A 72,089-nucleotide genomic window follows, 5' to 3' on the forward strand; every position below is an offset into this window, starting at 1 on the left:
TTTTCCTAAGCTTCCTCATTTATCCTGGCTTGGGATCAGGATGACTCCTACATGGCTGGGTTGATAGATACAGTACTTACTTTAATACAGTTTATAATTTATTTTTTTTTGCTTTTTAATAGTTTGACTTCAATTACACCTGTGAAGACATCACAATGCTCAACTTGAAAGTAATTGAAAACAGTTTTAAAAAGGTAAAATTTGCATACTAACTTTTTATACTAAAATTCATACTAAATAAAACGATTTATTTTAAGGTTGTATCATAAAATATTTTAAGAACTTTTATTTTTACAAGTGTGCTTTTACCAGTACTAGCCAAAACACTCCACTCCTCAACTCTTTGTGGAACTTGAAGCAGTCTGAGTGAAAAAAAAGTGTTAGGCCTCAGTCAGACGAGCATTTTTTTGCACACCAATGGGGACGCAAAAAAAGCGCCACTCGCATCTCCCGAAATCCTGTTTTGGGAGACGCAAATTTTTTCATGCGCAGAAGACCCAAGCTTCATGCACATAAAATTTGCCCAATCACTGGAGAAGCTGTGCTTGGAGAAGCGCAGCTGCTCTAGAAGGACAGAGTGAAGAAGCCCTGCAGGCCTTTGGAATTTCCCCATAGCAGGGAGAGATGGAGCTGGTGGAAAGGTTAATCCCCCATTTGCTCCGCTCTTTCTCCCTGCTATGGGGAAATCTCCCATAGCTCCGCTCTCTCCTCCTGCTATGGGGAAATCTATATTCCCATTCTGTCTTTCCCTGCTATGGGGACCCCCAAGGAATATCTCCATAGTGCAGATAGAGGGGGTGTGGCTAGAGAGAGGGGGGGGGGCTATAGGGATTCTCAAAGAGATTTCCCATAGCTAACCATAGAGGGGCGGGGATAGGGGTGGATTCCTCTATCCCCACGCACTCCTCCCATGCTCTTGGAGGAAGCCCTCAGGGAAAACCCTGTAACCCCGCCCCACTATCGCTCCCCATTATAGGGCAATCTCTTTGGGAGAGAGTGAGATGGAGTCCCCTAATGACCCTGCTGCTGGGGAATTGCCCAGCAGAGGGGCAGGAGGAATACCCCGCAGCTTTCAGCAGGGCATTTAAAAGGTGCTGCCCAGAAGCACATTTTAAATGTCCTGTTGTAATGGAACCATCAGGGAGTCACCTTCTCCCCATGGGGACTAACAGGAGTTTACAGTGGGACATTTAAAATGTGCTTCTGGGCAACACCTTTTAAATGCCCTGCTGGAAGCAGCAGGGAATCTATTCCGAGCGCAGGAGTTTCCATTAACTCTTGCTCCCATAGGAGTCAATGGAAACTCCTGCACAGCGCACACCAAATATAGCCAATGCTCTATCTTTGATAGGTGCACGCCGTTTTGCATTACTACATTCTGTCATGTGAGTACTTCTATAGGAACCCATTAGTTCTATTAAAGCACTCTTTTTGCGCACCCAAAGACAACGCTTGTCTGACCGAGCCCGTAAAGTGTAAAGAAAAAGTCCCATCATTCTGATGGTCAGCAAAAATGGGGGTTACATATGGATTGGTCCACTGTACTGGGTACAGGGGCTCTGCAAATGCAACATGGCATAAGAAAATCATTTTAGCAAAATCTCCACTTCAAAAGCCAAATAGCACCCCTCCCTCCTGAGCCTTGCCATGAGCCCAAACAGCAATTTACATCTTTATATTAGGCATTTTACTATTCAGAAGAAATTGCTTAGCAAATTGTGACATACTTTTTTGCCTACTGCCCCTCGTGAGAATGAAATATTTAAGGCTAAACTTATGTATTAGTGGAAAAATAGTAATTTGTAATTTTCATGGGCCAATGCATGAGGCACTGGTGGGGTTACAAGGGTCAATATGCCCCTAGATGAATTCCCTGAGGCGTGCATTTTCCAAAGTGGAGTTTTTTTGGAAGAGGTTTCTTGCGTTTTAGTATCTCATTGCCTCTACAAACCTGAAATGTGGCCTGGATTAAATTATAATAAAAGGGAGGTGCCAAAACTGCTAAGGTGTTTCTTTAGGCCTCTGTCCGAATCATGCTGCACACTAGGGCAATATGTGGGATATTTCAAGAAACTGCAAGTGAGGTAATAAATATTGATTTTTGTTTCTGTATTACAGAAAAAATTGTTTGAAATTTAAAATCTGCAAAAAAAATAAATATTTTCAAATTTCACCCCTTAGTTTAATTCCTGTGAAATACCATATATACTTGGGTATAAGCTGAGTTTTTCAGCACATTTTTTTTGTGCTAAAAAAGCACCCTTCGGCTTATAATTGAGTCAGGGAAGGGTTAAAAAAAAACCCTCCATAACCACCTATCAAACGGCGTCTGTGTCCCCGGCGGTGGTGCAGCAAGCTGCTTTAGAATTCTCCCCGCTGTCATCTCCCTGCTCAGCTTTCAAATTCCTCGCCGACAGCGCTGTGTAAGTAAGCGCTGTGGTTGGATCGAGCACCGGCCAATAAGTTTTCCCTTTTTTTGTGGTAAAACTTATTGACTCAGCTTATGCTCAGGTCAGTTAATACTCGAAGATATACGGTACTTAAAAAGTTAACAAATGCTGTTTTGAATATTTTGAGAGATGCAGTTTTTAAAATGAGGCAATTTATGGGGGGTTTGTAATATATGGGCTGCTAAAAGCCACTTCAAAACTGAATAGGTTCCTAAAGAATAAATCATGGAAAATGTGAAAAATTGCTTCTGAACTTCTAAGTCTTGCCATGTCCTGAGGAAATAAAAAGAGGCTTAGAATATGATACCAACATAGTGTACACATATAATAAATGTTACTTAACTGTTTTATGTGATATGACTGTCTAATAAGCAGAAAATTCCAAAATTTAAAAAATGCTTATTTTTTTTTTAAATTAAATAAGCACAAAACATATGCACCAAAATTCACCACTAACATAAAGTACAAAGTGTCATGAAAAAACAGTGTCAGAGTCACTTGGATAAGTAAGGTTATTCTAAAGTTATTGCCACAGATTTGAGAAATTGGGCTGTGTCACAAAGACCTAAATTGCTTCCAGTATTGAGGGGCTATGAGTAATAGAATCTGCGTATGTCAACAAACTGAAAACTGTTTTCCAGTATATTTGTGTATGTCATGTGCTGTAATGTATTATATGGAAACATAAATATAATGACTTTATCTTTTAGGAGGGGCTTCAAATGGGTGTATGCGCAAAAACGCATGTGGCAATGCGTTTTTGCGTTGTGATCAAATCTTTTTTGCACGCGTTCTTGTGCATATTACTGTACTTTTTGCACTGGCTGGGCCATTTCACTTGGGTGTGGGACACAGTTAGGGCGCCCACCCACTGGCGTTTTTTTTACCTGCGTTTGCGTTTTGCGTTTTTCCTGCACAGGCATAGAGATAACATGTGTTCCTGTCCACTGGCATTTTTTTTTCGGTCCGTTGCGATTTTTAACATAGGAACTGTCAGTTGCATATGTGTCCTTATTTTTCTCTTAATGCACCCATGAATGTCAATGGAAATTAACGGAAAAGCCGCGAAAAGCCGCGAAAACGCCGCGAAAAACGCGCCGAAAACGCTGCGCTTTTCACGCACGGAAATCGCAAACGCCGGTGGGTGGGCGCCACCCACTGGCGTTTTTTTTCACTGCGAAATTCGCAGGTTTTTTTTTTCTGCAGGGGGTCTATGGGACTTGTAATGTAAAAATCGCGATCGCGCAAAATCGCGATTTACCGCAATATCGCGATTTTGCGCGATCGCGATTTTAGCTTTGCATGTCCCATAGCCCAAAGACCCCTGCAGAAAAAAAAAAACGCTGCGAATTTCGCAGTAAAAAAACGCTAGTGGGTGGGCACCCTTAAATGGCTATTTTGCCTAATTAGTTCCTGATGTTCTCTTTCCTCCATGCAATTGCGCAATATTCTGCGCTTTTGCAAGCAAAAAATGAGAATGATGCCATTGAAATCTCTTTGTACTGTGTGCACAAATACGCGCATAAACACACTCATGTGAGTCTGGCCTTATACTAAGTATTTTGGATAATTAGAGAGAGAAGCCAGAGATTATGGGCTCCTGCACACCAGCATATGTGTAGATATGCTCGCGAGAGGATGATGTGACTGTGCTCTGAAATAAGTGCGGCCACATGCTTTCACGCACGTGCCTGTGTATTTTGCTATACATTTCTGCGCTGCCAGGCCCATTCACATCAGAGAGGGAGACATCGGTGCCGGTTTTGAACTTGCTCAGCAGCCTAATTAGTCCCCGGTGTTAGCAGTTATGCGTGTGATTTTGTGCAGATGGGGTGCCTATTGAGCCTCGGGTGCGCAAATGGGCACAATAATAGAGCATGTCGCATATTTGTTTGCCCACATAAAAACGCTCAATGTGAAGTAACCCATAGAAGTCAAAGGGTTAGATTGTCTGCAGTTTGCGCAAGTGATTTTACACATGCAAAAACGTGCGCAAAATTTCCCTTATGAAGGAGCCCTAAAGATATTTGTCTTCACCTACTGGCCAGTTTCACACAAGCATATTACAGGAGCCTTTATGCTTCTGTCATGCAGACAAGCATCGCAGCCCGACTGCGAGTCTACTGATGTGAACTCAGAGCATCATGACCTATGAACACCATGACTGCGATGGGGTCGGGACACCCATCCGTATTACCAATGCATAAATATGCCTATAATATGCTCTTGTGAAACTAGCCTATGTACGAGTTTAGAACCTCAATAGACTTTGTGAGGATACAAAATAGCACTACAGCAACTAATTTCCATTTATTTATTAGAAGGCTTATTTGCTATGTATAAAAGGTTCAGAAATGGGTTGTGGTATAATTTTCTTTTCCTATCACAGTTGCCTCATCGTAAGGCTGTTATAAAAGCCATCGGGGAGCTTCACATTCTTCTGAACTGGATTGACAGACTACATTGAGAAATCCCTCTGAATCTTGAACCAGTATTGCAGTGATATTGGAAACCTGTCAGCCCCAAATACTCTCATCCAGCATACCTTGTGCTCTTAAAGGGAATGTGTCATCAGAAAATAATCTATTTATTTAGCCATATGTCATTTTCTGATGACACATTCCCTTTAAGAGGACCTGTCACCTTTCCTAACAGGTAATGCAACTACTCATTACTATGTATTACCTATATTAAAGCTAAAAAGAGGATCTTTTGAATAAATGTACCTGTAAGTTTGCCTACCCACTAGCAATATTTTTTCTTGCAATGCGAGACCGATGATTATGAAACCAATGAATTGTTTCATACCCATTTCCTTTTTTTTTTTTTAAGTCTAGCAAAAAAATCTACAATATCGCTCAGTGATTTCAATGGGGATGGCGACAGCAGCGCCAGCCCCATTAAAAACATAGGGAGTGCATCGCGGACTTCTGCCACAGCTGTGACAGCTGTGGCAGAAGTCTGTGATGCTACCCCATTTCTTTCAATGGGGCCGGCACTGCTGCGGCTCCCATTGAAAGCAGTGGGTTTGCAGCGATGATTTTCGGGGAAGGGCTTGAAATATAAGCCCCTTCCTGAAAATCACGGCTAGCTGTAAAAAAAACCCCAAAAAACCCCCGGCTCTTTTCTCTGGCACGGCAGTTGTCTTCTGAAGGCCGGGGATTGAAAAATCTCCGCCTCCAGAAAGTGCTGGTGTCATTGGCTGAGCACTTAGCCAATCAGAGGCAGCGCTCAGACAGTGATTGACAGCTGAGCGTTACCTGTGAATGGTCACAGCACTCAGCCAGTTACAGGCAGTCCTAAGCCATTCATTGATATCGCAGCGGTTTCTCTCGATCTCGCATCGCTAGAGAAAAAAACGCTAGTGGGTAGGCACCCTAAGGAATATATGACACAGCTCATTGCGTCACTACCCAAGAGCCATGTAATGGTCCATCTGTCATGTCTTATTGTACCCATCATCTGGCATGCCCCCCCCCCCATTTCTTTTCCTTTCCCTCCTATGAGATGGTTTTGTTCATTGGTGGGGGATGTAGCAGTTGGATGGAGTGAGGAGACAATGAGATAGCTGTCGGATATTGAGCTCAGAGTGGTGTCAGGGTCATCATGGCAACACCATATACTGCTGTAGTGTGGCAGAAGGGTGATTCGTTTGGGCCAGACCACAGTTGAAATGATAACTCAGTGCAAACGCTGAAAGGGAGAAGTTAAAGGGGGCTGTCCACTCTTTACTGTTTTCATTTATTTACTTATAAAATAAAGGGGACATGGAGAAAACTATAAAACACTAGTAGAGAGCTGCCCTCAGCTTGTGCACTGAGCTAATTTCTGCAGGAATGAGACAGCTCTTTTCTTACTGTAGTGGCCAGTTTTGGTATTGCAAGCTAAGTTCCTATTGAAATGAATGAGAATTTGGTCTGCAATACCACGCCTGGCCACTACAGTAGGAACAGAGCTGTCTGCTTCCTACAGAAATCAACTTAGTGTATGAGTGCACTTGTCTGGCAAAAAGTTTTTCGGTGGGGTCTTGACCACCGATCTACTATTAATGGCCTGTCTTGAGAATAGGAAATCAATAGTTGACAACCTCTTCAAACTGAAAGACCTTTGTTCTGTTCTACAATATTGCATTACTAAAGTTACCCAAATAAAAGATTGTTGTGTTTCTAATTTAACAAATTAAAATGTATAAAAGTATGTAGAAATGATGTAAAAATGTTGTCAAGAAGTTCTCTTCAGCCACCTCCGAGAAGTATCATGTGGAAAGAAATCCTAAATATATTTTTATAAATATGTTATTAATATTTAAACCACGTATTTTTGTTATAGTAAATCATCTCAACTTGATGCTCATTCTATAAACAACATATGTTGTAAAGTGTACTCTGTTATTATTGTACAACCTGTTGGAGTGCAGCAAAGTGTTATATAATGTATTTGTCCATTGCAAATATATTAAATAGATGCAAACATTCAGTAGTGGAGTTATTACATGGGGGAAGGGGTGACGGGCGGGGGGGGGGGGCAGACAATGAGGTAGCTGTTGGATCTTGAGCTCACAGCGGTGTCAGGGTCATCATGACGACACCATATACTGCTTGCAGTGTGCTGCAAGCTGAAAAAGGGTAGTGGCTTCGTAGGAAGGGGGAGTGGCTTTGTGGGTATAAGTAGCATAGATGCAAAATATTGGCGCAAAAATGGTGTAAGCCAAGCTAAATAATAGGTGGCATTAGATCTAGATTTATTATTCAGTAGAAGCCACTGTAATAAATCTGGTACATTTTAACACTCTGTGGAATACATTTGCAGGGGTTTATTTACATTTCACATGCCGTTTTCAATAAATCTGCTGCACGACAGATAAAGACCTACAGCAGCTAGAGGCCAGGGTCGGTATTTGTTATAATCTACGCCAGTTACAGTTATAGTAAGCAAGATGAGTCCCACACAGCCACACCCCCTGGAGCAGGACACACCCACGTTTTGAAAAGTCACAGGGTGTAAATAACCGAAACATTTGCAGTTTTGCGCATGCACCAGAATTCTGACACCCAGGTCATAAGATAAATTAGACAGGGTTAGTAAATCTGCCCCTTTGTGGCAAATAGATTTAGTTACAATGTAGGGTGAACCAAAATCACCTGGGAAGGTAAAGATAAACCATTATCTACAGCCCTGATATGCATTAGCAGGCCATTACAGCTTCAATTTTATTACAAAAGATCTGAAATGTACTGCTGGTGAAGCACAAAACAAAAAGTTCTAAAAGTACTGGACATCTTGGCTTGGTGATAGTTTCCAAAGTAACTCACTAAGCTCTAAGCTTTTAATAGAATCCCAAAATCCAGAGATAGAGGAAGGTTGGGACACCTCTGCTTACTCTGACTACCTATAATTATTACTATTCATCTGCCATTTATTCATCATTTTATAATAAAAGAGACTCAAACTTAATGTCCTCCAAACATGGTTTGCAGTCAAGCAGTGTCATCAGGGAAGGGGACAAAGTATGAGTGATGGCACGGGTGTGGTTCTGCCCTATATTTATAAAGTACATGTCCCATATATTTTAGCGTCTCCTATGTCAGAATGCTTAGAAAACTCGTATCCAATGGATAACGGCGATCAAGTAAAAGCTAATAAAAAGTTAAAGTTTCACCTTCCATCACGGATCCGATCAGTGAGGGGAGGTGAAATTACTTTACCTAAGGCCTCCGGTGATGTCCCTCAACAGGATCTTTATCTGTGGACTTTTCTCCAGCTTCGGTGCATGCGCCCATTGGCAAAATGGCCAAGCAATCGCAGAAGCTGGGAAATTTGAAATCTCCTTGCACCTGGCTACAAAAGGTAGCCAAGAGCCTGGAGCAGTGACTGAGGTCTGCAGTGAGCAGTTCCCGGTCACGTGATCACCGTTATCCAATGGATAATGGTGATCACATAAAAGTTGAAAACAGTTTAATGCTCCTTTCGGTTTGGGCCCTGTTGTGCATACAGACATAATAATAGGGCCACAATGGGTATGTTTCTAAGCACAGGACAAAGAGGGGGATCACTTTTGGGGTGTAAGTCTTCATTCATATCTGTGCTGTACAAAAACACTGTTTTTAAAATAACACAATTGCCAAAAAAAAATGAAAATTGTTATATTTTTTTCCTTCTGCTTTGCTTAGATTCATTCAAAAACTGTGGTGTCAAAATGAACCGTACACCCCTAGATGAATTCGTTAAGCAGTCTAGTTTTCAAAATAGGGCCATTTGTTGGGGTTCTCCATCGTTTTGGCCGCTCAAGGGCTCTACAAGTGTGCAATGGGGCCTAAAACACCTAAAAACAAAAGGTCTGTTCTGAAAGCCACTGGCTGCTCCTTTCATTTTGGGCCCCGTTGTGCATATGGACATAAGGTTAGGGCCACAATGGGTATGTTTTTGAATACAGGACAAACAGGGGTTATCCATTTTGGGGTGCAAATCCTCATTTTATGTGGGCTATAGAAAAAAAATCTTGTCCTTAAAATGACAATTTGCAAAAATATAAAAATTTTATTTTTTTCTCCTCTAAATTGCATTAACTCCTAAAAAAAAAAACAATGGGGTTAAAATATTCATGCCCCCCCCCTCAGTGAATATATTAAGGGGTGTAGTTTTTAAAATGGGGTCACGATCACCCGTGTGAAATTAGCTTAAGGTCGAATGCACATGGGCGGACTTGCATTGCGAAATCCGTAGCAGGTGTTCGCCTCCGGATTCTGCAGCAAATACTGCCCATGAACATTCTATCGAAAAACGCTTTTCCTTGTCCACGAGCAGAAATCAATTGCAATTTTTCGCTCGCGAAGGGAAAATCGCAGAATGCTCTATTTCAGCGTGGATTCTGCCAATCCGCGGACCTTCTGCCAATATCATTGCGGAAATGTAGTGGAATCCATGTCATCACCTAGTGATGGCGCGGCATAACTTGTACTGCGCATGTGCGCCAGTCGTTACTTTCGCAATATAGATTATGAAGAATCCAGACAGGTAAGCTGTTGTCACCGGCCGGGCACAGGGTTGGATTCCGCTGCAGAATCCTGCATGCGAATTCCAACCTGGCCATGTGCATTCGGCTCTAGAATATATTCATACGGTGGAGTTTTCCATGCGAATTCCACCTCAAAATCTTTCTGCCGTGGTTCTGTCAATGAACAAAATGAGCATTTCTTGAATGTCACTTCTTGATGTGGAAACACCATTTTCCATGTCGGAATTCTGCACACAAATTTTGTTGATTGACCTCCGTACCTTATTATTTGTCTATCCTCGTTACTGCAGTTTCACTGCACTGTACTGCTGAGCGTAGCTGCGCATAGGGCTGTCTGAAACCGCCCTCAATGCTTGGTTTCATCGCGCTGTTACTATAAAAAATCTGCACACTGCTAATAAGCAAGCGATTTACGGACTTCGTTGATTGTGTACGGAGAAACTGGCCACTCAGCCTAATATGGTGCCGATACATGAGAGTGGGCGCTGCTGCAGGGGTCAGCAAAGCCACCACATGAGCAGAGGTTACATGATCGGTATTCCATATCAGCGATCTGCGTCCGTCTCCGGAGTGCAATAGGCTGAGCAGCCAGCTTCTCTGTTACCAGTGAAATCTGTACATTGCTGTGGAAATGGTTATTGATTTTATTCCTGCAGAAGTGAAGTGACTCTAGAAAAAGGGCTTTGGAGGAAAAAAACATTAATAAAATATCTTACAAAGATACTTAATGTGAGATATTCCAATGAAGTGTGCAACCAAAAATCTAGCTACTCTTTAAGGCATAAGATAGCCTTTACTTGCAGCCACCACTAGGGGGATCTTACTACTGCATGGGCCGCGGTGTGCAGTAAACTTCTGTTGCTATCTTCTGAATGGAATCTGCACCTCTCAGCCCACAGCCCCCAGCCGTCCGGAAACAGAACATATGAAACTAATTAGGCTAATTGGCCATTTCAATGTATGGGATTAGGACTGTGAGTTTTTTTGTGCCCATAAATGTGCAGATTTTGCACATACAAAACGTGCAGTAAAAATCGCAGTAGCATGCGCAAAAACATAACCTCCAATGTGCATAACTGTGCCGCAAATACACATACTCTCATTAAAATGTGGCCTTAAAGTACATGTGAAGTGAGCAGTGGAGGGGTCAGGGGAAGCTCACTTACTTCAACTCCTAGCCTGATCCAAGGCTGCATACTGAGAGTTGTAGTTCCATCAAACCGTTGGTCCTCCATCTTTTGAGTTTGAACTCCCAGTATACTCTGATATTTCAGACATTATGCCACGCTGAGATGAGCAGTTGTACAAAACGGTTTTTGAGATCATTAACCCCTTTTTTGTTTTACATTGTCTTTTTTTGTTGTTGTTTCCCATTAGAACATGAGGACCTATTTTTTTGTATGATTACTTGTATTTTTATATACCATATGATGTATTGAAAAACTATATAAAAAAAACTATTAATAAGTGGAGCTTCCATTGAAACTATTTAGGACTTTTTGATCAATTTTTATTTAATTTTAATTTTGGGAGATAATGAGGAAAATCCCGAATTCTGGCATTGTGTATTTTTTCATAGCGCGTTCACTGAGTGGGATGAAGGTAATGTTTTAACAAATATGACTTCTTTTTAAATTGTTTTTATTACTTGCGCCTTACTCCCAGATCCAGGGGTGGCAGTCTTGCATTTTAGGGGGCTGTCCCACCATCCTACAAGACAGAAGATATGCCTTGTGCTGGAGATGCAGTCAAAATCAATAGAAGTAGGAAAAAAAGCTTATTCTCACCCCTTTCACCTACTGCATGGGTCTCCGCTCACATCCAGTCGAAGCAAAACCATTGATTTCGGGATACCCATGCGTTAATCCTACGTGCGAGAAAGATAGGGCAAGACACATAAAAAAAAAATAAACAATGCCAAAATTGCACTTTTTTTTGTCACCCTGTCTCCAAGAAAAAAATGTTATATATAGTCATCAGAAAGACTCATATACCCTAAAATGGTGTCAATAAAAACTAAAAGTTGTCCTGCAAAAACAATCCTTTACACAACGCCACCAATGGAAAAATAAAAAACCTGAAGATGCTGACAGAAAGCAATAAAAAAAACCAAAACTACTCCAAGGGCTTATTCACACAAGCATATATCGGCCGCCATTTTCACGGCCAGCCAAAATACACTACCATCTGATGCATTGGATTCCAACGACCACAACAACACATGGGGCTTGCACTAATATGTTCGCCACTACGAAGCGTATTAGTGCATGAAGCAGGGGTTTTTTTCCGGACTATTCAAACCCTGCGCTAGTCCGAGGAGGTGCGAAGGCTCACAACCCATCCCTGAACTCAAGAAATTACCCCTGTTTTGAGACATACCACTTAGGGTGGATTCACACAAGCGTGTTTATGTGCATACAATTGTGCGTACAAAAGTACATGTCTATTAGAGCTATAGGTTCCCTATGGTGTGTTTACATGTCCGTGATTTACAGGTGTGAAAATGCATGTACCTGCAAAACATAGGACATGCGTGCACCATAGGTCCATGGTGCACATCAATATTCCCCAGCGGGGAGTCCCCTTGTCACTGAACACTGTAACAGCACTGTCACAGTGTTCAGTGACAATGGAACTCCCCACGGGGAGTGAAGAATCCCCTTCCACAGCTGTCACAGCTGTTACAGCTGTGGCAGAGGATTTCTTCATCCCTGCAGGGAGTAAAGAATCCCCTGCCACAGCTGTCGCGATGTTCTTCCATTGCTTTTAATGGGATCGGCATTTCTGCAGTCCCATTGAAAGCAATAGGCTGCTGGCAAGCCCTGCAGGGATTTTCGGGGAACGACTTTAAATATAAGCCCTTCCCTGAAAAATCATCCCTAGAATGTGTTAAAAATAAAAAAAAATTATACTCCCCTCTCCTCAGCTGCGGGGGCTCAGGCGCATCCAGCCTGTCTTCTCTCTGCACTGCTCTGAAGCTCTTTCAGCAGGTGGGGATTTAAAATACCCGCCTGCTGAAAGGGCTGAACCTGATTAGCTGAGCGCTTAGCCAATCACAAGCAGCTCTCAGCCATTCATAGAATGATTGGTCACAGCTGTGTTTGTGCACGTACGTGGGTGCGCGGTTTTGTGCGCACCTGTGTATGGCACATGCACACGCTCGTGTGAATGTACTCTTAGGCTGGGTTCACACGGGGCGGATTTGCCATGGAAATTCCGTCCGGAATTTCGCCGCAGCAAATCCGCCTGCGGCCGCTAATCGCCGGGATTAGCCAGCCATGTGGACGAGATTTCTCTAAAGCCGGCACTGCGGCGCGGATTAGCCGGCCGCAGCATGCTGATTCTTTTTCTTCCTCCACTGCGGCCGCGCTCTCCTCTATGGCAGCGCCGGCCGCAGCGGAAGAGCGAGCGGCCCGGCCGCTTCAAAACCCGCGGCCAAACTGCGAGATTCCCGCCGGGAATCTGGCGCGTGAGAACCCAGGCTTAGTATTACATTAGTACTTTTATCTAAGATTTAGGGAATGCCAAAAAGTGTTTTTTTTTTTTTTTAGTGAGTCAATGTCTTTAAAGGGGTTGTCCCGCGCCGAAACGGGCTTTTTTTTTTTTTCAATAGCCCCCCCGTTCGGCGCGAGACAAACCCAATGCAGGGGTTTAAAAAAAAAAACGGATAGTACTTACCCGAATCCCCGCGCTCCGGTGACTTCTTACTTACCTTGCGAAGATGGCCGCCGGGATCTTCACCCACGGTGGACCGCAGGTCTTCTCCCATGGTGCACCGTGGGCTCTCTGCGTTCCATTGCCGATTCCAGCCTCCTGATTGGCTGGAATCGGCACACTTGACGGGGCGGAGCTACGAGGAGCAGCTCTCCGGCACGAGCTGCCCCATTCAGAAGGGAGAAGACCGGACTGCGCAAGCGCGTCTAATCGGGAGAGTAGACGCTGAAATTAGACGGCACCATGGAAACGAGGACGCTAGCAACGGAGCAGGTAAGTGAATAACTTCTGTTTGGCTCATATTTAATGCACGATGTACATTACAAAGTGCATTAATATGGCCATACAGAAGTGTATACCCCCACTTGCTTTCGCGGGACAACCCCTTTAATTTTTTTCTGCACAAGTGAGCCATGGGGCCTGAAATTTATTCAGTTGTGCCCTAAAATTCAATGGGTGTTTCCTCCATTACAGGCCTAGCCATGTGTCCAGTAAGCAGATTGGGGCTACAATGAAGGTATTGCTGAACACAGAAGAACTAGTGCTATATAATTTAGGATGCATCTCCCCAGTGTTTCCTGCTTGAAACAAAGAAAACTGTCACTGAAAGTGACATATTTTTGAAAAAAATGAAATTTTATTTTTTTTCACCTGCTTTACAATACTTTTTGCAAATAAATGTGGGGTCAGAATGCTCAGTACACACCTAGATAAATGGGCTAAGGGGTCTAGATTTCAATATGCTGTCATTTGTTGGGTTCCTTATTGTTTTGGCACCTTGATGGCTCTACAAGTGGGCAATGAGGCCTGGAATTTATTCAATTGTGCCCTGAAATCCAATAGGTGTTCCCTCCATTATAGGCCTAGCTATGTGTCCAGTAAGCAGACTAGGGTTACATTGGGTATGTTTCTAAACACAGGACAAATAGGGGAATCCATTTTGGGGAGCAAATCCTCATTTTCATGTGCATATTTGCAAAAATATGAAATTTTATTTTTTCTCCTCTAAATTGCATTAACTCTTCTGGAAAAAAATTGTGGGGTCAAAATACTCATGACCCCCCCTCAGTGAATACATTAAGGGGTATATATTAAAATGGGGTTATTTGTGGGAGCATCTATCATTCTGACACCTATGAGCTTTTGCAATCTTGGCTTGGTGTAAGAAGACAAAATGATCATCAAAATTTTTACTAGGCAACAAAAAAAGCGTTTTGTGTCTGGGAAATCAGTGGTATTTTCCCATTATTTGGATAACAAATAGTTATTAATAGAGATGAGCGAACGTACTCGTTTCGAGTAATTACTCGATCGAGCACCGCGATTTTCGAGTACTTCCGTACTCGGGTGAACAGATTCGGGGGGCGGGGGGAGGCGTGGCGGAGCGGGGGGAGCACTCCCCGCTGCAACCCCCCACTCACCCACGATGCCCCCCGAATCTGAAAAAGGGGCGTGGCCGAGTATGCTCGCTCATCTCTAATTATTAACAGTTATTGAGCCAAAACTTTCATTGTCACATTGCTGACTAAGATTATATGTACAGTGCAGGTTCATGATTATACGTGTATAGTAATTACTTTGTATGCTAATATAATGCTGTCATTTTTTGTTTTTTTACATATGTAGAGAAATTAGGCATGGCATCAAGAGGTTCTTAATATCCTGCAGATGCTTTCTTTTATGTATGAGGAGAGTTCATCAAAACACGGGCAAAGAAGCACTCTTTGGCAACAATGGCAAAAATGAGTACAGCCTACTAAGCATATTTTGAGATGGCTGTGGGTGATCAAGATAAGTCTTGGGCACCTCACTTCAGCTGCGATAGTTGCAAGAAAACTCTTGAAAGTTGGTTCAGAGGTGAAAATAGAGCCATGAAGTTTGCGATACAAAGAATTTGGCAAAGCCAACTCATTATTCCACCAAATGCTATACCCTGGTGCAAACACCGAGTCGTGGCCGACTCCTAGGGTGATGTCACATTGTGACGTTTTATTGGCAGACTGTTTTTGCAGGATGGTTTGCCATTGCCTTTCCCAGTCATCTTTACTCAACAGCAAGCTGGGTACTCATTTTACCAACTTTGGTAGGATGGATGGCTGAGTCAACGTTGAGCTGGCTACCTGAATCATGCAGGGACTGAACCCACAACCTTCACGTGAGCGAGAGCTTAGGACTGCATTTTGCTGGCTTAACACTCTGCACCACATAAGACTCTGTTCTGCATGGTAGACCACTCCAAATGGCTCTGGTACCACATTGCTTCTATCTTCCCATTCCAATACCTCCACAGAGCATGCATAGCATCAGCTAAGACAGCGAAGATGCAACTGATCCTGTCCATGCTGGCAAAGATGACAGAAGACCATACTACCCAAACCAGAAGGATGTTAATGATTTGGTAAGAGGTCTTAGTCTTACAAAAGCTAACGCAGAACATCTGACATCCTGGCTAAAATATTGGAACTTGCTGGATAATAGCGTGTAAGTTACAAGTCAAAGAAAACATCACCAAATGTTTTCTACCTTTTTCACCCTTCAAGATGGACTCTGTTACTGCCATGACGTGACAGGTCTATTCAGTGAAATCGGGATACCTTGTAACGCACAGGATTGGGGCCTTCATCGACAGTTCTTTCAAGAGCCTGAAAGCAGTTCTGCTCCACACTGGAAATCAACTTCCATCCCTTCCAGTGGCTCACTCTGCACATCTCAAGGAAGAGTACAGTAGCATCAAATTCCTGTTGCAAGTTCTGAAGTATGATCAGTATGGTTGGGAGGTAATTGGAGTCTTCAAGGTGGTTACACAAATTTTCCTTGCTATCTTGGTTGTTAGGATAGCAGAGGTAAAACTGAACACTTCCATTGGCGAGACTGGCCTGAACATATTGACTTCACTGTCGGACAAAGCAACGTCAAGTGGGAACCCCTAGTAGATCCTAAGCTGATTCTGATGCCACCTCTTTACATAAAACTCAGGCTTAAGAAACAGTTTGTCACAGCTCCAGATCTACAGCGATGAAACATCTACTAAACTTCTTTTTGAAGCTGACTGAGGCCAAGATAAAAGCTGGCATCTTTGTGGGACCACAAATCATGAGGATCATAAAATGTCTGAAATTTCTTGACATGCTCACAGAAGTACAGAAAGCAGCTTGGAACAGTTTTGTTGCAGTGGTGGAGTTGGTGGAAATGATGGTTAAGAAATTCCACGCTATGGGCTGCAGGATGTTGCTCCAGATTCATATCCTGGATTCTCATTTACATAAATTCAAGCAGAACATGGGAGCATACTCCGAGGAATAAGGAGAAAGGTTCCACCAAGATATGCAGCAGTCTGAGCATCGGACGATGCAACAAGAATATGATGGGCGACTACATCTGGGGGCTGGTACGTGAACGTGACCAAGTACACAATCGTCAATCGAAAAGAACCAGACATTTTCATTCATTTTGAACTGTATTGTAATTCTGCATTGTATAATGACTTTGGCTCATGATTGTAAGTAATTTCTTTTCTCACTGTGTATGTCCTTTAAACATTCAAAATCATATATTTTTAATTATCGATATCCTGACCACAAAAGCAAACTTTTTTCGAAATTAAAGTTGTTTTCCATTATATTTTACAATAAGTCGACAGGAAAAAATAAACTTTTCCTAGACACAAAAATTGCGTTGCCTAGTGAAATTATATTAAATTTATACGTCTGCTAAATGGTTAAAAAAAAAGCCTAAAGTTTTTGCAAAGTGCTTCCAGAATAGAGTAAACAGATGGAAATATATATCTTATCAAGAATTTGTACAGTATATTTGACATATTGCATTTGAAAATGTGAAAAAAATGATAATTCTTTCAAAATTTTCCCAATTTTGGTGCTTTTAATAAATGTACACAAAGTCTATCGGTCTATTTTTACCACCTAAATGAAGTACAATATGTGGTGAAAAAAACAATGTCAGAATTATATGCAAAACCTTCACGGAGTTATTCTATGTTCAAGTGACTCAGATTTCCAAAATTTGGCCTGGTCATTAAGGTGCAAACAGGCTTGGTCACTAAGGTGATAAAACAGAAGCAGAACACTCCACAATGTAGAAGCATATTGTAATATGTTTACCAGTTATATTCCAAGCCATAACAGATGCCATGACTGCAGCATGTGACAGGGCATCCAATACTTAAAGTCTATTACATGTTTCTACATTATGGAACATACTCTACTATGGAACACAACATTACTATCTTGAAACTGTGGTAACATAGTGTGTTAAGCTGGGCTCACATGAATAGGTCGGATTCCACATGCAAGAGGCCCACAGCGGATTCCGGCTGTGAGCGTGGCCGGTGTCCCTGCGTACCTGATTAATCTGTATTGCGTATGACTTCGGAGGCTGTCAGGCAGTCATGTGCAGTACAGTCCTTCTTTTTCTTTGTTTGTATTAACTGCGCTGTAACATAGCTATGGTGCGGGTACCCACAGCCCATACACAATTACCATTGCATATGGGGTGCAGGTCGGGCGCCTCCATCGACTTAACTAGAGGCTGTCCGCACAGAGTGCGTGTCAAAATAGAGCATGCTGCGATTTTTCTTCCGTTCGCAGAAAACGCAGTTCGTATCAGTGAGTAGGAAGGAAAAATTGAAACTACCTGCCTTTCAATGCCTATCTTTTACCACAGATCGTCTGTGTGGACAGCAATTGTGGAGTTTGCGATACAGAGCCAGTCGTGTGAGACCGGTCTAAGGCTAAAAAAACACTTATGTCCATCCAGTTCATAAATTTGATATAGATGGAAACAGAAACTCAAAAGGTTTTGTTGCACAACAACAAAGATGTTTTTCCTTATCAGAGGTGATCAATGTGACCCCCTTTGTCACCGGACACACATGGAGCCTGTAGTCAAGTTCCTCCCATACATATTGTAAAGTATGATGACTGACTGATGCAATGGCTTCTGGGATGAGGCAGATCATGTTGGGTGGTAAGGAGGGAATGTAGACTCTAACACCACCCAGAGTAAAACATCACAAGGTGTAAGGTCCGGGGAACGTGAAGGCCAAGGAAGAGGTTCACCATCGTCACCACCTACACGGCCAATCCATCTGTTTGGTAGTCGCAGCTTATTGCCGACTTCATTGTGACAATGAGGGGTGGGGTACAAAACCCCAAGGATTGTTTCATCATGGAAGAAGAAGGGGCCGGACACTTTCCTACAGATTACAGAGCAGAACACATTCACCTTGGGGGAGTTGCTCATACTCTCCACGTAGATGGGTGGGTTCAGGTGGGTTCCCCTCCCCCACATCCTGACATTACATTTGTTGCCTGAAAGGTGAAAGGCGGCTTCATCACTAAACACTAAAGACTCCATAACATTGCTGATTTCATTACAGTCTGCAGACTCTCGCAAAAAGAACGTCACCAAGCGTTGTCATCCGGTTTCAGGGCCGGTAACAATTACAATTGGTAGGGATACCATCACAAACGTTTGTGCAGAATCTTCCTTGCAGTCGGTGCCGGGACATCCAATTCTCTGCTCGCTCTGATTGATTTTTGTGGACTTTGTGTGAACCTGGCACAGACGCTCCGCTGTTTCCACACTTACTGGTGGACGGACGGATGATTTTCACTTATAGATGAAACCTTTTTCCTTAAAATTGGAGTGCCGCTTACCAAGCTTTATTCAAAAAATGACGTTATATACTAATAACAGAAAATCAAGAACACACAACGCTCTTCTATCTTCTATGGCAGCCATTTTGTCTCCTATCCCCTTAGTGGCACACAGCAGATAAAAAGTGCATAGAAGTCTGCTGCCACTCAGGTTGCACTGTCATAAAAAAGGCTGCCTGAGGCGCCCGGTGATGATTCACTTCTGAGAAGAGCTGTCAACTATAGTGGGAAGTGATACACACAGGTCTGACTACAATGGAGCTGAAAGTGGCATTTGAAGTTTCACTTTCTTAGAAAGTTTGTGTGATGCAATCCATGACTTAAACATTGCAATTATGTAAAATGATGCAACATGCAAGCCAACACGTATTTGAACAAAATAAGTAAGATCATTGCAAGAATTCTTTCCTAACTTTATAATATGGAGCTTTTCTTCTGTAGCTGACAAGTTTCCAAACAACAGTCCTTTTCTATCAGAGAAAGTAAGAATGTGGCAGAGAAAATGAATAATGAAATGATCCAAATGTATAATATAGAAATATATACTCTAAATATAAAAGTTGTTGTACCAAAATCTAAAGCTATTCCTAACATCCTCTATCCTGTGGATAGGGGATTACTTTATGATTGGTAGGGATCCGACCGCTGGGACCCTCACCAATTCTAAGAATGGGGGTCCCAACGGACCCTGCATAACTGTAGCAGAGAACATGTATATGCACTGCCGTTCCATTCATTTCAGTGACGGCGTTGTAAATTGCAGAGTCTGAGTGCTCAGCAATCTCTGGAGCTGTCAGTGGAAAGAAAGGAGCAGAGGTATGCATGCGCATTCTCCCTTCCAAGCTGGGACTGGGATTGGTGATCGCTGGGAGTCCTAGTGGTAGAGCCTCACCAATCATAAAGTTCTTCCCTATCCTGTGCATTTTGGTATGAGTCTAGATTTACATGCTATGTTACTATTAGAGATGAGCGAGTACCAAAATGCTCGGGTGCTCGTTACTCGGGACAAAATTTTCGCAATGCTCGAGGGTTCGTTTCAAGTAACGAACCCCATTGAAGTCAATGGGCGACCCGAGCATTTTTGTATATCGCTGATGCTCGCTAAGGTTTTCATTTGTGAAAATCGGGGCAATTCAAGAAAGTGATGGGAACGACACAGCAACGGATAGGGCAGGCGAGGAGCTACAGGTTGGGCTGCATCTCAAGTTCACAGGTCCCACTATTAAGCCACAATAGCGGCAAGAGTGCCCCCCCCCCCCCCGCACTGTCAGCATAAAGATCGTTCTCCTCTACCATAGCTGTAACAGCTGTGGCAGAGAAGAATGATGTTAGCCCATTGAATTCAATGAAGCCGGCAATACAGCAGGTTCCACTGAAAGCAATGGGCTGCCGGCGTGCGCGGGATGAATTGTCGGGAAGGGCTTAAATATATAAGCCCTTCCCTGCAATTCATCCAGAAATGTGTAAGAATAAAAAATATACCATATATACCGGCGTATAAGGCGACGGGGCGTATAAGACGACCACCCAACTGTCACCTTATACGCCGGGAATACAGCGGAGAAAAAAATAAAATTCATTACTCACTTCCCCCGGCGTTCTGCGGTGCTGCTGCAGGCTGTCGCTCCCTCCTGGTCCCCGGCAGAGCATTGCTTTCTGGACGCAGGGCTTGAAATCCCCGCCTCCAGAAAACACACGTGCCTTCAGCCAATCACAGCCAATGACAATGATGTCATTGAATGGCTATGATTGGCTGAAGGCACGTGTGTTTTCTGGAGGCGGGGATTTCAAGCCCTGCGTCCAGAAAGCAATGCTCTGCCGGGGACCAGGAGGGAGCGACAGCCTGCAGCAGCACCGCAGAACGCCGGGGGAAGTGAGTAATGAATTTTATTCTTTGCTCCGCTGTATTCCCGGCATATAAGGTGACAGTTGGGGGGTCGTCTTATACGCCCGGTCGCCTTATACGCCGGTATATACGGTATATATTTTTATTGTAACACATTTCTGGATGAATTGCAGGGAAGGGCTTATATATTTAAGCCCTTCCCGACAATTCATCCCGCGATCGCCGGCAGCTCATTGCTTTCAGTGGAACCTGCTGTATTGCTGGCTCCATTGAATTCAATGGGCAAACATCGTTCTTCTCTGCCACAGCTGTTACAGCTGTGGCAGAGAAGAATGATTTGTCTTCTATATGTTCTCAATGGGGTCGGCGCTGCTGTCGCCGGCCCCATTGAGCGCATATAGAGAAGAGAACAGGAATCGCAGATCGCACATAGGTGCGATCTGCGATTTCTATGGCCTAAGAAGGACCGTTGGGGTTCTTGAAGCCTAAAATCACTCCTAACACTCTCCCTATAGCAGCTCCGGCATCAACAGCACTTTCCCTGAACTATGTCAGAATGCATCTGTGGCGAGCCGCGGGCGGGCAGATTTTAATACTCGGGTGACACCTAATCTCGCCAGCCACTCACTGCAGGGGGGTGGTATAGGGCTTGAACGTCGCAGGGGGAAGTTGTAATGCCTTCCCTGTCTTTCTATTGGCCAGAAAAGCGCGCTAACGTCTCAGAGATAAAAGTGAAAGTAACTCGAACATCGCGTGGTACTCGTCTCGAGTAACGAGCATCTCGAACACGCTAATACTCGAACGAGTATCAAGCTCGGACGAGTATGCTCGCTCATCTCTAGTTACTATGTTATAACCCCTTTAATACTACTTAGTCTTTGTACACCACTACGAAGGATTTGAAATAAAGCCAGCAAAATATGAGTGAGGTGTAGATTCTCAACTATGATTCCAGGAGATAAGCAAATACATTTAATCAACTATTTAGGAACACACCCATTATTACATCGTCCCTCCATATTCACAAGCCCAAGAGTAATTGGACAATTGACTGAGAAATCATTTCAGGGTCAGGTGTGGTCGGTTACATCATTATTTAAGAACAAATTGAGAAGATAAACAGTCTGGAGGTGGAAAAAAATCCAGGTGTTGAATTTGCATTTGATTAATGTTCATGAGAACTCATATAATGTGGTCCAAAGAAGTGTTAATGCGAGTGAAGGAGGCCATCATTAGGCCCCCAAAAGCTAAACAAGTCCATCAGAGCGATAGCAGAAACTTTAGGACTGGCCAAACCAACAATTTGATAAATCTTTAGAAAGTAGGAATGCACTTGTCAGCTTGGCAACACCCTTTTGGATTTGGTAGTATATACATTGACCAGATTTTCCCAGGGTCAAAGCGGGACAGAGAGGTGTGGTCTGGTAGCAAGGCTTATCACAACATATAATTTTACACTATGCGGTGCTCCCTCTCACCTCCTCTGAAGACTTCCCACTGACAACTCTCTGCGTTTTCCGCTTCCCAGCAGCCTATAGTGGCCTGACCTGACCAGCAGTGTTGCACCTGACCACCTGAGGCATGCTACCACGTGCAGAGTGGCCTCAGTAGTAATAGTGACCCCCACAGGGGCCTCAGTAGTAATAGTGTCCCCTAAATTAGCCCAGTAGTAATAGTGACCCCCCCACAGTGCCATCAGTAGTAATAGTGACCCCCACAGTAGTCCCAGTAGTAATAGTGACCCCTACAGTGGCCCCAATAGTAATAGTGACCCCCACAGTAGCTCCAGTACTAATAGCGTCCCCATGAGACTGATATACTTAACTCCTCCTTGTCTTCAAAGTACCGCTGCTCCCTCTTACGGAACCAAGGAGGAGAGGTCAGGGGAGGAGGAACCCGGACGCACACCCTGCTGTCAGCTTGTGCACCCGCAGCAGCGCTGCTAAGTGATTACCAGCTGGAGAGCTGCAGCATCCCGGCTAGTAATCACTTTAATTGTGGCCCGAGGTCCAAAAAGCGGGACAGATGTTCTGAGAGCGGGACAAAAGTCTGTCTCACTTTGGGACCTTGGGACAATGGGACACAGGGTGTCAAAATGGGAATGTCCCACCTAAATTGGGACGTTTGGTCACATTATAATATAGGTAACTGCGGAACATTCTGCAAGCCAAACATCCTTGATTGTAGAATATAGGAAACCTTTGCACTACGATTCCTGCAAGAATATATTATCCAGCTTGAATCTCTTACGGTATTTTTTAAAACTTTTATTGGAGTTTTTAAAATGGTCTATCCCGGAAATCAGGTTGCGCTGAAGCCAATCAGAGGCCGCAGCATCATCAGCCATTCTTCTGGCAGATTGCAGCACTCACATCCCAGGTACCATGATGCAAGGAAATCGGATCGGTGACTCTGTGGCCTGTGATTGGCTGCAGTGGTCACCTGATTTCCTCTATCATTACAGACCAGGAGAAATGCAACATATTATATACTGTTTATAGGAGGAAGAAGAGATGTAAGCATTGACTCTTTTGTCGTTTTTTGCATGGTCAGCTATTTAAATTATTTTTAATTCGACAAACCCTTCAATCCTCTCACATTTCATATAAGCAATTGCGGTATGAAGCGTAGTGTACTTGGGTGTGGTTGGGTTCCTACTGTAGCACTGCTCAAGTGGCCAAGGACATGCACAGTATTCCGCATAGAGAGGAGTTGCATGTAGATCTGCTTCCTTCTATCCCAACTAGCAAGAAGGAGCAATCCAGTTATCTAACAGCGGTCTGGGAGTTCAAGTGCCAAAACAATACGCCTGAAATAAAAGATAAAGTTAATTATTCAATAGTAGAATTTAAAACACGGTATGTAAAGATATAGTGCCACACTGACTGACACATGTTGTTGACAAATTTTGGTGTATTTTACAACTCAATTCGCACGCCATCTTCCACACTGTTTTTTTTAAGCATTCACATAGACACAAAAAGTCTCTAAAATGTATAATAAATCTGAAATATGCTTTTTTTTTTTTTACACAATTTGTTTCCAATTTTGGTATATTATCATTTGATAAACTATACGTGTGCTATGTGGAAAAGTGGCAGAAAGCAATGTCAGGAATAGAGATGAGCGAATGTACTCGTCTGAGCTTGATGCTCGATCGAGTATTAGGGTGTTCGAGATGCTCGTTACTCGAGACGAGCACCACGCGATGTTCGAGTTACTTTCACTTTTATCTCTGAGACATTAGGGCGCTTTTCTGGCCAATAGAAAGACAGGGAAGGCATTACAACTTCCTCATGTGATGTTCCAGCCCTATACCACCCCCCTGCAGTGAGTGGCTGGGGAGATCAGGTGACACCCGAGTATTAAAAACTGCCCCTCCTGCGGCTCGCCACAGATGCATTCTGACAGAGATCAGGGACAGTGCTGCTGCTGCTATAGGGAGAGCGATAGGAGTTATTTTAGGCTTGAAGAACCCCAACGGTCCTTCTTAGGGCCACATCTGACCGTGTGCAGTACTGTTAAGGCTGCTGTGAGCAGTGTCGCACTTTTTTTTTTTTGTATATCGGGCGTGCAGAGCATTGCGTCCTCAGTCTGCAGTAATTTTACATAGTATAGGGCCAGTAGTGGTGAGGCAGGGACAGTGGGAAAGGTGAAAGAGATATACCGTCTATATAGGCAGTGGGCTTTTTCAAACAAATTTGGGAAAAATACTATCTTTGGGCTGCCTGTGACCGTCTTGAGTGTACTGCGTCTCTGCTGGGGGTAGTAGTCCTAATTAATACGCAGCTAAGTGTTACAGCAGGCTTGCGCAAAATTGTTTCCTGGCTCTGCGTTCCCGTTATATCACCGCCGTCATCCCGTCCAGAGGGAAATAGTCTGCAGTAATTTTACATAGTATAGGGCCAGTAGTGGTGAGGCAGGGCAGTGGGAAAGGTGAAAGAGATATACTGTCTATATAGGCAGTGGGCTTTTTCAAACAAATTTGGGAAAAATACTATCTTTGGGCTGCCTGTGACCATCTTGAGTGTACTGCGTCTCTGCTGGGGGTAGTAGTCCTAATTAATATGCAGCTAAGTGTTACAGCAGGCTTGCCCAAAATTGTTTCCTGGCTCTGCGTTGCCCATTACATCACCGCCGTCATCCCGTCCAGAGGGAAACAGTATACATATATACGCTGCCTACAGTATCTGTCTGCTGTCTCAGCTCAGCCTTTAAAAAAATAGAAGCAAAATACTTAAAGCCTACTAGTGGCCTTTGGACACTTGACTGCTTCTGCGCTGTGAATTCCACTAGCTCAGTCATACGCACCTACGTCTCACTACAGGCTTGCGCAAAATTCTTTCCTGGCTCTGCTGTGCGTTCCGTAAGCGAAGTCAGCCTCCAACCACAGGCCAATAAGCGGCACATTTAATTACAGCGTTCTGTTTCTGCACTACTGGTAATACACCATGCTGAGGGGTAGGGGTAGGCCTAGAGGACGCGGGCGAGGACACGGAGGCCCAAGTCAGGGTGTGGGCACAGGCCGAGCTCCTGATCCAGGTGTATCGCAGCCAACTGCTGCGGGATTAGGAGAGAAGCACGTTTCTGGCGTCCCCAGATTAATCTCACAATTAATGGGTCCACGAGGTAGACCTTTATTAGAAAATGAGCAGTGTGAGCAGGTCCTGTCATAAATGGCAGAAAGTGCATCCAGCAATCTATCGACCACCCAGAGTTCTACGCCGTCCACTGCTGCAACTCTGAATCCTCTGGCTGCTGCTCCTCCTTCCTCCCAGCCTCCTCACTCCATTACAATGACACATTCTGAGGAGCACGCAGACTCCCAGGAACTGTTCTCGGGCCCCTGCCCAGAATGGGCAGCAATGGTTCCTCTCCCATCGGAGGAGTTTGTCGTGACCAATGCCCAACCTTTGGAAACTTCCCGGGGTCCGGGGGATGAGGCTGGGGACTTCCGGCAACTGTCTCAAGAGCTTTCAGTGGGTGAGGAGGACGACGACGATGAGACACAGTTGTCTATCACTCAGGTAGTAGTAATTGCAGTAAGTCCGAGGGAGGAGCGCACAAAGGATTTGGAGGAAGAGCAGCAGGACGATGAGGTGACTGACCCCACCTGGTTTGCTAAGCCTACTGAGGACAGGTCTTCAGAGGGGGAGGCAAGTGCAGCAGCAGGGCAGGTTGGAAGAGGCAGTGCGGTGGCCAGGGGTAGAGGCAGGGCCAGACCAAATAATCCACCAACTGTTTCCCAAAGCGCCCCCTCGCGCCATGCCACCCTGCAGAGGCCGAGGTGCTCAAAGGTGTGGCAGATTTTCACTGAGAGTGCAGACGACCGATGAACTGTGGTGTGCAAGGCTTGTTGCGCCAAGATCAGCCATGGAGCCACCACCACCAGCCTCACCACCACCAGCATGCGCAGACATATGATGGCCAAGCACCCCACAAGGTGAGACGAAGGCCGTTCACCGCCTTCGGTTTGCACCACTGCCTCTCCCCCTGTGCCCCAACCTGCCACTGAGATCCAACCCCCCTCTCAGGACACAGGCACGACCGTCTCCCGGCCTGCACCCACACCCTCACCTCCGCTGTCCTCGGCCCCATCCAGCAATGTCTCTCAGCGCACCGTCCAGCCGTCGCTAGCGCAAGTGTTTGAGCGCAAGTGCGCAGCCACGCACCCACACGCTCAAGCGTTAAACGTGCACATAGCCAAATTTATCAGCCTGGAGATGCTGCCGTATAGGCTTGTGGAAACGAAGGCTTTCAAAAACATGATGGCGGCGGCGGCCCCGCGCTACTCGGTTCCCAGTCGCCACTCCTTTTCCGGATGTGCCGTCCGAGCCCTGCACGACCACGTCTCCCGCAACATTGTACGCGCCCTCACCAACGCGGTTACTGGCAAGGTCCACTTAACAACGGACACGTGGACAAGCACAAGCGGTCAGGGCCACTATATCTCCCTGACGGCACATTGGGTGAATTTAGTGGAGGCTGGGACCGAGTCAGAGCCTGGGACCGCTCACGTCCTACCCACCCCCAGAATTGCGGGCCCCAGCTCGGTGCTGGTATCTGCGGCGGTGTATGCTTCCTCCACTAAACCACCCTCCTCCTCCTACGCAACCTCTGTCTCGCAATCAAGATGTGTCAGCAGCAGCACGTCGCCAGCAGTCGGTGTCGCGCGGCGTGGCAGCACAGTGGTGGCCAAGCGTCAGCAGGCCGTGCTGAAACTACTAAGCTTAGGAGATAAGAGGCACACGGCCCACGAACTGCTGCAGGGTCTGACAGAGCAGACGGACCGCTGGCTTTCGCCGCTGAGCCTCCAACCGGGCATGGTCGTGTGTGACAACGGCCGTAACCTGGTGGCGGCTCTGCAGCTCGGCAGCCTCACGCACGTGCCATGCCTGGCCCATGTCTTTAATTTGGTGGTTCAGCGCTTTCTGAAAAGCTACCCACGCTTGTCAGACCTGCTCGGAAAGGTGCGCCAGCTCTGCGCACATTTCCGCAAGTCCAAGACGGACGCTGCCACCCTGCGCACCCTGCAACATTGGTTTAATCTGCCAGTGCACCGACTGCTGTGCGACGTGCCCACATGGTGGAACTCTACGCTCCGCATGTTGGCCAGGCTCTATGAGCAGCGTAGAGCTATAGTGGAATACCAACTTCAACATGGGCGGCGTAGTGGGAGTCAGCCTCCTCAATTCTTTACAGAAGAGTGGGCCTGGTTGGCAGCAATCTGCCAGGTCCTTGGAAACTTTGAGGAGCCTACCCAGATGGTGAGCGGCGATGCTGCAATCATTAGCGTCACCATTCCTCTGCTATGCCTCTTGAGAAGTTCCCTGCAAAGCATAGAGGCAGACGCTTTGCGCTCGGAAACGGAGGCGGGGGAAGACAGTATGTCGCTGGATAGTCAGAGCACCCTCATGTCTATATCTCAGCGCGTTGAGGAGGAGGAGGAGGGGGAAGAGACAGCTTGGCCCACTGCTTAGGGTACCCATGCTGCTTGCCTGTCATCCTTTCAGCGTGTATGGCCTGAGGAGGAGGAGGAGGAGGAGGAGGAGGATCCTGAAAGTAATCTTCCGAGTGAGGACAGGCATGTGTTGCATACAGGTACCCTGGCACACATGGCTGACTTCATGTTAGGATGCCTTTCTCGTGACCCTCGCGTTACACGCATTCTGGCCACTACGGATTACTGGGTGTACACACTGCTCGACCCACGGTGTAAGGAGAATCTTTCCACTCTTATACCCGAAGAGGAAAGGGGTTCGAGAGTGATGCTATACCACAGGACCCTGGCGGACAAACTGATGGTAAAATTCCCATCCGACAGCGCTAGTGGCAGAAGGCGCAGTTCTGAGGGCCAGGTAGCAGGGGAGGCGCGGAGATCAGGCAGCATGTACAGCACAGGCAGGGGAACACTGTCCAAGGCCTTTGCCAGCTTTATGGCTCCCCAGCAAGACTGTGTCACCGCTCCCCAGTCAAGGCTGAGTCGGCGAGAGCACTGTAAAAGGATGGTGAGGGAGTACGTAGCCGATCGCACGACCGTCCTCCGTGACGCCTCTGCCCCCTACAACTACTGGGTGTCGAAGCTGGACACATGGCCTGAACTCGCGCTGTATGCCCTGGAGGTGCTTGCTTGTCCTGCAGCTAGCGTCTTGTCAGAGAGGGTGTTTAGTGCGGCTGGGGGAATCATCACGGATAAGCGTACCCGCCTGTCAACCCACAGTGCCGACAGGCTTACAATCATAAAGATGAACAAAGCCTGGATTTCCCCAGACTTCTCTTCTCCACCAGCGGACAGCAGCGATACCTAAACAATACGTAGGCTGCACCCGCAGATGGAAGCATCGTTCTCTATCACCATCAAAAACGTGGACCTTTTAGCTTCATCAATCTGTGTATTATATTCATCCTCCTCCTCCTGCTCCTCCTCCTGAAACCTCACGTAATCACGCCGAACGGGCAATTTTTCTTAGCCCCACAAGGCTCAGTCATATAACTTTTGTAAACAATGTTTATACGTTTCAATTCTCAATTCAATAAAGCGTTGAAACTTGCACCTGAACCAATTTTTATTTTAACTGGGCTGCCTCCAGGCCTAGTTACAAATTAAGCCACATTAACCAAAGCGATTAATGGGATTCACCCGCCCTCTTGGTTGGGCATGGGCAATTTTTCTGAGGTACATTAGTACTGTTGGTACACCAATTTTTTGGGCCCTTGCCTACAGTGTAATCCTAGTAATTTTTAGCCCACCTGCATTAAAGCTGACGTTACCCCAGCTGTGCTGGGCACTGCAATGGGATATATTTATGTACAGCCGGTGGGTTCCAGGGAACCACCCATGCTGTGGGTCCACACGGAGTTGTAACTCCATGTGTCCACTTCTAAAGAACCCCAGTCTAACTGGGGCATGCAGTGTGGGCCGAAGCCCACCTGCATTCAACCTGACGTTACCTCAGCTGTGATGGTCACTGCAATGGGATATATTTATGTACCGCCGGTGGGTTCCAGGGAGCCACCCATGCTGTGGGTCCACAGGGACTTCACATTAGGGATTTGTACCTGCCAGTGTCTATGTATTAAAAACCCCGGTCAGACTGGGGCATGCAGTGTGGGCCGAAGCCCACCTGCATTAAAGCTGACGTTACCTCAGCTGTGCTGGGCACTGCAATGGGATACATTTATGTACAGCCGGTGGGTTCCAGGGAGCCACCCATGCTGTGGGTGCACACGGAATTTCCATTGTGGAGTTGTACCTGCCTGTGACTATTTATAAAAAACCCCGGTCTGACTGGGGCATGCAGACACCTTGACAGAATGAATAGTGTGTGGTACATGGGTTCCCCATTGCTATGGCCACATTTGCAGCTCCTGATGGAGGTGGCACAGGATTGGATTTCTCATTGCTTCTGTAGAGCATTATGGGCTATCGCCCTGCCTCTTTTAAAGAGGGTCGCTGCCTGGCCGTGCCAACCCTCTGCACTGTGTGCCTGCGGTTCCTCCTCATGGCAGACGCACTTATAAATAGACATGAGGGTGGTGTGGCTATGAGGCCAGCGTGTGGCATGAGGGCAGCTGAAGGCTGCACAGGGACACTTTGGTGTACGCTGTGGACACTGGGTCATGCGGGGGGGTTGGGCAGCATGTAACCCAGGAGAAGTGGCAGCGGAGTGTCATGCAGGCAGTGATTGTGCTTTGTTGGAGGCAGTGTGGTGCTTAGCTAAGGTATGCATTGCTAATGAGGGCTTTTCAGAAGTAAAAGTTGTTGGGAGGGGGGGGGCACTCTTGCCGCTATTGTGGCTTAATAGTGGGACCTGGGAACTTGAGATGCAGCCCAACATGTAGCCCCTCGCCTGCCCTATCCGTTGCAGTGTCGTTCGCATCACTTTCTTGAATTGCCCAGATTTTTACAAATGAAAACCTTAGCGAGCATCGGCGATATACAAAAATATGAATGAATTTGGTTGATAAAGTGCAACCTACACCCACTCTCACACATGGGCACGGCAAAGCACCCAGGGGTTCTAGTTTCTTTTTCGGCACAGAAACCTGCGGCCAACAGAGTGTTTCAGCACCCCCATTATTGTAATGGGTGATAAGGTGTACTACACAGCTAAAAAATAGAGCAGACAGTGCGCGGAACTCGTGGCACTGGAAAGCACTGTCCAGCACCGCGATTAAACGCATGTCTGCAAGGCCCCATTGAAATTAATGCGAGCATTGTATCGCAATTATTATTTGAATGCTGTGGTAATCACGGCGAAAAATGCCTGGTGAGAGCAGCCTAAGGCCGCCTTCTCACATGGCAGAAACGCTGCAGACTTTCCGCTATCCGGGTTTGCAGTACAAGCCAAGTGGAGGGGATTTACAAGGTTAAATTCTGCAGCTGTTCTGCAAGTAAAAATGTGGCCCAATCCACAGCATTTAGGTACAGATTTGGCCACCCTGGAATTGTCGCGGGTATTTCATTGTGGAATGCCCGCAGTGATCTGCCATGTGAGAAGGCAGCCTAAAAAAACTACAAATAATTTAAAAAATAAATAAATAAAAATAATGTAAAACTTATAATTATATAACAGAAACGAAATATACGGTACTTTGATCATTTTTCAATTTTGAAAAGGAAAAAATGTATTTGACATTTTCTACCCACGGGAATATTTCCCAGGTCTCTGATTTTGCTAGCAGCAGTGTAGTTTATGTTAACTGTATCCAAAAGTAGTTGGTTCCTGCTTGTACTTAACATTCATGTTTCATCAAGTCTCCTTGCATGCCTCCAGGAACAGGAAATGTAAATTACAGTGCATTACTATCCTAACTCCCAAGCCTTCTTCACACCCAGGTAAATTCCTGATGATATCTGAATTGCTAGAATTGAGGTAGAACCAAGGAGGGCGTTTCATCTCGTTGCTTTAATGAGAAAAATATCCAATTTTTTCTAACAGGTTGATCAATAGGAGACATGATTTATATCTGCCCAGTTCTAAAGAATCATTTATATAGCATATTATCCTTGGAATTATGGCCATACTGACACTTATTATTAGATAATCACTTTGTAAGCCCTTACCTCCTGGGCCTTATAGAAGTAGATAAATGTATGGCAGATGTCACAGTGGGTTAAACTGTTGGGAACTTTGCTGAATTATCTGTATACTGGATATAAAATGAAATGTCCCAACTGTCTGATTCATCAACAAAGAGCCGAAACTACTCAAGTTACAAACATGAAATTTGTCCAGCAGCTTCTTTGTAGAATGTAGAGATCCACTAAAAAAGGGATTTTCTGAAATTCATCACATAAAGGGGTCAAACTATGGGAAAACAATATCTAATGCACCTATGAATATGAAACTTGGCAAAACAATCTATTGAACATATAATTAAACACGTATTTTACCGATTATCGAAAACACAGACATGAATATTCGTCCGGCTGCTATTAATTCACACAATCCACCATAGTGTGAGGTCCAACATATCAACAAAATAGTCAGCAGAGCTGTTATAATTATTCCCATCCCTATCATGAGATAAAATGGTGAAATCATCCCAGTGATTCACCATGTGCTCCAATTAGAGATGAGCGAACGTACTCGGATAAGCACTACTCGTCCGAGTAATGTGCTTTATCCGAGTACCTCTCCGCTCGTCCTGAAAGATTCGGGTGCCGCTGGGGCTGACAGGTGAGTCGCAGCGGGGAGCGGGGCAGAGCGGGCGGGAGAGAAGGAGAGAAAGATCTCCCCTCCGTTCCTCCCCGCTCTCCCCTGCAGCTCCCCGCTCCGCAGCGCGTCCCGAATCTTTCAGGACGAGCGGAGAGGGTACTCGGATAAAGCACATTACTCGGACGAGTAGTGCTTATCCGAGTACGTTCGCTCATCTCTAGCTCCAATGTCTCCTCCTGTTACATGTTATCTATTGCTCCCTGTTATCAGCCATTTCAGCATGAGGAGAAGAAGATTGTAAGCAAAATTATATTTCAATACATTTACGTGACTGATAATACAGGTGGATCATGGAAAAGTAGGCCGACACCATACTCTTATGAAAGCGGTCAAAAAGAACATCTGTCTTTGTTGCCCATAGCAACCAATCACAGCGCAGCTTTCACTTCACCTCAGCAGTATAAGCAATAAAAGCTGCACTGTGATTGGTTGCTATGGGCACCACAACCTTATGTCTAAAAGAAAATCTGTCTTTGCTGCCCATAGCATCACATCACAGCTTTCATTTCTTATATTGCTGGGGTAAAATGAAAGCTGCTGTGATTGGTTGCTACGGGCAACAAGACAGATTTCATATTTGACAGCTTTCATATATTTCATCTATAATGGTTATTGAATTTTTAAACATAAACGGCACAATGGTGCCTCATCTTGTCGTAGCTATCATTGGTGATGGTGCTTGCCTGTTTAGAGCAATATGCTATACTTTGTACGATACTCAAGTCATGGCCAGAGAGGTGTATGAGGAGATATTGGGGCACGTGGTGAAGCATTTTATCTCATGACAGTGATGGGAATAATTATAACAGTCCTGCTGACTATTTTGTTGATATGTCGGAGCTCACCCTTAGGCCTTATTCACATGGGCATATTTTTCATCAGTATTTTGTGAGGCAAAATCAGGAGCGGGTCCAAAATACGGAATAACTGCAAATCTTTCCATTCTACTTTCTCTACACTTCTGGTTTTGGTTCACAAAATACTGATGAAAAATACGCCTGTGTGAAAAAGCCCTGATGGTGGTTTGTGCAAATTCGTAGCAGCGGGGCAAATATTTAGGTCAGCGTTTGATGTCTATCACAATGGAGAGTTGTATAGAAATTTCAGAGTTGAAGGAAATCCCGTTAATAGACTGCGTTTTACACCTTTGCAAGAATGTTCTAATGGACATTTTCATGTTCGCCTGCCTAATGAAGCTGGGTCAAACACACTCCCCATTCCTTAGCTTGAAAGTACTTCTAATTCTGGGAAAACTGCTAAAGAACGCAGATTTACTGATGCGAACAGAAGAAAACAGCTTAACAAAGCTGCTACTAAGTACACAAAAAGAAATAGGGTAGTTCACCTTGCTGCAGTGACCACTTACCAACCAGCAAGCTAATCCACCGGCTCATAGAGCTGCTGTAGTGAATTATCAACAGAATGGCCCCGAAGTTCATAGAGCTGGAGCAGCTAAATACAAAGAAAATACCAAAGGATTCATAGAGCTGCTGCAGCTAATTATCAACAATTAAAGTTGGCAATCTGTTGATAGCCTTGCAGGTTATTGCTGGCGGATCTGATTTCCTTGTCTTTTCTCTGTCCATAGAGTAATGGATATATATTAAGAATTTGCTGCATGTTCATTCCCCTAATAAAATAATGCAGATTTCCTCTGTGTTCAGTAGGGAATCTCCAATAAAGAGATTATTAATTTCTCTATGAACGTGGACTTACATCACTCACACCAAAATGTTGGCATTTATGAGACAGATTGGCTAAGGAACGGCAGACTGATGGGGCATGTACCCTGGGTGCTTGGTGCCAAGTACTAACAAGCCACTCTGTCTTGGCCAGTGTATTTACATACAGGGGTATGGCTGTGAACCGGAGCTTAGGATGTAACAGTACAGTGGGAGTTGTAGTTTTGCAGCTGGAGAGACACAGACTGCAAACCACTTTTTTACAGAATGCCTTTTTGCTGTGATTCAAAAATTATAGATGACACTGAAAGGTTATATGTCTTTATACGACATGAATCACACTGTCTTATGCATAAAACTCCTCCAAATAATAGTCAGTGATAGTGATTTCAGTGCAATCTCCTCCAGTGATTGCAGGTAACATCTTCCCTGAGCGATATTGCCATTTTCATTTTTCTTCTCTACTTGGGCCAAGACCACTTTGAAGACTTCTTTCAGCTATAACTCCTCTACGTAGACATTTTCCATTCTGCTGCTACCCTATGTGGTCCCACTTTGTAATAGTCCCCATTTAGCCCCAGTTAGTAATCATGCCACTATGTAGCCCCATTTGGTAACAGTTCCCCATGTGGCCCTGGTCTTATTTATTAATAGTAACCTCCACTTTCACTCACACTATCACTCAAAAATATCACTCTACGCGGAGAATAAACAGTCAGTTTATTGTCCACATAGAGGGGCATATCTTTTATGGGGGGTTTATCCTCCACATAGTGTGCTGCGTTCAGAACATCTGACAGACAGTGTGAGAGAAGAGGTTGCTTTGAAGTTGCTGCTTAGCCAGACGTTCAGGGAGGACAGAGGTGATCTTCAAGTTGCTGCCCAGGCTAACAATTGGAAGTGAGTCCTGGTGTTAAGATGGGACGATTCAGCCCTATGCCCTACTGGAGCTCATTATTTTTTATCAGCGGTTACCATACTCAGTAAAACATAATTACTAATACCGACTGGACCGATAGCTTACTGACTTGGTGCCAACCTTACCCCTATCCCTTCTTTCCTCTAGGCTATACAAACTAAGTTCTTAAAGTCTTTCCTGATGAGTTTTATGCGTGAGACCTTCCTCCCTTTTAAGGCTTGCTGTGTTTTATCAATGTCTTTTCGTAAGTAAAGTCTACAGGACTGAACACAGTATCCCAGATGTGGTCTTACTAAAGCTCTATACAGTGAGGTCTTAATCAGTACCCCTTGAGATGGAAATGCCTGAGAACTGTATTTGGTGCACTGTAAACAGCATTTCCTATAGCAGCCCTCAGCTGACATTCAACGCACAGCAGACTATATCAACTGCAGAATGTACTCACCACTGGAAGACAGAAAGTAGAACCAGGCCGTAAGTCGATGGAAACTGACAGACTTCACTCTGGCAGTGCTGCATGGCCCCATCCAAGATGACGCGGGCACAAGCGACTCTCGTGGCTCTACCTCCCCATGACAGTAGAAGAAAGAGGACTTCAACTCCACTGCATATGACATACAGGATATTTGTTTCAATGGTTAAAGAGGAAAAATCAGAGCATCTGGAGGCATTCTGGGTATGAAGTCCTAGTGACATCTCAGGTGTGTATCAAAGTTTTGCGTTTTATTTTAAGTTTACAGTTGTCCAATAACTAACTGGTTTCAGGACTGGATTACTCAAGGTAAGAGTTATCATATTACACTGTCGCCTTGAGGAAGGAACTGGTCCAGTCCTGAAACTGGTAGCTAGACCTAAAAGGGATTTTGGAGAAACAGTTGAAGCTCAGCCGATTTAACAAGGAAGAACAGCAGAGATGCATTTGCAGAAAAGGGGATTGTTACTTTGTAACCCCGAAACGCATTGCAGAAAAGACATTGTTTTACCAGTTGACTACAATAAACCTTGGAAAACTTCATCCATGTTGTGGTTCCTGCACCTTGGATCACTAGTATTTGGCACATCTGCTCTTCTGGATCACAGGAGGTTGGCGGAGGTCTGATTTGACCTCCCATATCTCCGAGGTGATGTAAGTGACCCACTTGCCTATGTTGCATTAGTTTATGCATATCGATCTAGTATGGTCCCTGAGTGCTGTTTTCTGTTTCTTGTCTTTCCCTGACTCTTGTTAACTCCGGACCGTTGTGACTGGTTACCTTGACCAATTCAGGTATATAATCAAAGCTTACAAGGCTGCTAGGTGTTGTGGTGTGTTTCGTTTTACCCGTGGTGACCCCACCACATCAGGTAAGTCTGTTCCTGCATTATATTGTTTGGTCTGATTTTAGGAGTGCTGTCCACTTTTGTATGTCTGATCTACATATCTGTGTTTTGCAGCAGGATCTCAGCAGGCTCATTTTTGCAGCTCTGGGTGAGGCCACGAGGTAAAGGATCCAGGATATACTCCTGAGTCCCAGAGTACACAAAACAAGACTCATAGCGTTCAGATTCAAGCACATATATGCAAATGCTGAAGTTACAAATTGATTTCAGAATTCTTGTTTAAAGGGGTTGTGTAAGAAATTAAAAAATGTCTGCCATCTCTGCAGTCTGAAAACACACCATCTTGTAACTAGAGAAAAAATATGTCTGCAGCAACTTAGTTCCTTAAAGGCAAATATAAGATGTAAAAGTTAATCATTCCAAGAATCCACTCGACATATTTTGAACAATTCCATCAAGCAGGACAAGAACTATTCAGGTTGAAATGTTGCTGCTATTTTTGTATTGGAAGAATAAAGTTTTTTGATTTTTTTAAAATTCTCCCTGAATGTTGTCAGATTGGTAGAGTTAGAATGCAATTAGGCTGAATGCAGGTCTAGAAGGAGTGGCAGTGCCATGGATGGATGGGGGAGTGGGGGTGGGGGCATGGGCCTAACACTTTTGGTTCTTACCAACAGGTAGGGAATACTTGAGGAGGTAAGGGTGGCTGGGACATTAGGAGGCAGTGATCATGCTATCCCTGAATTTTGGATAAAAAGGAGAGGAAGACATGAGAAAACTCAGACCTCGAGGTTGGATTTCAGAAAGGCAGATTTTAATGAACTCAGAAAGAGTGTAGGAAGAATCCAATGGATGGATGTTCTTAAGGACAGAAATGTCCAGAAGGTTGGGAAATATTGTGAAATGAGATTCTCAAAGCACAATAATTAACAATTCTTAAAAGAAGGAAGAATGGGATGCATTTAAAGAGACCATGATAGATGAACACAGAACTTGCACACATGGTAAAAATGAATAAAAATATGTTTATCAAATGGAAAGAGGGGGGAATATCTAAAGAAGAATATAATGTGGTCTGCAGAAACTGTAGGGCAAGTGTCAGAAAAGCTAAAGCTAATAATGAATCAAGGTTTGCAACAGAAGCCAAAAGTAATAAAAAAGGATTTTGAGGGTATGTCAAAAGCAAAAGAAAAGTCAAATATCCTATTGTATGTTTAGAAGATGAAAATAGTGAATTAGTTAAGAATGGTGAATTGGTTAAGATTGAGAAGGCCGAACTTTTAAATTCCTATTTTGTATGTTTTCTCTCAGAAAGTACATGGAACATCAACTGATCTTCCCTGTGCTATTGGGAGAATAAAAGAATGCAGGCTATCTATAAGCAGAGACATGGTGAAGTCTCAAGGTCCAAATGAATTACATCCTAAGATACTAAAGGAAGCAGTGGACGTAATTGCTAAACCACTCGCCATAATCTTTGAAAACTCCTGGAGAACAGGAGAAGTCCCAGAAGATTGAAAAAGGGCACATGTGGTCCCTAGCTTCAAAAAAGAGAAAAAGGTGGATCCAGGAAACTACAGTCCCATGAGCCTGACTTCTATACCAGGAAAGATCTTTGGACAAAAATATTAAACAGCATGTATGCAAGTACTTGGATAAAAATGGAGTAATTAACCAGAGCCAGCATGAGTTTGTAACAAACAAGTCATGCCAGATGAATCTAATTTCTTCTATGACAGAATCACCGACTGGGTTGATCAGGGAAATGCAGTGGAAATAGTATATCTTGACTTTAGTAAAGCATTTGACAAAGTATCTCATACCATACTTATTGAATAAAATTACCAAATATGGGATTGACAAGGCAACTGTTAGGTGTTTTCACAACTGGCTGAGTAATCGTATTCAAAGAGTGGTCATAAATGGCTGCACGTCCAAGTGTATCAAGTGGGTACCACAAGGCTCTGTCCTAGGCCCAGTAGTGTTCAACATTTTTAAAAATGAAGTGGAGGAGGGAATTGATTGGAAACTGATCACATTTGCATATGACAAAGCTAGGAGGGATAGCTAACATTAGGGAAAAGAGAGAGAGTATTCAAAAAGATCTAGAAAAGCTTGAACAGTGGGTGGCGACTAACAGAATGGTATTCAACAAAGAGAAATGCAAAGTCCTACATCCGGACAAGAAAAATGAAAAAAGCACATGCAGAATTGGAGGAATTGGGCTAAGCAGCAGCACATGTGAAAAAGACTTGGGTATACTAATAGATCATAGACTGAACATGAGTCAACAATGTGATGCAGCAGCCAAAAAGGCAAACACAATTCTAGGATGTATCAAGAGAAGCATAGTAATCATCCCCCTCTACTCTTCCTTAGTCAGACCTCATCTGGAATACTGTGTCCCGTTCTGGGCACCCCACTTTAAAAAAGACATAGACAAACTGGAGCAAGTTCAAAGAAGACTTACCAAGATGGTGAACAGTCTGCAAATTATGTCTTATGAGGAACGGTTAAAGGATCTGGGAATGTTTTGCTTGCAAAAAAGAAGGCTGAGCGGAGACTTAATAGCTGTCTAGAAATATCTGAAGGGCTGCCACAGTGCAGAGGGATCAGCCCTATTGTCATTTGTACAAGGAAAGACTAGAAGTAATGTGATGAAACTGAAAGGGAGGAGACACAGATTAGATATTAGAAAAAACTTTCTGACACTGAGGGTGATCAATGAGTGAAACAGGTTACCACAGGAGGTGCTGAGTTTGCCTTTAAATGGAAGTGTTCAAACAAAGGTTGGCCAAATATGTGTCTGGGATGATTTAGAGAATCCTGCACTGAGCAGGGGGTTGGAGAAGATGACCCTGGAGATCCCTTCTAACTCTACCATTCTATCATTCATTGCTTCCCTTTTAGTCTCTCTCAAGCTTAGTGTTCAGGTGGTTTCACATCTGCACTAGGGATTTTGCTTTTGTGCTCAGTTGGACCCCATTGACTATAATAGGGTCTGCCCGTTTTCTGCCCAGCTGGCCAGCTTTTGGATGAAAGAAAAAGCACTGCATGGAGCACTTTTTCTTCCGGTATTTTCAGATGCAGATGTGATGAAACCTCCCACGGGAGTTTCCGCCGCAGATGTGAAATCGCCCTTATTCAACTTGATAGGAACAGTGGTGAAGTTTAAGTTCTGCCCCAGTTCCCTCCCTCCAGTTTTTTGTGCCCCCTCTTAGACCAGAAAAATTGGTCTTATCACATGGTCTGACCGCACCCCTATTTCTATTCAACCGCATAAACAATACAATTTTCCCATAAGCAATACCGGTTTCCCCAAAAACAACACTGTCATATTAATTTTTGCCCGAAAAAAGGCATAGTGTCTTTTTTCAGGGGGTGTCTTATAGTCCCTTGCGCTGGTGTACGGTGCTGCGGCAGGCTGCCTTGTCCTCAGCGCTGACATAGCACTTTCTTCCTGGTGATGGGGTTTTGAATACCCCACTTCGAGCAAGCAAGTGCTGTGATTCGATCACGAGCGTCGCTGGCTCAACCAATCAGAGCCTGCGTCTGATGAACCAATCACAGCCATTCAGTGATGTTATTCACTGCATGGCTGTGAATGATCGAGCGCCAGCTCTGATTGGCTGAGCAAGCAGCGCAATACACTGTCATAATGTATTGTGTCTTTGATGGTGTCACATCAGTATTGTGATTACATGTAAGGTCTGCAGCATTCTACTTTGTGAATATACAATTCCCAGCATTCTCTTGCTATTGCTCAGATCACACTGGGAGCTGTAGTTTCATATGGTAGAAACTTCTACAGTATACGTAGGTGGTCAGTAATTCTTTAGTATATTAATTATATCAAACATTACTTCAATGCAACACGTGTATTTTATAGCCAAAATTGTAATCAATTCAGTGCATTATTTCAACCTTATGGTTAATGCAGTATAGAAAGAAAAAAATGTGGATTACACTGAAGCCGCATTACTGCTGTGTATGGACACAAGGACACACTGCACAGGGGCCCACTGAGACTCTATCGCCCGAGGGCCCACATAAACCTGGGGCTGGCCCTGTTCTGTAATGACCATCCAGTTTGTACAGTTATGAATACACATTTGTCAGTAACTGGCAATGAGGCATTGTGGGAGATGTAGTTTTTACGGCCATTCTAAATAAAATTGTGGAAATCTGAAGCTGGCTAGAAAGCAGCAATGGCACAAGGCAGCAAAAAAGGTACTGAGTTCAGTTTGATGATTTAAATGGACATTTAGAATAATGGCAATAAGTAGAAATGTTAGGGAAATTTTGAAAATTGTGCCCAGTCTCTGGAATACCCCTTTAAGGTTGATTATGTCAGTTTCACACCGTTCAGTATTTATAACGGCCTTGTCAAGGATCCCCCTTCTCTCCTTTATTATGCGCTCCTTGTACTGAACCCTTAGCTACTGTACAAGTCTGTTTCTCCATATATGAGGTGTGATGAAAGAGGATTCCACATAGCTGAACCACCTGCACTCTCCAAACCCCACGCAGGTATGTCACCACCTTCCTTGGTGTCTGACTTCCTGAGGCTGGAGCCAGGACTAAGAAGCTCTCAGGTGGAGATAATTAGCCATATCCAATACAGAGAAAGCTCTTCTCTGCTACACAGACCAACTGCTGTGACAGTAGCTACACTGCTACTATATAAAGGGAACTGTGTGCATCTTTGCTGCATTTTATTTAGATTATGGAGAACCTGAAGTTTTGGAGATATTGGAGTAACTGTCAGCTTAGCTAATGTGGGGAAGCGATTGTGTACCATTACTCATTTGCATGGCTTTTCTCATGGAGCATTACATGGCTTATATAGAACTCCCTGTACCCTTGTGATGCCATCATCAGTGGTGCTCCCTACAAGAAAGAACACGACCATTCTGGACCCCTATACAAGGAGAGAAAGGACAGGATACTATTCCTGAGGAAGGAGAATGTGCTCTCCAAAACGCTTTGAATGTGTATTGGTCTATTCTGCTTTCCACACTTATAGTGATGTCATTAGTTTATAGAAATGCTCTTACTTTTAGACGGTTGTAGCTATTGGCTGGGACTACATGCTGTGAAGATACCCCTGGACTTTATTGGAATCTAAATTAGAAATAATCTTTGTACTGCACTTTCGTTGGTTTGGTCATTAAAAGTCAGTGTGCAGAATCTAAAGGAAAACTTGGTTCCAAGTGTCAGTCCTTCTGGTGTCCATAACATTCAGACCAGTCTTCTCTAGAACACAAAAACGTTCCTGTTACTTTTGGATTGCTGCAGATTGTGGTCAGTAGTTCCTCACTGTACCTCATCATGGGGCTTCTAAAAGAGAATACCTCTATTATGTGGCATCCAATGGAACATGATGGCACAATTTTTATTTTGTCAGATGCCAATGGAATATGACAAAAAGCTGTTTTGTTTGAAACTAATATATAGTAATGCCCATTTATAGCTTTGCACATATTGATAATGTAGGGAACAGGCTCACAGCTATGTGCACGAGATCTAACTGTAGAATGATTTGTATTTTACAGAATTTATTTTTTAAAGATTAACTCATCTTCTCCTCTTGTTCTGTCTCACATGGAAAGTATTTCTGCTGATGTCATATGTTTAACAATCAATTTCTCTTAAAGGGGTTGTCCAGTTGTTCGCTGGGTGAGTGCACTTGCGCACTGAGCTGATTCTGCAGGAAGCAGACAGCTGCATTCCCAATGCAGTGGCTGGGATTGATATTACCTGCAAAGTCCCCTTTCACTTCATTGGAAACTTTGTCTGCAATACCAATCAGGACTACTGCAGTGAGAACGGAGCTCACTGAATAAATCAGCTTAGTGTCTTGAGCACGCCGGTGAACACCTGATCAGGTCCTAGGTGGTGTATGTCTGCCAATCTACCATTGACGGTCTATCCTTAGGATGCGCAATTAATCATTTACAACTGGGCAACCCCATTAGTACCACAATGAGCTTTTTAATAACTGATTAAATTAACGGATTTTAGTTTTTTTATAACTTATACTTAGAATGTAACATAGTTTATTAGGCTGAATGAAGATAATGTCAATGTAGTTCAGAAGAAGTGAAGATTCCACAAGGATACCGCTGGTCATGCCATAGAATTCAAAGCGTTTATTTTAAAGTGCCATACAAATGAGTAAAATGTAAGAAGGACGCGTTTCTACTCCTCCACGGAGTCTTGATCACTGTGTATAGCACTTTAAAATAAAGGCTTTGAGTTTTATTGCATGACCAGCGGTATCCTTGTGGATTCTTCACTTCTTCTGTGCCTACAAGGCTGCGGGGAGTGAGCAGCAAAGCGGTCTGCCTAATAAATCATGCCATGCTAAATCTAAGTACCTAAGGGAAGGGAACAGGTGAGCAAACCTGTTTTTTTCCATCTAGTTCAGCTTGCTTATACATCCCCATCTGTTGATCCAGAGGAAGGCAAAAAAAACCCAATGAGCAAGATGCCAATTTACCTGATTTGGAGGAAAAAATTCCTTCCCGACTCTATATGGAATTCAGAATAATCCCTGGGTCAACGTTTGAGTTCCTACCTGACTCCAAGACCCGGATCAACAACCCGCTGCTCACCTAATGTCTACATCCTGTAATATAGCAGCGCTCTAAAATGACATCTAGTCCTCTTAAACTTCTCTACAGATTTTGCCATCACCTTGTCCTCAGAGAGTTCCACAGTCTCAATGCTCTTACGGTAAAGAACCCCTTTCGGTGTTGGTGATGAAACCTGCTTTCCTCTAGACGTAGTGGATGCCCTCTTGTTACAGTCACAGTCCTGGGTATAAACAGATCATTGGAGAGACCCTTGTATTGTCCCCTAATGTATTTATACATAGTTATTTGATCGACCCTTAGCCATCTTTTTCCAGGGTAAATAATCCCAGTTTTGATAGCCTCTCTGGGTATTCTAGTCTTCCCATTCAGTTTATTAATTTAGTTGCCCTTCTTTGGATGCCTTCAAGCACTGCAACATCTTTCCAGAGCACCGGTGTCCCGAACTGTACATAGATTTCCATGTGAGGCCTGACAAGTGCCTTATATAGTGGAAGAATAATGTTCTTGTCCCTTGCCCCTATACCTCTTTCAATGCACCCCAAGACTTTATTTGCTTTTGCAGAAGCTGACTTCCATTAACTGCTCCAATTAAGTCTATGGTCAACTAGTACCCCCAGGTCTTTTTCCATCTCACGCAGTACCCCATTTAATGTATATTGGTGATATCTGTTTTTCCTGCCCATGCACATGACCTTACATTTATCAATACTGAACTTCATTTGCCATTTTTCAACACAAGCTCCCAACTTATCTAGGTTCGTGATTGATTTTGTTTCACTCTTTCTTTGAATGACCACAAAGTACCACATGCACTTTGCATAATACACAAGGCTGAGAATACATTTATTTGTACTTATAAATAATTAAAGATATTTAAATAATACTTAAATATTTCCTAGAACTCGATGCTTGTAAGCATCAAGATCTAGGGAGTATTGCAGCGAGAAATGGTGCAATACCCAGAGATTAGAATCACTTTCAGTTTTCCTTCCTTTCTTATATTTGCATACAGTAAATGCAATAGTACAATAAAGCACAATGAATTGTTGTATACCAACCTTTTATGTGGCACAGTATCAAAAAATTAAGATACACAATATCCAATGTCTCTCCCCAGTCCAGCCTAGAACTTACCTCCTCGTAGAAGCTGATCACGTTGGTTTGACAGAAGCGATCTCTTATAAACCCATGCTGATACAGTTATACAGCCATTTTCCTTGAGGTCCTCCAGGACAGCATCTTTTAGAAACCCTTCAAACATCTTACCCACAATAGAAGTAAGACTTACTGTAGTTTCCAGGTTCGCATTTCGACCCATTTTTGCTTATCAGCACCACATTTGCTAAGCACAAATCCAGTGGAACAGACCTCGTCACTAAGTATTAAAAAACAATGGTAGATTTATGACATTACTTAATTCCCTTAGAATCCGGAGGTTTATGCACAGGACTCAGCAATTTGTGTATTTTATTCTATTTAAGTTGGCTCCACACTTTTTCCTCGGCTAGGGCTGTGGGTGCGCAGTATAGCTGCGCACAGAAAGCGCTTCTGTAGGAACCAATGGTTTCCTATAGAAGCGTTCACATGAAAGAATGTTAGACGTGCTAAATTCGTGCACCTAACAAGGATAGGACATGCGACTGCAAGGTCGCATCTAAGCTCCATGGTGCGAAAAAAGATAAGACCTGGCCTATATTTGGTGTGTGCATGGCGTGATCTGTACATTGCGCTCCCACAACAAGCCCTTAGGCCTCCCTCACACAGGCGTATGCAGAAACGCAGCATTTTTTAATGCTGTGTTTACTGCAGATTCAGCCCGGTTTCAGCAGTGGTGGCATTCTTTATGCCGGCTTAAGCTTGCTGGCTCTGATTGGCTGAGACAGTCAATAAATGGCTGTGATTGGTTCTTGGCGCTGGCTTGATGACCAATCACAGCAATCTATTGCTGGAGGCTGGGTTCTCAAACCATAGATCTGTCAGTACAGGGGAAGCCTGGAGCAGCAGCAGAGACCAGCAGCCGGGACCCAGACGGCAGCTGATAGGTGAGTATTGCTTTTTTTTCCATGTAGTGTAGCTATGACTGTTTTTCAGGGTAGGGCTTATATTGCAAGCACTCCCCCAGAAAATTGGTGTGCAGTAGAGTTGAGCGAACGTACTCTGTCGAGCACGAACCAGGAAAAAAAAAAGCTCAGGACCCGGCGTCCCACATACAAAAATGCTCGAGTCTCCCATTGTAGTCAATGGGGTTCGTTACTCGAGTAGAGCTCTCAAATTTTATGAAAAGCTCGACTCGAATAACGTGGACGTGAGCATTTTGGTGCCCATTCATTGCCCATTCATTTGAATGGGCGACGCAGGGTTGAAAACGTCCAATAATAGAGCATGTGATGGTGTCAAAGCGCAGCATTGAAGACTCTGCATTTTCAGCCTTGTGTGAGCAGCCCCATTGAAATGAATGAGTGCGTTGTACAGCATTTAGCGCAGTGTTGAAAACGCAGCGATAAATGCCGTACAAAACCGCCTGAGGGAGGTCTTAAGGTACAATTATCGTTCAAATGAAAATTGTTGGATCGTAAAAATGTAAAGGATAATCGTTTAAACGAGGTCAACGATTGAACCACAAATGATAGCTCATTCACTTGTCATTTATTGTTCATTTCATGTAAGCATAAAAATCATTGCTGGCTTGTGCACTAATTGTTTAGTTTAAACACCTATAGTCCAGTTTTTTTAATTCACTTATACAGCAAACTGAACAATTCTGTTAAAAAATAAACAATTTATCTTTGTGTTAAACTGACTGGCTGAGGGAACAAGCAAATTGTGTCATTGTTTACTTCTCCGCTTGGGCGAACTAAAATTTTTTCATGTAAAAGCACACTTATGGCCCTTTTACACGGTCCGAGAATCTCATTAGAATCTCATGGCCGACGGAACGAGCTGGTGATATTATGACTAGTTCATTTGCGCTCTGGCATTCCATTTACACTGAGTAATTCTCACTGAGAATTGTGCAGTCCTCAGGCACTTATTGTTTAGTGCTTCAGGGTGGCTTCACACGAGCGTGTGCGTACATAGGTGCTCACCCCTGTACGTGCAAAAACACGTGTGTGTGAGGTCTGTGCATTGCCTTCAATGGAGCAGTGTGGCTGCAGACGGCTCCATTGAAAGCAATGGTCTGCCAGCACCCCTGAAGTGATTTTTCAGGGAAGAGCTTTAAGTGTAAGCTCTTCCCTGAAAAACATCCCTTTTAGTATGAAAAAAACCCAGTATATACTCACCTCTCTTCTGCTGTCATGTAAATATTCCCCACGGAGAGTCCCTTTGTCATTGAACACTGTGACAGCACTGTCACAGTGATCAGTGCCAAGGGGACTTTCCGCGGGGAGTAAAGAATCCCCTGCCACAGCTGTGACAGCTGTGGCAGAGGATCGCAATGTTCTTCCATTGCTTTCAATGGGACGCCCACTTCTGCAGTCCCATTGGAAGCAATGGGTTGCTGGCAAGCCCTGCAGGATTTTCGGGGAAGGGCTTTAAATGTAAGCGCTCCCTGAAAATCATCCCTAGAATGTGTTAAAAATAAAAAAAATATATACTCACCTCTCCTCAGCTGCTGGGGCTCAGGCACGTCCAGACTGTCTTCTCCCTGCTCTGCTCTGAAGCTCTTTCAGCGGGCGGGGATTTAAAATCCCCGCCTACTGAAAGAGCTGTATCTGATTGGCTGAGTGCTGAGCCAATCACAGGCAGCTCTCAGCCATTCATTGAACGCTGCGAAAAACTTACAGGTTCCTCTATATAGGCACTGGAAGGTATTCCGATGATTTTGGCAGAGCGAGGGCTTTTCGGGGTGCGGTGTAGTTTTTAGCTAAAAAAGATGCTCGTGGCCGTGTGAATGGACAAGAAAACGCTGGCCGTGATCGCGGAAAAAAGCCCATTCAAGAGCTTATATGGAGTAGGAGTAGGCGTGAAAACATAAAAACGCTGCTGCCGTATATACGCTCATGGTAAAGAGCCCTTAATGTGATTGTTTTTCCAGCCATAAACAGAGATTCTTTTAAGAAGATCCTGGATTGATGAAGCCAAACTTCTTCTTGCGGTAGGCCAAAGGGGCTTACAGCTGGGATAAAAAGTATCGGGGAGCTTAGCATATCAGATCGAGTAGCTAAAGCTTCTTCCCAGAAGAATGAACACCCATGTGGCAAAAGTCTGACCTAAAATTGGAAAGACAAACACATTTTGTTGATGGAATTCTCCATATTCATATTAATAATAATAGTATTATTTTCTTGCTTTCAGGCCCATCATAGCGAAACTCCTGCAGAAAAAAGTGTGGAAATAGAGGTCACCTGTTTTACCTTTGGCAGCAATATCCAAAGATTCTTTCATTTTGGAGCAATGTATTCTAATTTATTTCTAAACTACTAAATAAAAGGAGTCATTTAGATCCAGCTATCACATTATGTTTGCTAAACACTCCAAATTTTCTGTATAAAAGATACAGTATATACTTATTAGCCATATTGTAGTTGTGGTAAGTAAGTATAACCAAAAACTAGAAAAAATGTTCTATGAAAGAACTCCTGAGTAGAGATGAGCGAACGTACTCGTTTAGGGCGATTTCGCAATCGAGCATCGCTTTTTTCAAGTAACTTTTTTCGGGGGGCGCCAGGGGTGAGCGGGGGTTTGCAGAGGGGGGGGGGGGGAAGAGAGAGAGCTCCCCCCTGTTTCCCACTGCTACCCGCCGCTCCACCACGCTGCCCCCCAAATCCTTTCGCCTGAGTAGTCAGTTACTCGAAAAAAGCGAAGCTCGATTGCGAAATCGCCCTAAACGAGTACGTTCACTCATCTCTACTCCTGAGTATTCTCAACCTCAACTTCAGCATAGAACATTTTTTTTGTCCTAAGGTAAGATTAATTTTCCTCTTTCCACTCACAGTGCTTCCTCTATATTTAATATAAGAATTCTGCATTAACATCAAGAATCCAAGATCTCTCTGGAATACCATAATTATTCAGCTAATCTACATTTCTGTATAAAGTGTCAATCATTCCAATTATGCACAAAAGTAGATCGTGATGCACTCCCTAAGGGTGGATTCACACGAGCGTGTGCGTACATAGGTGCGCACCCATGTACGCCAAAAACACACTTATGTATGAAAGTCCGTGCATTGCCATCAATGGAGCCGGGGCTGCTGGCAGCTCCATTGAAGGCAATGGTCTGCTGGCACTCCTGAAGTTATTTTCAGGGAAGAACTTTAAATATAAGCTCTTCCCTGAAAATCATCCCTTTTAGTGTTCAATGAATGACAGGTGAGAGCTCAAGAGCTGCCTGTGATTGGCTGAGTGCCTCAGCCAATCAGAAGCAGCTCTTTTAGCAGGTGGGGATTTTAATTCCCCGACTGCTGAAAGAATTCAGTGCAGAGCCGGGGACAGCGGAGACAGGATGCAGCTCAGCCCCGGCAGCTAAAGAAAGGTAAGTATGATTTTTTTTTTTTACACCAGTTTGGGTTGTTTTTCAGTTAAGGTTTATATTTCAAGCCCTTCCGTGAAAAACAATTACAGGGTGCTGGCAGCTGGATTCTCTACTGCAGCTGTCATTCTCTACTGCAGCTGCCACAGGGGACATGGCAGCGGTGGACAGGTAAGTGTATATATATATATATATATATATATATATATATATATATATATATATATATATATTTTATTTTTTTTACACTAAAAGGGATGATTTTCAGGGAAGAGCTTATATTTAGGGGTGCTGGCAGACCATTGCCTTCAATGGAACCGTCGGCAGCAGCCGTGGCTCCATTAAAGGCAATGTGTACAGGACATGTGGTGCACGCATGTCCTATTTTTAGAGGTACAATTCAGTGGTTGTAATTGATGCGTGTTTTTGTGCGCGCGTATGCATGCACATAAACACGCTCGTCTTTTAAACGATAGTCGTTGTGTCTAAACGGGCGTTCATCGTGCACTGTTCGTTCATTGTTGACTTTTAGCAAGCTAAAAGTCAGCGATGAGCCTTATCAGCTCCAAGCACTGAGTTCTTAGCAGCATACCAGCTGACAGCATTATTTCAGCTGGTATCCCGCATGGAGCTCTCAGCGATAGCTCTGAGAACAAAGCAGCTCCTGCTGTTATCTTGCTATCAGCTCAGCAGGATACCAGCTGACAGCTCAGAGAACAAAGCAGCTGTTTGCATATACAAAGGAGCTGCTGTTCTCAGAGCTATCAGCAGTATCCCGCTCCGCCTGCATTTAACTCTGAAGTAGCTTATTAGCTACTTAAAAGTTCATGCAAAGATGATCGCTCAAAACTGTCGTTCAAACTATGGTTTGAACAATTTTTGAGCGATCATCTTTCAGTGTAAATGGGCCTTTAATCTTAGAAAATTCAATAAAATTATTCCTTAATCTTAAACTTTTTAACATTGTAAATCAGGGCTCATGCACACGAGCGCTGTTTTAGCGCTGTATAGGCGTGTGAATGGATTGCAGCTATAATGCACTAATCAGATGAACGGGTTAATTCCAGCTATTTTAATTAGCCCATTCACATGATCGGAGGTGCGTGATGGATGCTTTCCAGCCCCCAAGGAGGTCTATGGAAAGCACGCAGCAAAGATAGTTCAGGTCCTATCTTTTCTCACACCACAGACCTTAAGGGCGCCTACCCACTTGCGTTGCCGATTTTCGCGCTTGAAAAACGCGGCGTTTTCGCGCGTTTTTTGCGCGTTTTTTTGCAGCCCTCCATTGACAATCATGGGTGCATTAAGAGAAAAATAAGGAGACATATGCAACTGACAGTTCCTATGTGAAAAAACCCCACGAAACGGGAAAAAAAACCCCAGATGGACAAGAACACATTCTATACTAATTGCTCTTGAGAAAAAACGCAAAACATCACAGGAAAAAAAATCGCAAGTGGGTAGGCACCCTTAATGTGGACATTGTAGCCATGCATGTCCTATCTTTAAAGGGTGCGAGTATTTAGTGCATCTAAAATTCCTTCATATGAATGCTTCTATGGGAAACCATTGGTTCTTATAGAAGTGCTCTTTTCACGCACCTCTAGTGCGCTAAAACAGCGCTCGTGTGAACGAGGCCTGAGTATTATTTCCCTGTTTTGCTACTCAAGCTCACTGGTTGAAACATTCCTCTTCACATTTGCATTTGTAAATAATATTAAATTTTTTTTGTATATTTACTCATCTTATGAGATATACTTATTCTTTATGACATCTTACATGTTGGATTTGCTGTTATTTAATCTGTTAATTTGTTTGAGAAAACAAAAACTATTGTCTCAAAAAGCAATGTTTTTTTCAGTCTTTTTCAGCTTCATACATCTATATAACGTCTTCTGAGGTTTTTTAAAAGTCAGGGCATGGTTCACGCTAACCAATCTTTCTTGAGACAAATGGATTTGCAAGTAGCCAGGCTTTGTGTTCCTTTATTTAATTGGCAAAGCACCTGTGATTCCCACCCGCTCAGTCTCATCTCCTTAATAGGAAATACCTTTTGCCAATGAGCTTTTGAAGATGTCATTAACACAGAGGTTTACTAAGGGCTCTTTCCCATGAGCGGATATACGGCGATGGCGTTTTTACATTTTCACGCCTGCTCCATATAAGTGACTGAATGGGCGTTTTTCCACAATAATGGCCAGCATTTTCTCATCCATTCGCATAACCTTGAGTGTCGTTTTTAAAATACGCCACATCCCGGAAAACCCTCGCTCTGGCAAAAACCTCAGGATACCTTCCAATGCCTATGTAGAGGCACCTGCAAGTTTTTCGCAGCATTGGACCCTGCAAAAATGCCTCCCCTCCCTATTCTTTCCCTACTCCCATAGGAGTCTATAGGACCCCCCAACGTATATTGGCCAAAAGATAGTTCCAGAACTATCTTTTGGCTGAGCCTATATGCGCCGGACGCGTATATGTTCTTTTTTTCATGCTGCCAGCATATTTACGTGTCGTATAATCACCCGTGTGAATGAATGCATTGTGAACCAATGCTTCACATAGATAGCGTATAAATGCACCATATATGTGCTCGTGGGAATAAAACCTTAAGCTGTGTTTTGACTGAATGATTATCATGCAGTTTAAACAGGCGGCCCAAGCACAGATGGGATGGTGATGACATCACCAGCTCGTTCACTCGAGCAAACGAGAATCGTGAAATTCTCAGCCCATGTTAAAGGGCCTTAACGTTTCTCTCCCTGCATTCTTGATGATTACTTAATGTGCTCAATAGGAGACATGAACAGTGCAACTGTTTTTGTGTTATTAGTTAGATTATCCAGAATTGTGACTTAGATAACAACCAGATTTTACTAGTAATCATTGCAGAAATCCAGGCATTTCTCAAGGGTTCACTTACTTTTCTTGCAACTGTATTAGACTCTGAGTGCTGTCTGACCTATTTTCTAATGTGAACCATCATTTGACCAACTACTTAGATACCTCCACATTGTCGACCACTTTGGAGTTCTTATTTAATACTCCATTTGGGTTAAGATAGCTTTACAAGTATGGAAAATGGGCAAAGGTATTTCTGAACTGTCAGTCCACCATCAGGGCTGACGGGCTCTCTGTTTATTATTTTCTCTTGGGTTGGGAGCTCTTTAAGGCAGCATTATAAGCATATTACTTGGGAACTATATGGTGGTATTACTAAGGCTGTATGTGGTAGTATTATCAATGCACTATATTATGTGGGCTGAAATTACGAGATAAACTGTGTATCTGGTTCTCAACTGAAATTTAAATCAAAGTGGAGTCCAAAATCCATTTCAAGTTCCGCAGTATCCACTTCCATAATTCTTAGTGGCATTACTAGATTGGGCACCAGCAACACATGTCCTAGGTGTTTTGTGCAGTGGCGCATATCTCATAGCACCATAAACTACCACATTCAATTGTATTGCCAGCTTTCGCCACTGGCATTGCCCTATGGTGTCCAAGTTATCTTCAAGTAAAGTCTGCGAACGCTCATACTTGAAAAAAATGGAGGCTCTCATTTGGAAACATAATTTAATATCTCTCTACCATTCAAAGCATGTTGTTCCAAAAGGAGCTGATACTGTTCAAATGCAACTTTACTATATATTACCTACATGATTGATAAAATGCTACGTGTTTTACTTGTGATTTTGACTGTAGATGCTACAATATAGCTTTCATTAAAATATAGTAATTTGCTTTTTGTGCCATTGCACAGTGGATATCTTCATTATTTAAATGATATCTTGTCATTATAGATAAATAGATTCAAAATCGGATTATACTAAATAAATAAAATATGCATAATGTAAAAAGGAATTAAGCAATAGGTACATTACTCATAAAATGGGGATTTTAAGTCCCAACATAACATCAAGTAAATGTATTCCTCTATTTATGAGAACACTTTAAAAAAAAGGAAAGAAAAAACACCTGTATGTTAAGGAAGTGAATAAAGAAGATACTCAAGTATAAAAGAGTCAAAGTGAAGGTTTAAAATAACTATAGTCAGGTGAGCCAGATATCAGAAGGTGAGACTTACCAATCTGATTATTCTACTTGTACTAAAACTCAAAGATCTGTCTCTTATCTATCTATCTATCTATCTATCTCATATCTATCTCATATCTATCTATCTCATATCTATCTATCTATCTCATATCTATCTATCCCATATCTATCTATCTATCTATCTATCTCATATCTATCTATCTCATATCTATCTATCTCATATCTATCTCATATCTATCTATCTCATATCTATCTATCTCATATCTATCTATCTATCTATCTATCTATCCATCTATCTATCTATCTATCTCATATCTATCTATCTATCCCATATCTATCTATCTATCCATCTATCACCAGCTGCCTGCAGATTGGACTTCCCAGTAATTAGTCACTATGTACAGTTGAAAAAAATCGCTGGTCTCTCTTTTTCCTTTTTATATCACTTAGTTTGTCGAAACATTTACCTAGAAGATTACCATGGACAGATGGATTCATAGTATGTGCTTTATTTTTGCGAACATCCTGCTGATGACAATGTCATACAGTGAACCTATTGATATAAGTAGAAAAGTATTAACAGACTTACAAGAGCTAAAAAGGCACTTTGGTGCTATAAAGGAAATCTTGGTGAGTTCATAATTAGAATCATAATACGACATGAAAAAAGTAATACATTGTTAAGTATAATAAGATATAATGTTATAGCTTTTAAGATGTCACAGTAGTATTCTCAAGAATTAGTTACAATGTTAGTAGTATTTCATTGCGGAATTTCCGCCCATGGGTAAGAGCCCTAGTGAGTCCCAATGCTTACCTTTATGTTGGCTAGAAAGCGACAGAAATATCACTGTCCATTTACCAATAATCTGAGCAGAACATATGAATGGAAAGATATTGAATAAACAAAATAGAGTTCATTTCCTGCTATCTATATAAGAAATCAAAGCTTGTAACTGACTTTAGATTCTATCTGATGCAGCATAAAGAGGACGTCATTACAGACGTAAACTTCATCAAAGAAAGTGTTCTGAACCAGATTCCTGTAAGTATACAAGTATAATTATTCTGAAAACTGTATTAAACTATATTAAATGTAAAAAAATAAGGTGTACCATAAATTCTATAAAATCTGCCCTAGAAATAGAGGTCCATTGCTGAAACATGCCTTAAAAACATGAAACTTGATCTGAACCTGAACTAAATGCTGAGTGTGAATCCCGAATTATGCTGAGTATATGGACTCATTGTGATTCTGAGATGACAGTCAGCAGGCAGTAAAGGAGGCCGCAGCAAGCTTTGGACAGCTGGACTGTACCTCTTCTGTGATAGGAGTGACTAACCACTTGCAATACCAGTTCAGAGAGGGCAGGAGCTAGGAGGGAGGAAGAAAGGGAAGTGGAAATTAGAGAAGGGTATAGGCAAGGTGGGGACGTGTCACTGTAACAGACAAGGACCATCTATGTGCCCATCTCAGTGTACATTGTATTTTATGTGGATAGTTTCAATTTAATTTAAAAGAAGCACTTTGGATTCCCAAAGTGTGGGTATCCGTACAAGTTGTGGCTGGACCGCTGTAGCTACATCTGGATTCTACTAATTACTATGCTTCTTCTGTACTTGCAACATCAAACCATGGGTAGTACAGGTGAAACACGGCAATTAACACTAAATGCATGCAGTTGCCATTGTTTGGCTGCAACGTGCAGAAGTACCGTACAGCACATGGGATTACTAACCTACTATACTACCTCCAGTCCCAATGTGTCTAACGTAATCTGTCTGTGCTTTGTACAATCCCAACTTGCCTTGAGTAACCCCCATGTGCCTCACATTAATAGTAAGTAACGCCATGTACAGCACCTCCCATTAGGAACCTTATGTGCTGTGTTTTAACCTGCCGCACCTTGTTTTAACCCTTGTTCCCCCGGGTCAGACCTTTACCTGACTGCAGACCAAGTTTTACAAATATGAGAACCCGTACCCTTGAGGTTGTTGTAGGTGAGAAAACTGTTATGTTTTAAATTCATGTGTAATATATATTGTGTGCATATAGAAAATATGGAGCTTTGCATTAGTAAAACCAAGTTCCAACCCCTTTAAATATATATGGATATAACTACTGTACTTTATAGGATATTGATGCTTAGGATAGTCATATGGTAATTAAAAATATACTCTGATTCTTTTCCCATACAATAACTTAGAAGCATAATAAACAGAGAAGCTAGATTAATATGTTTATTATCTATAGATTCAGAAGAAAGCATCAATTTTACAGCTTGTTCATACGGGTATACTTTACTTTTGATTTAAAATGAAGGGGGATATTAAAGGGCATGTGTCATCAGAAAATTATTTATTGCGTAAATTAAGTTTTATGTTAAACATATTTTCATTTTTTTTCATTTTCGGTGTCCTAAAATCCTGTATTTTTCAAACTGACAATTATATCTGTTTTCTACATCTGTAGAACGCTTTTTAATAGTCATCTCATTATCATCACAAACATGAATACAATAAAAGGTTTCAACTATATATAGATTACAACAGATCCACCAGGCACAATAGGTGATGGTCATAGCTTACCTCCTCCCCCTCCCTGCACACTGACCTCTGCACAGTTCACATAACATATCTAAAGCAGTCTTCAATAGAAGTCAGTGGGCTAGTTCCTGTCCAGGTTTTCTGCTATGAAGAAACTCTAAATGCTGTAAAGTGTAGCTTAGGCAGGATGGCTGCCCCCACAGTCATGTGCAGACAATAGAATAAAATATGTCTACAATCAGAAAATAAAAACAGATTATAAAAATGGAATATGTTTCATTACCTGGTTTTAATTTGTAATACATCCCCTTTAATGAAATCTGGAATAACATATCAACCCCTCAGATTGCCTTTACAATTTTCAAAGAGGTCTCAGGAAAAAGTTGGAATCTTTTGCTGTGAATAATTTATCCACTTTTCCTTTGCATTAGTGTTGATAAAATATCCCATTAGTCATTTGCTTAACTCTTATAGGTGGTCCATATTAATTTTGTTCACTTTAGTAAAATAGTTCATATACCTCATGAATAAACCCCAAAGAAGACCATTCTTCTTGAGCAAATTCTATATTGTCTTCTATATAAGCTCAGATCTCCCGTGATTGTCTCTTTTTTCAGGCATCCGAACAATGCTGCTTTCTTAACGAATTCTGCAACTTCTATCTGGCTAATGTTTTCCCGGACATAGACTTTGCGAAGAGGAAGATACACGAACGAAGACAATATCACAATCTAGCGAATGCATTGCTCGGGATGAAGACAGAACTCACATCTCGCTGTGTAAGTCATTTCTTAATATGATGTGGCACTTATGTACTTCAATACGTAGAAAACAGAGTGCAATTTATTTGACTGACCTGATGTGCTAAGATAACTCTCTGTGCCACAGTTTATTTGTCTTTCCAATAGCTTTCCAATATATTTGTTATAGAAAGTTATCACAGTCAAGTTAAACTTTGTTACATATCTACCTTAAGGTGGCCATACATGTTAGTTGGCTTTTGGCTAGCCAGCAGCTATTCCTTTTAACTCTTCTATACTTATGCACTCTTGATTTAGTCAATTATTCATATGTTTTCAATCAATGAAGGTCAGACAGTGGCTTACCTTCTGCAAGAACATAGGATCAAGCATGTTGAAATCTAATGTGTCTGATACTTCTTTTCTCAGTAATATGCCATCAGAGAATAGCCAGATACCTTCATACACATAAAACAGTTAGTTAGTTCCTCTGAAATCGAGATTGGCCGACCTACATCTAAAGTGTATTGGCACCTTAGAGGAAACCTGTAACCAGGTCCTTATTGTCTAAAGCACCATCAGCACTGTAGTGATTCGATAAAAACATGCTTTGAAGTTCAGCTTGGGCTCAAAACCATGGGGTCCCCCTGTCTGACTCAACTAGATTAACAGTTTTCTCCTTGCTTGTCTATAGGCAGAGATCTGTCAATCTAGGTGATCTGGGCAGGGAGAGACCATGAACGCTCCACCCCATAACTCCGAGACCTGTTTACAAAGGCTGTCAAAGTACGTTTTTCTTCTGAAATGATGCAGCTTTACAGAAGAAAACATACATACATGTGATGTGGATGCCTGTCCCAAATTCATACTGCCTATGATTTGTACAGTATGAACATAGTAACAGAATGTTAGGCCGAAAAAAGACATGTCCATCCACTTCAGCTTATTACCCCCCAATGTTTATCCAGAGGAAGGGAAAAAAATCCAGGTAGAAGCTAAAATTCCCCATTTAAAGGGAAAAAATCCTTCCCAATTCTAATTAGAATAATCCCTGGATCACTGACTCTTCTGAGTAATCAGTGATATAACATGTAATATTGTATCCCTCAAGAAAGACGTCCAGGCCCCTCTTGAACTCTTTGAACCTACTGAAAGATTGCCTTTAAGGGACAAAGCTATAATTATTGTATGATGAAAGGAACAGTTTTATGAGACATGCCATGTTTTCAGCCCTAACCAAGTCCCCTCAATATAGCATAGCTAAACATCCTATATATATATATGAATACTAAAATATAAAATGCTGTCATATACTGTCAAAATAACAAATCAATTCAATGCTCAAACACACAAGTGCCTGTTACGTTCGTCCTGGACTGCCAACAGGACCGAGAGATCACTTGATGCTATGGCAGCCAGGACGGACGTGTAAGTTTGCTATACAGGTGGCTAGGCGCAGGATCAGACAGAAACAAGAGGAACCAGTGTCCACCTCCGAACAGACGAAGGCAACAGGATTAGGCTTGGGCGCCTGCCCACCAACGAATGGGTAGGACAAACAAATAAGAACCGGGCATCCAACAACAAACGGACGGGTTAATCAGACATAGAACTGAATATTGACATAAAACAGTTACTGACAAACCACCCAAAACACTCACCTAACATACCTGCATGCATAAAGAGATGGAATAGATACGGTATATTGGTTCATATTTGGCCAAGACACTTAAGCCTACGCCCCGTGACAAGGGTCCCTGTCATCTTGTGGGTCCCTACTCTCACAAGACAACCTATCCCAAGAGTCCTGCCTGCAAGCGGGGGGATTGGCAAATAGGGATGGCCCCATGCTGGAATCTGAGCACCTAACTAGCACTAGATGGTAAACAATCCAAGTAGACAGGACGTAGTTCACACAACACATAATGGAATGCATACGACATGGAACAGGACAGTTCAAACCACATGACTGGCAACCTGCTCAGACCAACAGAACACGTCCCTGCTCACACCACACCAAGACACATGCATGGAAGCAAACACCAGGGTGTTGGGAAACCAGCATTCTCTAGTCAGAGGGGCTGGTATGTATGAGCAGCTGACCAGTGGGGATTTTCTGGTTGGAGAACTCCAAAGCCAGATAGCTCAATTATCCCACACCTGTGAAGGTGTGCTCCTGGAAACCCATATTATTACAGATCCGAGCAGCACAACCTAACAGTGTCCAAATAATAAAGCCATGATATAATACTAGAGTAACCGGGTAATGCTAGATTTGTTAAATTGCCAAATAATGTTACCATACAGTACCTAAATGTTGGTCAGATGGAATTCATATATACAAACATTTCACCCAAGATTAACTCTTAACTTGTAAAACTATTAACACTACCTGAATCATATATATATGTCAAGCTACTCCTGATGGTTGGATTGGGTTACAGAGACCGAGTATCAAAATGCAGATGCTCTATACATGCTTGTCTTCTGCATTCATCCCATATGTAAAGTCCAACAGGAATGTTTATTATTTGTGTATGTGAATCAATATCACCAATTGTAAATAATTTGTTGCTTTATATGTTATGTAGCAGGATAGCATGGGATGCCAATGTGGTGCACAAGCAATGAACATCATGGAAGAGTTCAAGAACAAGTTTTCTGAGGTATCTATCATAGCATATATCTAATATGTCTGATCCTCATAATTATATATAAAACTAGCTTACCTGTCGCGCGTTGCTGCGAAGACAGACAGACATACATTCATTCGTTTTTATATATCTAGATAACAACCAATCACAGCGCAGCTTTCATGTTACCTCAGTGGTATAAAATATAACAACCAATCACAGCGCAGCTTTCATGTTACCTCAGCAGTAAGAGAAACAACAACCAATCACAGCGCAACTTTTATTCTGCCTCAGCAATATAAAAAATAGGAACCAATCACAGCGCAGCTTTCATGTTACCTCTGTGGTATTATATATAGCAACCAATCACAGCGCAGCTTTCATGTTACCTCAGTGGTATAATATATAACAACGAATCGCAGCACAGCTTTCATGCAACCTCAGTAGTATAAGAAGTAGCCACCAATCACAGCACAGCTTTCATGTTACCTCAGCAGTATAAGAAATAGCAACCAATCACAGCACAGCTTTCATTTTACCTCAGCAGTATAAGAAATAGCAACCAATCACAGCACAGCTTTCATTTTACCTCAGCATTCTCAATATCCAGCAATTGTCTTGTGAAACGTTCGGCGGATGCATCATTTTGTAGTTGAACACTCATCCCGTTGCTCGTAATGCCTTTTGCTTTCGTGCTTGAGATGGAAATCAAACGATCTTTGTCTGGGGGGCATAACTGTCGACGATGCTCGCACGCGCGCCACCTATTGTAGATTAGTTGTACTATGTCTATAATCTTCCCAGGAGTGTACTCAACAACTTCCCAAAGTCTCATGGCAATTGGATGAATGGTGTAGTAATGCATAAAGGACAGACAGACAGACATACATTCATTTATATATATCAGGAAGTGAGAGAATTAGATTCCGTACTTTTAATTTGGACGGTAATTGTTTTGCGCATAGAATTGAATAATCGAGTTGGGACCCATTAGCTTTTCCTATTTATGACATAATCAATGCCCGTGCCAAATTTAATGTTTCTATGTGAGAAAATTACATTCCGTACGTAAAATTTGGACGCTAATTCTTTGGCATATAGAATTGAATAATTGAGTTGGGACTCATTAGCTTTTCCTATTTATGACACAATCAATGCTCGTGCCAAATTTCAAGTTTCTATGACATTGGGAAGCGAGAAAATTAGATTCCGTACGTAAAATTTGGACGCTAATTCTTTGGCACTTAGAATTGAATAATCGAGTTGGGACCCATTACCTTTTCCTATTTATGACATAATCAATGCTCGTGCCAAATTTCAAGCTTCTATGACATTGGGAAGCGAGAAAATTAGATTCTGTACGTAAAATTTGGACGCTAATTCTTTGGTGCTTACAATTGAATAATCAAGTTGGGACCCATTAACTTTTCCCACTTATGACATAATCAATGCGTGTGCCAAATTTCAAGTTTCTATTACATTGGGAAGCGAGAGAATTAGATTCCGTACGTAAAATTTGGATGCTAATTCTTTGGCGCTTACAATTGAATAATCGAGTTGGGACCCATTAACTTTTCCTATTTATGACATAATCAATGCTTTTGCCAAATTTCAAGTTTCTATGACATTGGGAAGCGAGAAAATTAGATTCCGTACGTAAAATTTGGACGCTAATTCTTTGGTGCTTAGAATTGAATAATCGAGTTGGGACCCATTACCTTTTCCTATTTATGATATAATCATTGCTCCTGCCAAATTTCAAGGTTCTACAACATCGGGAAGCGAGAAAATTAGTGGCAGTGATGGAAATCGAACGATCTACGTGGGGGGGGGGGCGTAACTGTCGACGATGCACGCACGCGCGCCATTTATCGTAGCATAAATGTACTATGCCTATAATCGTCCCAGGAGTGTACTCAACAACTTCCCAAAGTTTCATGGCGATCGGATGAATGGTGTAGTAGCGCATAAAGGACAAACAGACAGACACACAGACAGACATACATTCAATTTTATATATATAGATTATGAGTAGCATTTTGTTTAAGTAATAGATTAATAAGAATTATTAAAGGGGTTTTCCTTGATAGCAAGTTATCTCCTTAACTGATTGGTAGGGGGTTTTGATTCCAAAAGAGGGAGCCCAGGGCATCCAGAAATGAAAGGAGCAGCAGTCACACATGTGGACTGCTGTTCTTTTCCTATCCATAGTACTGTTTGAGATAGCCAAGTTCAAGCATCAGCTCTCTCCAGCGGTCCCACTGAAACGAATGTAGCAGCAGTGCCCATCTGCTCCATTAGTTCCTGAATGTACCTGTCTCAGGATCCCAAAATCCCAGCAATCAGAGTTCTGAAAATCAGCAAGTTATCCACTATCCTGTAAATAAGGGCTAACTTACTATCATAGGACAACTCCACCAATTGTTAATTGATCAAGCCTGCACAGATAAAATATGTAATATAATGACAATAGTTCTGGGTATAATTAGGGCGAGCACCCACTGGCGTTTTTTTACCTGCGTTTTGCGTTTTTCCTGCACAGGCATAGAGATAACATGTGTTCCTGTCCACTGGCGTTTTTTTTGCGTTGCGTTTGCGTTTTTAACATAGGAACTGTCAGTTGCATATGTGTCCTTATTTTTCTCCATGGAAATTAATGGAAAAGCCGCGAAAACGCCGCGAAACACGCGCGGAAAAATCGCGGGAAACGCGGCGAAAACGCTGCGTTTTTTTCCCGCGGAAAACGCAAACGCCAGTGGGTGCTCGCCCTAATAGTGTTACATTATATGAGCCAACATATCCAAGTGTAAAAAATTATTAATTGTTTTTTTCTCCATATTTTTAATAGCTAGAAAAAAGAGCTGCTGCGCACAAAGCTGTTGGAGAACTTCATATTCTATTTCATTGGGTGGAAAAAAACGTTTTCTGCTAAAAAAAAATCTTGCCACATAAATATTGTACATTCCAATATTTAATTTTTATTTAAGGTTAATATTTGCAATAATCATTACAGATTAATTGATATTATAAAAACATATTTTTGCATATGTTGTTAGAAGTTTCAACAATTAGCAACTGGATGATAGGTTAGCGCATGCTATATGGAAGAAGAGACCTGACCACATAAACCTGATGAAGCGGAAAATTGTGCAGCCTAATCTCCGATTTCTGTACTAATCTACTTATAGTTTACTAAGTGTAAATTTACATCACTGGTATCTCTCAGCACGGCCACAAGGAGCATGTTTCCCCCACCAGCCTCCATTCACAGTAAGCGGACAGTCGTTTACACTGTTTACACCGAACAACAATCCTAGTTCAGTGGCTGCATCATTAAAATTCCTGCACTCTCGTGGGAATTTGAGCAATTCTGAATAATAATCACCCCGTGAAAATGGGCCTTGAGAGATGCCGAGTTTGACGCTGGTGATGGAGAGGCTTTACACTAGTTCAGCTGAGCAAACAAAGCTTTACCAAATGTACAATAAAGAATAATATAACAAAAACATAGAACAGTATTATTTGTATACAATGTAAACAGTTTACATTCTCTCTCTCCCTCTCTCCCCTCCGCTCCCCCCTGCTCACTGCCGCAACTCACCTCTCACCCTTGCCGGCAGCCGAACCTTTTCTTCCGAGCGGGGAGATACTCGCTAAGGACAATGCTCGATCGAGTAATTGTCCTTAGCGAGTATGCTTGCTCATCTCTAATGGTCAATAAACATAAGGAGATAACATTGTCATGGAAGACGCCACCATTCTATTACCCACCGGAGTGACCCTTGGTGGTAAATAAAGGAGCTGCAGACTTTTATCTCAGGTCCCTGGGAACTGTCAGGGCCTGGCAAAACTTTATTTGATAAGTTTGCAAAAATACACTTCTTAAAACACTGGTGCAGGTAGATAGAAGATTAGAGGTCAAGGAGGAAGCTCAGGATGAAACCCGTCATGCAGTCCCAGTTATCTGCTAGGCACCGCTCCTGGGCAGGGAACTCTCCAATGGAGGGTAGGGGTAGGGTGACTCCACAGACACTCTCGTGGTACAATACCTCTGCATAATGAATTTGGCCTTTCTGCTTTTATGCTCTGTCTCTGTCTCTCCTCCTTTCTCTTCGGTCCCTGGCATTCTGATCCTCAGGGTACTTCCTCTTCTATTCTCTTCACCACATGAGAGTTAAAGGTACTCCCATGTGGTCGGCACTCCACTCCTCTCTGCCGTTGAAGAGGATGAACCACTACCACACCCAAAACATTCATACTTGACTACACAAATCACGTGACTAGACAAATATTGACACATTTGCAGGCATCTCCCAGTCTCATGCAAACATTAACCTCTCACTTGCTGCAGCTGTGCAATACACATAACAAGAGACTAGACAATTTTGCACAGCACATCTTACAAAAGACATGACATGTATGACACTTATGGAGGGGCCAGCAACATAGACTTCTGGGCACTATAGTGCTACATGGCGATATTTGGTCGCATGACCCCCTGTTGCAGCCAAAGTAGCTAGTCATTTTTTATGATGGTGGAATTCTGCTACTCACATTAATTAAAAATGAAAATAAAAATACAGTCAATTTGCCCCATGTTCAGATACAGGACAAAAATTTGGAAACACCATACGAAACAAATGCCTTAAATTACATAGTATTATAAATCATATTTCAATGAGATATGTAGAGACTGATTTTAAATAGAGGTAATGTGACACAGATGCTTCCGAGCAGAAGTGAACATCTGCACAAGCAGCAAAGTTCCATTGGTTAAGGGTTTGAGCCTCACAGCTACTATTACCAGCTGGCTCCCAAAACCACCCAGAGCAGGGCAAGATGTGAAATAAACACAAATTTAGCGGGAAAGCTCTCAGCCAAGCAGGGTTCAAAAGGGCAGCTCAGTGCTAATGATTAAAATACCATGCATTTTGTACGGAGTTTCCATTATTTTGTCCACCCCCTGTATTTCACTCTGCATATTGGCTTTGGATTTGAATAGGAGGGTAAAGGATTCCAGGTGTATTTGATACCTTGCCACAAATACTTCAAGAGAATCTCACTGTCAGGATGCGCGGCTATCGGGGTCGCCGTGCCTGCACGGCGGACGCTGTCGCCCCTGCTGCGAGTGCGCGTCGCAGGGGGACTCCTACGCTGGTCATCACTCCTGGCCACCCGGCTCCTACATGGCGCAGAGGTGCTAGGAGCATGGCGGTTGCTGCCCGGCGCTGTGTTCCTGTTTCCATGGCAGCCTGCTGCATCCCCACTGACCTTTCACCCTGAGTCCAACGGACAGACGGAGCGTATGAATCAGGAACTCATTCAGTACCTTCGTCTGTTTGTCTCGGACAACCAGGAACAATGGGTGAAGTTTTTGCCTTTGGCGGAATTCGCTATAAATAACCATACCAGTTCATCATCTCAGTTTTCCCCTTTTTTCTGCAACTACGGGTTCCATCCCCGCTTTACCGTATCTGTCTCCTTGCCGTCGAATAACCCGTCGGCTGATTCCTTTACGGGGGAGCTGGACGCAGTCTGGATCCAGGTTCGCAAGAACTTACTGGAATCACAGGAGAAGTTGCAGAAACAAGGTGCTGGTAAGCGCACTCTGTCTGACCCTTTTGTAATTGGTGACCTAGTCTATCTGTCCACAAGAAATTTAAAGTTGAAGGTACCATCTCTCAAGTTAGCTCCTCGTTTTGTCGGGCCATTCCCTATTTCCAAGGTTATTAACCTGGTGGCCTATGAACTAACCTTACCTGACTCCTGGAAGGTGCATAACGTCTTCCACAAGTCGCTCTTGAAGAGGTTCGTTCCCCCGGTATTGCCCACCCGCAAACCTCCTCCTCCCACCCTTGTCCAAGGAGAGATGGAGTTCGAGATAGAACAGATTCTGGACTCCAGGCGGGTACGGGGTGCTTACCAGTATTTAGTGCACTGGAAGGGGTTTGGACCTGAGGAGCGATCATGGGTTCCAGCCAAGAATGTCCATGCTCCGCGGCTAGTCCGTCACTTTCATAGGACCTACCCCCTCAAGCCAGCACGGGGTCATAGGGGTCCGGTGTCCCCCCGTAAGATTGGGGGTACTGTCAGGATGGGCGGCTATCGGGGTCGCTGTGCCTGCACGGCGGACACTGTCGCCCCTGCTGCGAGTGCGCATTGCAGGGGGACTCCTACGCTGGTCATCACTCCTGGCTGCCCGGCTCCTACACGGCGCAGAGGTGCTAGGAGCATGGCGGCTGCTGCCCGGCGCCGTGTTCCTGTTTCCATGGCAGCCTGCTGCATCCCCACTGACCTAGTCTGGTCTGCTAGTGCTGAGGGAGGTTCTCCCAGCACTTTCTGATCATCATGCTGAGGTCAGGTGCCCCGCCCCAATCAGCTGCTGGGGCGGGAGCTCTGACAGCATTTTAACCCCTCAGTTGCTTCCTGACACTGCCAGTGTTTGTATAGGCTTCCTTGCACTCACCGGCGTTACCTTGTATTCCAGTTTACTAGTGTATTGACCATGGCTTTTCCCCTGACCTGACTTCGTCTCCTCCTTCTGCACTGCGTTTCTCCGGACTGACTTTTTGTGCTTGACCTTGGCTTGCTCCTGGACTGGTTTGCGGTTTTTCCTTTGTGCTTCTCTGTGGTTGTCTGTTTGTCTGTCCGTTTGTTTCCTGTTTCCAGGGATTGTGGATTTCCCCAGCATTCCCCTAGCCAGTGTAGGGACCGTCGCCCAGTTGCCCGCCTGGGGTTAGCCAGGAGTGGAGGCAAGTAGGCAGGGACAGGGGTTGTGGGCTACGTTGCAGGGACCCCCGACTCCTGCCTTCCCTGGTTTCCTGACAGTCACGTTTTTCATTTTTACCAGTGAAACTCAAGTTATAGTTGTTGTCATTACTATTAATAATAACAAATTGAAGATTTTGTTTTTGGATGTTAGCTTGAAGGGTGATGTTTCTCAAAAGAACAGCGCTCTGTACAAGGTTGTCGGGTGACCGGGAGAACAGTTACGATGTTTCCATAATTCCCATAGAAGTCAACAGGATTTACACAAATAGCATAATAATAATTTAAAAAGTAGTATCCATACAGGGACAGCGTGCTACTGAGCCGGTTCATCTACATCCAGCATGCACAATGTGGTGTGTGTGAGGGCAGTCCAGATGCCTTGGGGTTTGTGCCCCTGATCTGTTAAGACCATAACAATGCCCCCTGGACACCATTGTAAGTAAATTCCACTCCTATGACAGAGCATAAAAATGGAAGATGTAAACTTATTTGCACTATTCTATACTTTCTCGGCAAAAATCTCGGAGCAAATCCACACTTAAATAGTACAGATTTGGTCACATTTTTAATTGCAAATCTGCAAGCATAAATAGACATCAATATAGAATTTGCAGCATTTTTCAAAAATGCTGCGGATTTGTTGTGGAAATTTTCCATAGCAAGTAAAGGATATTTTATAAATCCCATCATGTGAAAAGACAGCCCCCTAGTTAGACTAAAATGTGCCAGTTTATCACAGCGGCTCATGCTAGAAGATAAACTGGGCACATCTTTAGATTGTATAGTCTAATAGCCCTTTCACACGGAGAGACAGTTGGTCAACGACTGCATGAGCGCTGACATCACCACTAATAATAATAATAATAAACTTTATTTGTATAGCGCCAATATATTCCGCAGCGCTTACATAGACAGGGGGAATATAGAAAGACAAAAGTACAAACATTACAGAACCACGGTTACATAGTAATCAATTGATGGAAACAATAGTGGTGAGGGGCCTGCTCCAACGAGCTTATATATTATAAGTAATGGGGTGATACAGAAGGTAAAGGGCTGAAGATGTGCACGGTATGGCGAGGTGGAGAGTGAGCGATGCTATACACATAAACAATGGTCAGATGTTCAGCCGTGTGTCGGCAGAAACGGTGTGACTGTGGGGGGGGGGGGGGGGGCAGTTGATGGTGGCTAGTAGGGATTGCAGTTAGAAGGTCAGGGAGCATTGAATGTCTGTGACTGGTTAACCCAGCGCCAACTTTTAATTGTCTGACACCCGCACTAGCTAGCCAATCAGAGCATTATCTTTGCTGGAGACGGGGAATTCAAGCCCTGCTTCCAGAAAGAAATGCTGTCGGCAGCCTGCAGGAGTGATGGGGACCCGCAAGCACACTGGAACGCCGGTGGTAGGTAAGTATTGGTGTTTATTTCTTTAGGTGTAGTGTAGTGCAGTGTAGTTACGGGGTTTTTTTGCGTACATTTTTTTCCCAGAATTTTGGGTGGGAAGTAGGGGATGCGTTTATGGGGGGAACTATTACTACTGAAGGGGTTACTATTATTGCTGAGGAGGGGTTACTACTATTGCTGATGGGGGGGTTACTACTATTGCTGAAGGGGGGTGGGGTTAATATTGCTGGGGTGGGGGTTAATATTGCTGGGGGGTTAATATTGCTGAGCGGAGTTACTATTATTGTGGTGTTAAGAAAGAAATGCTCTGCTGGCACAGAAGACATCGCGACAGCCTGCAGGAGCGCCAGGGACCCGCAAGCGCACCAAAACGCTGGTGGTAGGTGAGTATTAGACTCCCCCCAGCGTGATTACCAGCAGGGAGCTGCGGCAATTGGGAATTATTGAGAATACCAGCCACGGTGTCAGATGGGCTGTTGGGGCTGGTATTTAAAAATCCTGGCCTGTAATATGGCCGGTAAAAAAAAATACCTTCACCAGCCCGGCGGGCAAAATACCGGCCAGGCCGGTGAATTACCAGCTGGGTGGCAACCCTACCAACAGGAGATAATCATCTCTTCCCCTCCCTACACAATGACCTCAGCACGAGCCATGAAGCATGCTTAGAACACTCTCCATTAGTCAATGAACATCTCTAGTCTACAAGTTCCTATGCCCATGTAACTGCTGGAAAACACAAGATGGATGATGATGTACAAGAAAAAATGAAAATGAGAAAATAAAAACAGATTAGAAAAAGAGTATGTATCAGTATTTAGTTTTAGGGTGACTACCCACTACAGTTTTTTTCACTGTGACCTTCGCAGCGTTTTTTTTTCTGCAGGGGTCGATAGGACTTGTAATGTTAAAATCGCGATTGCGCAAAACGCAATTTACCATGAAATCATGATTTTGCGCGATCACGATTTTTTAACATTACAAATCCCATAGACCCCTGCAGAAAAAAAAACGCTGCGAATTTCGCAGTGAAAAAAAACTGTACTGGGTAGTCACCCTTAAAGGGGTTGTCCCGCGAAAGCAAGTGGGTCTATACACTTCTGTATGGCCATATTAATGCACTTTGTAATGTACATTGTGCATTAATTATGAGCCATACAGAAGTTATCAAAAGTTATTCACTTACCTGTTCCGTTGCTAGCGTCCTCGTCTCCATGGTGCCGTCTAATTTTCAGCGTCTAATCGCCAGATTAGACGCGCTTGCGCAGTCCGGGTCTTCTTCTTTTCTGAATGGGGCCGCTCGTGCCGGAGAGCGGCTCCGTGTAGCTCCGCCCCGTCACGTGCCGATTCCAGCCAATCAGGAGGCTGGAATTGGCAATGGACTGCACAGAAGCCCTGCGGTCCACCGAGGGAGAAGATCCCGGCGGCCATCTTCACAAGGTAAGTATGAAGACGCCGGACCGCAGGGATTCAGGTAAGCGCTGTGCTTTTTTTTTTTTAAGTCCCTGCATCGGGTTTGTCTCGCGCCGAACGGGGGGGCTGTTGAAAAAAAAAAAAACGTTTCGGCGCGGGACAACCCCTTTAAGTAGTAAAAATAATAGTAGATGCATGCCCTTTGAACCTGCTTGCAACCAGCACCTTAATTTCTGTAACTTTTTATTTTCTGGAACACGCACAAATAATTGATCGCACGGTCCCTATGTGCATAATTACCCAATTTTCATGGCCACACTACACAAAACAGATGACTCCACTGCTTCATTTTTTTCAGGATGACATCACTGATATTGCACCAAAAAAGTGTATGTAACCAACATGTATGCTGCAATACCCTCAAAAATGGTTAGTCAGTTTTCCTAAAATGGTCAGAAGAATTTTTTTTGTGAACTGACAAACGTAAGGATTTCCTTAAAGGAAATACCTCAATAAGATATGGAAATTATGTGAGCTTTGTCATAAGCTTCCTTGCTCAATCTCGCTGCCTTCTTCTGCAAGGAAAGAGTATTGCATTACGAACATAAACAATTGATATAACAATACAGTAGTATATACAGCAACAGTATAATGTATATAGTCTGATGCAGTATAATGAATTTCCATTCATCTCCTGCATTAGACTATATGAAGTAGAAAACTGCTGTAAAGGGAACTTCCTGTCCAAACTGCAGGCTTCATGTTATAGAGCTGAAGGAGCTGAGCAGAATGATATGTAGTTTTAGGGTGACTACCCACTACAGTTTTTTTTCACTGCGAAATTCGCAGCAGTTTTTTTTCCTGCAGGGGTCTATTCGACTTGTAATGTTAAAATTGCGATCGCGCAAAATCATGATTTCGCGGGAAAATTGCGATTTTGCACGATTGCGATTTTAACATTACCATGTTAGCAAGTCCCATAGACTCCTGCAAAAAAAAAAAAAAAACACTTCGAATTTCGCAGTGAAAAAAAAACTGTAGGGGGTAGTCACCCTTACGGGGAAAGATTCAGTGTAAGTTGTGTTTTATTTATTTATATCTCTGCTCATTCTGATCTGAACAGTGTATTAGGAGGAGCTATCAGTAATTGACAGCTACCCCTGTATGTACAGTCATATACAGATTGCGGTCAATCACTGATAGCTCCGCCCACTGGACTGCTCAGCTCAAAATGTACAGAGGTTTAAGTAATTAAAATACAAGTTCTACTGAATCTTTTCTCATAAAACTATATATCGGTCCGCTAGGCTCCTCCAGCTCTATAACATGATGCCGGCAGTTTGGACAGCAAGTTTGAAGTGACAGATTCCCTTAAAAGAAAATTTGACTTGCCCAAGGCTTACCTGAGATGCAATCAACCGACCTGGATAATTACTGTATATGTTATCATAAATCTTACACATTCTTTTTACTGAACTCACTAAAATATTAAACACATAAAATTCTCATTATTTGGCTAATAGCTACGGGATAAATAATGATATCATATAGTATTAGAGACAGGAGAAGTTCTAGTGGTGGGATGTGCTGTAGTCTAACAGTTGTTTGAATCCTTAAAGGGATTGTCCAGCCTTTAAAAACTGATGCCCTATCCTTAGGATAGGCGATGAACACCTGATCAGTGAGAGGTTACCGCTCGAGATTCCCATTGGCCAGCTGACTAATGGGGCTGCAGTGCTCCTGGGAGTACCACATCCTCTTCAATGTCTACATCTGAGTGTGATTGTGTTCATACTCAAACAACATTTTTTTTTTTTGCCTGTTCAGAGTACAATAGACTTGTCCTATTGATGTGACCGGGACAAGCCTGTAGCACTCAGAACAGTCACTGTAAAAGTTATGGCATTCTGAGTGTGAACATGGTACTGTGTTATCTAGTAGAGCAAAATGTGATTGTTCTCAGCAAGAGAAATCAAGTAATGTTGTAGATAGGATACCTTTTAATGGCTAACAAAAATACATGATTTTATAGCGAGTTTTCCAACCTACTCAGGGTTCTTCCTCAGGTTTAATAGAATAGATTAGAGGAAATATATGTATGTATATATATATATATATATATATATATATATATATATATATATATATATATACATGTTAATGCCTGGCTTGAGAGTATCAAGGATAGTTATAAACTTGTACTCCCAAATTTTTCTATGATGTTGAAATTTGAAGTTCCCTTTTAATATAGTATAGTAACCTTCATATGTTCTATGTTGTGTCCGTGGTTAGAAAAATGCTCCATCACAGATAATTCGGTCCTTCTTTCTTTAGTTGTGTGGTGGTGAAACCTCAGCTTAAGGTTCCTATATTAAAAGGTAACTTTAAATTTCAACGTCATCGAAGAATCTGGGAGTACAAGTTTATAAACATCTTTGACACTCCCAAGACTGGAATAAACATTGGAGTTGGCTTCATGCATCACTGTAGATTGTAAGAAATCTTTACCAGAGATAACACGCTGGCCCGGTGACCCGCTAACACCAATTTAGAGACCATAAAACTTTCACATCCCTTATCAGTGGACTAATTAAATATTTACTCCTCTATTCAGATATTGTTTTAAGGGAAAATTAATCACACCATGTCTCTGCCTTTTTATATGTGTTTATATAGTAGGTTCGAAATCTCACTATAACATCATGTCTTTCTGTTAGCCATTAAAAGGTATCCTATCTACAAGATTACTTTGTTTCTCTTACTGAAAACAATCACATTTTGTCTTTCTTGGGAACATGATGCTGATGAATAAAAAAAAAACATAACTCTTCCCTTTAGCCCCCATCCATCAAAACCCCAAGGCTCAATAATTATCAATATGGTACACACTGGTTAAGTGTTATTTTTTGTTTCAAATGTTAACAATGTTACTAATAAAAAAATCCGAACATTACAGGTTACAGATAAATTTATGCAAGACATCTGTATATATGGACGAATTGCTGTATAAGGCCGGCTTCACACGAGCGTGACGGGCTCCGCCGCGTAATATTACGCAGTGAAGCCCGTCACGGCGCCCCCCAGAGACCCCATACTTACCAGCGGAAGATAGCGTGAAGACGCTTCCCCGCCCACCACCGCGCGTCATGTGACACGCCCACCGCGTCACATGACGCGGCTGGCCGTGTCACGTGACGCGCCGGCAGCGTCATATGACGCGGCGGCGGTAGGCGGGGAAGCGTTTTTTTCACGCTATCTTCCGCTGGTTGCAGCGGGAGATAGCGTGAACGGACGGCTTCCATTGACTGCAATGGAAGCCGTTAGCGCATACACCCGCGGCAAATAGAACATGCTACGGGTGAGGACGGGAGATTTCACGGTGCGAAATTCCGCGGTGGAATTCCGCACCGTGTCTCTGAGCTATTAGGTTCAATAGAACCTAATAGCAGGGGGCAACGCAGCGGATTTTTGCCGCGAATTTACGCGGCGTAAATTCGTTCGTGGGAAGGAGGCCTAAGGGCTCGGTCAGATGAGCAATGTTTTAGCGCCTGAATAGGCTTTTAAAAAAAAATCCACGGATGTATACCGTATGTAAAAAACGCGTGATCTAAGCTAAAAATCATACATAAATAATGCGGCCCCATTGAAAGCAAAGGGAGAGGATCGCTATTCCCTGCTGCTGCTGTCATAGTTAACATTCTAACTGATTTAAATAGTTGAGGATATGTGTCACATCTATGGCAATAAAAGCAATCAGTTTTAGGGCGCCCACCCACTGGCGATTTTTTTTTCTTTGCGTTTTGCGTTTTTTCTGCAGAGCAATTAGAATTGAATGTACTCCTGTCCACTGGCGTTTTGCGTTGCGTTGCGTTTTTTAACATAGGAACTGTCAGTTGCATATGTGTCCTTATTTTTCTCCTAATGCACCCATGAAAGTCAATGGAAATTAATGGAAAAGCCGCGAAAACGCGGCAAAAAACGCCGCGAAAAATGCGCGAAAATCGCAAACGCCAGTGGGTGGGCGCCCTTAACCAAAGGAAACACTAATTGCTGAAGCTTCAAACATTGCTAGATGAATATATATACAGTACCGTGAGAAGGTTTTAGGCAGGTGTGGAAAAAATGCTGCAAAGTAAGAATGTCTTAAAAAAGAAAAATAGTTAAAGGGGTTGTCCCGCGTCGAAACAAGTTTTTTTTTTTTTTCAATAGCCCCCCCGTTCGGCGCGAGACAAACCCGATGCATGTGTTGAAAAAAACAAAACGGATAGTACTTACCCGAATCCCCGCGCTCCGGAGAAGACCGGACTGCGCAAGCGCGTCTAATCGGGCGATTAGACGCTGAAAATTAGACGGCACCATGGAGACGGGGACGCTAGCAACGGAACAGGTAAGTGAATAACTTCTGTATGGCTCATAATTAATGCACAATGTACATTACAAAGTGCATTAATATGGCCATACAGAAGTGTATACCCCAACTTTGTTTCGCGGGACAACCCCTTTAATTTGGTCAATTAATAAAATGCTTATCATCACTTCCAGGTCTCCCTGTTCTCCATTACAGTGAAGATAGTTCTTAATTAGAGATGAGCGAGCACCAAAATGCTCGGGTGCTC

Source organism: Eleutherodactylus coqui, chromosome 4 (genome assembly GCF_035609145.1).
Source record: "Eleutherodactylus coqui strain aEleCoq1 chromosome 4, aEleCoq1.hap1, whole genome shotgun sequence".
NCBI lineage: Eukaryota > Metazoa > Chordata > Amphibia > Anura > Eleutherodactylidae > Eleutherodactylus > Eleutherodactylus coqui.